The 70,216-nt window shown below is 40.3% G+C and overlaps 1 protein-coding gene and 3 long non-coding RNA genes across 4 annotated transcripts; all 4 read left to right on the top strand.

The window, feature by feature from the left end:
- Positions 1–17,968: 17,968 nt before the first annotated feature.
- LOC311430709 lies at positions 17,969–23,175 on the top strand. The gene is made up of 4 exons (XR_014688962.1): positions 17,969–18,031; positions 19,433–19,553; positions 22,024–22,112; positions 22,556–23,175. It is a non-coding gene; the product is annotated as an uncharacterized lncRNA (long non-coding RNA).
- Positions 23,176–23,344: 169 nt separating this feature from the next.
- On the top strand, positions 23,345–38,866 carry MCUR1 (mitochondrial calcium uniporter regulator 1). Its single transcript, XM_084509302.1, has 9 exons — positions 23,345–23,524; positions 23,808–23,921; positions 25,235–25,338; positions 27,739–27,840; positions 29,343–29,384; positions 31,652–31,723; positions 34,830–34,883; positions 36,004–36,118; positions 37,367–38,866. The coding sequence occupies exons 1-9, from the start codon at positions 23,425–23,427 to the stop codon at positions 37,420–37,422; spliced, it is 759 nt and encodes a 252-aa protein (XP_084365428.1). The 5' UTR covers positions 23,345–23,424; the 3' UTR covers positions 37,423–38,866.
- A 3,033-nt stretch (positions 38,867–41,899) lies between these two features.
- LOC311430693 lies at positions 41,900–48,953 on the top strand. The gene is made up of 4 exons (XR_014688941.1): positions 41,900–42,175; positions 42,563–42,637; positions 46,621–46,732; positions 48,647–48,953. It is a non-coding gene; the product is annotated as an uncharacterized lncRNA (long non-coding RNA).
- A 1,407-nt stretch (positions 48,954–50,360) lies between these two features.
- On the top strand, positions 50,361–58,981 carry LOC311430694. Its single transcript, XR_014688942.1, has 3 exons — positions 50,361–50,450; positions 51,596–51,662; positions 56,455–58,981. It is a non-coding gene; the product is annotated as an uncharacterized lncRNA (long non-coding RNA).
- Positions 58,982–70,216: the final 11,235 nt, after the last annotated feature.

Here is a 70,216-nt window from a genome sequence, read left to right as displayed (position 1 = left end):
ACTCAAAAATGCGAGTGCAGGAAAACATACTGATTGTGTAGCTGTTCCATTGCTCAGCCAGAGCACATTATTAAAGCTTCAGTCTCATAAAATTCCTGTATGACTTATAATATGGCCATTGAGAATTGCCAGGAGGTCTAAATCTCAATTATTTGTAGAAAAGACGTGAAAAGATATTGCTGTGAGGCTGAGGCTAGAAGAACTTCAGCTATTACTATTTAACTGTTTGCATTCTCTGCCACCCTTAAGACTCAGAAGTGAAAACTCATGACCTGTGTCCTCTGTAGTGGAATAGTTCTGCTGAAGTCTGTATAACTGGGGCTCGAACTAAACCCTGCCCACCAGTGTTTCCCTCCCTTTCTGTGGCTTTTTGCTCTCCGTGGACAGTTATGTCTCCTGTGATGGTAAAATCCCGCTACATTTATGCCAAGAGAATCCTCTTTGAGTAGGATCCTGTTCCTGCTTTGCCCAGAGACGTGACTCAACAAGGGACAAGGTGTTATAAATTCATTACCACAGGACTATGTTACCCCAAATAAGGTGTTTGTTACCACAGGATTATTTTACCCTAAAAGGTGTGTGGTTTTTTGTTTTGTTTTGTTTTTCAATTCCTACTTATCTTACCCTGTGACTGCAGACTGCACCCTCACCAGCTGCCGGTTTATGGTATGATATATAGTATAGGCCAAGGGCTGGGGCTGAAAGATGCAGAAGCAGTCACGGGGCACAGCATCACGAGGATGTTGAGGTGGACCAGGACCTCATGAGGGACGAAGCTCTCCTGCAAACACACCTGAGCCCAGAACATGAAAAATGGTGACCAGAAAGTGTGTTACGTGCGGAGCAGGCTGCAGGGAGCAAATGGGAAGGTGCAGGAACGTCAGGGCTGTGACTTACGGGGCAGCAGGCTGTGGGTCCAGCCGTGGGGTTTAGGGCCAGCTGTGGGGATTAAGAGGGACTGTGGGACCAGGGTGTGGAGTCCCAGGGCTGAGGCTGTGGAGCTGTGAAAAGCAGAGAGGGGCCTGTACCTGGGGCAGAGGATGTGCTTTAAATGATTTAGGGATAGAGCTGCCAATACAGGTCAAAGTTTTTCATACTGACCCTTTTATTTTTCAAGTTCATTTAGTAATTAAAAGTTATTTGTTACTGCTACTCTGGTTGAATATTTTCATTTTCCAAATGCCAGAATATTGGCCTTTGTAATTAAAAAAGATGCTTAGATTTGGACACAGGCCCCCTATGACGTTAATGACTTAAAGCTTTGTTCTTGTGAACACGATTGACTGAAATAAGGACTGGTGTCTTTGATTTAGCTGCATTGTGAGCTTTGTCCTACTACACTTGACTATATGCCTGCAAAACTGTATATGCTTATATAAAACACAATAAAATAGGTGAAATCTTGTCCAAATAATGCAATCAGCAAACTACAGGGCTGCCAGCATTTTTTGATGCATCCAAGAATAGACACTCTTCCCCATGGGCTCTATCATCTAAAGATAGCAATGGGTCCAGCAGCACGTAGACAGAGAGACAAGTACAGAAGAGGAGAGCACAGCTTTCCAGCTAAAAGGCTATGGATCACCCTAACCAGAGGAAGGGGAGCTGAGAAGATTCACAGGAGAGCAGCTGATGAGTTTGAGGCACCTCCTTGTGACTAGGGTGTGGGTTGCAGCCAGGGTGTGAGAGTCAATGGGGTGCAGAGGGGAAATAGCAGCAGATTGTTGAAACAGTTTTGACGTCAAAGCAGGCCGAACACATGGCTACATTCTGCCTTCTCCTGGCTGGTCAGAAATGACTGCAAGACTGCCCCACACCTGAAGACCACCACAACCTGACACCCTCCCCTGCCTTTCCTCTGTGGCAGCTCACGGTGGTTGTGGATCTTGATTTCTGGTACAGCAGGTATAAGCCATGATTTCATCTTCCTGCGGGGATGACGGGTAAAAGTCCACAGCGTTCTGCTCTCAAACTGGTTCATTTTAATCGTCCTAAGTTTTCTCAGATTTTGTTGCAGGATTTCTTCGTATTTTTTATAAAGCAAAACAGTGCAGTTTATTTAAATGGAGCAATGCTTTCAAGCAGGAAAAAAACGGGGCAAGAAGAAGAACTGAGAATTGTGAAATCATTTTAGGACATTCAAAGTGATGGAAAGAGGCTTCTGAGAGTCAACTTTTACTTTCATTCAAGCAGATTAGATGTTATCCTTTGAGTGACATCAGTAAATATTTAGTGCTGGAAAGTCCTCATGGAGTTTTTAAGTCTGTCAAACCTTCGGCACAAAACCTCTGCTTTCTGCACAGCATCATTCTCTGCCTTTTGCATCACCCCGCCTTGTCAAAAGTTGAAGCTTCACTTTTTAAAGAGTTCTGTCATAGAGGATAAATCCCCAGCACAGGGATGCTAAATCATCTTTCTAGGGACGTGTGTGGCAGTAACAAAGCTTTCAGTGCTAGACCTTAAACAAAGGGAAGTCATCTTGCAGCTTGAATTGGTAGCATAAATTTCATTTTGAATCAAGTTTCATTGTTCTTGGCAACGCTACAACTAAAATCATTTTATTGTATTTCTGCTTCTTGCCTGTGTTATATGAATGTGGTTTGCATTTAAAAATATATTAAATCATAAAAATCAGAGATGGGTGGAAAAAAAAAGCCTAAGAAGTCATTTTATCCATTTCCTCTCTCCCTGTAGAAAGGACTGCTTTCTCTAGGCTGGTTTTAAATATCTCAAGTGATGAGGCCTCCACCCCTTCCCTTAAGGGACTTTTCAGCCATTTAATAGACATCTTTGTTAGGAAACATTTTCTTTGTACTGAGCCTGTTTTTTTTTTTCTTCTTCTTCATTTTTTTTCCCTTCTGCATCATGTAGTTCCTTTATGCTGTGCCCACTGTTTTAACTTCTGTGAAATCTGTGAAATATATCGTATTTCTCTCTTTCATACCACAGCTGAATAATTCATAATCATTGTTGTTCAAGCAGTGTAAGAGATAAGCAACCAGTTGCTGAACAGCTAATAATGCTTCCCTGGGACGGCATGCCATGTATCAGTAAACATTTCCTGGCAACTCCTGGCTGACACTTCTTTCTACAGTAGGGAGTGAAAAATGTCAAGCGAAACTTGAAGAAATGCGTCTTCCCAAGGGCATCCACGGCAATCGTACTGGCATTTCAAGAGGTGCTGAGGCAAGCAGCCTACTTCTTTAGATAGAGCTTTTCTTTCTAAAAGTGGATGATTTTAAATTTAAAAAAAAATATGCTTTTAAAAAGCATTTAAAAGTCCTTTTCACAAGGAAACCTCTATGTGAGAACCACACTATATCAAAACTCTTAACTTGTTGGGAGACAAGACTGTATTGATTGCCACTCACTGCGGAGCAGTTTTTGCTGACAGCTTTGCTCAGATGAAAAATTGAATTCAGTGTTAAGGAGAACAGTTTGAAAAGATGCCTTTGCAACTGTGTCTCTGGAATCAGATCTGTGCATGAAAATGTGACTCATCTTGACAACAGAAACATTACATTGCCAATTTAATTACTGCATCCTAGATAATGCTCTGCCTATCTCAAATGACTGGAAGGAGCAGTGTGACTAAGGAAGCCCTAGGTGGACAGGTGTTCTTCATGGGGTTTTGCATTCAAAAGACACTAACTTAAAAAAAAGAAGTACGATGCTTCATGAACAGACGCTGATCCTGGGTCAGGTGAATGATCTGCTGATTCAAGAAAGGTCTCTGACAGTGACTGGTGGTGGACACATGCCAAAAATACTAGCAGCAGCCCCCACAGACAGTGAGCTTCCAATATACCTCCTCACTTATGGCAACGTGCAGTTTGGAGACCTCTCAAGATGGAGCTTAACCAGTGCCTGTGGGTTAGATTCTTGCCTTTCGATTTCTGTGAATTCCTTTAAATGCTGTTTTTAACCCATTTATATTTTTGGTGTCCATGAAATCCTGCAGTAGTGAGTTGCATAATTTAATTACATGCTATGTGGAAAAGGTCTATTTTGTCTTTAATGCTCCTAAGATGCTAGCTGTGTGTCCTCAACTTTTTGCTCTTACAAAAACCAGTTCCAAGGGGTGATTACATGTTGTTCATTTCCTCTGTGCCATTTCTAGAAATTATCCTAGAACTATTTCTCTAGAAATATTAATGTCATCATTTTATCCTTAGTGCTTCTCAGGCTGCTTCTTTTCCAAAGTGGAGATCCTAGCCAGTTTGACTTCTCCATATATGATACAGAAGCCTTTCCATACCTGGCACCAGTCATTGTGCTTGCCTGAACCTGTACTGAACCTTTTCTAGTGCTGCTTTCTTTGTTTCAAGGTGGGGAGAAGCCCTCAGAAACAGGTTCTGAAGGCAATCAGTGTCATTTGTTAGTAAGTCAGGTAGCCACCTGAGATGTCTGTACTGCATTCTACTCGCTCTGTTTACGCAGCCCAGCTCAACTGGGTGCAGGAGACGGCAGACTCCAGGAGAATGCTTAATTTCATTTTGGCACAGGCTGTACAGGTTTTTGCTGTATTAAATACATGGCCTGATGCTGTTGGGCTGAGCAGCCCTTCATGGGCAAGAGCTGTTCCATGCCTTCTCTGCTACACAGGCACACCTACCTCACCCACATGCTTCACCCATCCTAAACTACCACCTAGAGCTTTACATTGAAAATACAAGTCATGTTTGTTTTGTTTTGTTAAACACCTTTTACTTAATCTTTTATTTCCTCAAGGCTTGAACCCTAATCTGTGTCCTCCTTGGCTGAGATGGTGGAGGTGGCAGGAACAGAAAACACTGTTTAGAAATTAAACCCATTATATTTGGTCCTTCGTATTGCCAGTTAGGGTAAAAGTTAGGGATCCATGCCTTCGGCTCTCAGGGATGTTAGGGGCTGAGCAGCTCTGTGTGACGGGCCCTAGGGAAGGTCTAGTTATCCTTGCAGCCTCCAGAGAAGTTCCTTAGAACGATGCTCTTTACACTGATGTTTTATCTTTATTCCTGCTTTTACTTAGAAAAACTGAGTGATAGTTTAAAAATAAACAAATAAACAAATATCTAGTTTTCCTCATATCTAGTTTTGCCCCTTTGCTCATAGGGCTGAGCAAAGAATAAAATTCTGAGCACAAAACTCAGGAACTTCATGAGCTTCCAGGGTCAGCTGCAAATCTGTTTGTTTGTTCTGGTAATAAAGCACCAATAGCTAAATAAAACCAGGTCAGCAAAGGTGTAAAAATCACGCAGGCAGTCAAGAAAGCTTTGCAAGTAGGTCCTGAAAGTGAGGGGGACAAACAACTGGGTGTAACCTGACAGGAGACTGCAGGCATCAAGTGCAATGACAGGCAGAACGTGTGCAGGCTTCAGAGAAATATTGACACACTGCAGTGTGTAACTTGTGGTCCAGCTCTGGAAATTGAGAAATCAAAAGGTTTAAATGTATTTTGCTTTAATGTGTACTTTGACTCCTAGAATCCTCTGTTTTAAGTTGCAGATCAGCTTGAGGTTTACCAAACGTAATACATAAATTGAATTTTATGGGAAGGGTGTGATTGGAGTAAGTTTGCCTTCTATGCTTGTGTTTTTTAGTTTTATGAAGAAAAGTCATAATGTGGGGGGCTTTCTTTTATTAATTTTTATTTCAGGAGTGGAACAATGAAATACAACATAATCTTTCAGACACAGAAACTATAACTTGAAAGTAAATGGCAAAAGTATAACTCCCTATCTGAAATAATGAAGCACTAATGTAAAATGCAATTGTTTCACTCAATAAAAGTTTAATTTTTCAGTACAGGTTTGTCATGACAAGCATATTTCTTAATGCCTGGATTTGGACATCTTTCACTGCTGTTATACATTAGATCAGTTTAAAAAACAGATTAAAGGTGGGAATCACGCAGCTGCAATATGCGGTCTTTTAGTAGGGAGTAGAATAGAGAGATGTATTCATATGATGAGTGAGCATGCAGGAAGATCCCAGTGGTTCTGAACAAGCCCTGAGTTGCTAGATTAAGTATTACACTTAGATCTGATTGAATACTCTGTACAATTAATTTAGATTTTACCTTCTCCCGCTTGCAGAACATTGTCCCAGAAGTCACTGCTTAAAAAAATGTTATATTTTTATTTCTCTACCTCGATATATCTTTGAAAATTCTCCTTGATGGAGTGATGACGAATGCTTGCAATCTGAATGACATTGTGGATTACAGCTAGTTAAAAAAACTGGGCTGGTGCATCTTCAGCAGCATGTGACACAAATGCTGGCAATGCCTAGACGTTTATACACAGATTTCAAATTTGTCTGGAAGATGAGCATAAATGAAGATGTGTAGGGTTGGGGCAAATCAGTCTCAAACATCAATGATCATACTTAAAGGAAAAAAAAAAAAATGCAATTTTGATGCATTTGATCCCAGGCTTCTGGAAAGTTGGATATTTACACCCAAGATCCTCAAAGAATGACCAACAAAATGGAGGTCAGAACAGGTGCCAAGCAGGGTTACCCACAGCAACATCCCAGCCAGGTTTGCAGCCAATATCCGCATTAACCCACCTGCCATTTGGGGTGTGTGTATTGAATATGAACATACTGATCCCAACGTCATTTTGTGTTTGAGTTGTTGAAAAATTCCATATTCTTTATGGTACAGGAAAAAGGCCAAGGTGAAGGTAAAAGCATAAATGGAAAAATCTACTAGAAAAAAATGCACTATAGGAGTTGCATGCTCCTGAAAAATCACCTAAGCTTTATTTACTAACCAATTGTTTCAGCAGTAAAAGAATTTTTCTATTGACAAGTGGTGTTTTTTGTTTTGTTTTGTTTTGTTTTGTTTTGTTTTTTTCAACTGCTGCCAAGCACAAATCAAGGGATGTTTATTTCAGAGCATTTGTCTGACAGAGAAGGATTATTTCTGGCAAGTACTGTATCTTGTATTAAGAAATCAGTCAAAGTAAGAATGTGAAAATTACTTTTTAAAAGTTATTTAAAGCCACCATGCTGGGTCTCAGACATCTAAGGATACAGTGAGGGCAGATTTAGCTGGTTTGAAAAAAATACATCAATGAAAGCAGCAATATATTTGCTTCTTTTAAGTTCCTGAAGTGAGGGAAATTCTTCTGGGTCTGTGGATCCATGGATTTTTGCACAGGGAATACAGCTCAGTCCTTACAATGGGCAATGAATGTTTTCCCCTGACTCTTGTATAGACACCCCGAACAGTAAGACAGCATGACTGTGCAAAAAACATTGATAGATTCATTATCTGCAGGCATGTCACAATCAGCTCCTTTATTTCCACCATCAAATATGAGAAGGATTACACAGAAAAGGGAAAAAATGGAAGATCAAAGCAATGTTCTTAGTGTATTTTAAATCCTTTTGAGTTAACAATTTATCTCCTCTATGTAACAAATGGTAAATCAAAAATGCTTCAGGCATGTCATTTTTTATTTCCACTTTACACAGTCTTTTTAACATATATAAATATGATTGTTAGGAGATTTCCATAAGCATTTTTCCTTTCAGTGCCTTTTTGCAAGGCTTTGCCTTCTCATTCCTCTAGGTGTCAAAAGCTTTGGTAGCCCCCTGTGCTGGAAGCTCCTGCCATCAGCCCCGCTCCAGCACTTGTGAACCAGATATGACAGCTCATCTTTGGTGAGTAGAGACAAAGACAGAAGCAGCAATAGCAGCAAAGAAGAAGCAGGTGGACTCTTCCGGGAAATGCTGTGGGGTTGCATGAAGAGAGCAAAAATTGAAACTAGCATGCCATGGATGCAGGTATGGGAGCAAAAACCACTCCAGTGCCCATCACTATGCCCATAATGGAGAATCATGGGACATGGGTGGAGAATACACCCATGGAAGGTCTTGGGTGGGAAGGTGTATATCTGTATGTATACGTACGTATATGCCTATGTGTATGGATATATTTATGTTACTGCAGTCTCTGACGTTTTTTACTAGTTTACTTTTCTCTGATGAATTCCTCGGATGCCTGTTACATTTGATGGGCAAAATTAGTGATTACATCCACATTCCCTGCCACCTCTAGGGAGAACAGCAGTGTGTGTTGGTCAGAGGGATTGAAGGCCTGTAGCAAGATCTAGAAAAGGGCAGGAAACAAGAGTCACCTGTGATGGGGAGAATCCCTTGGGGTCAGCATTCCCCTCTGCGATATTTCCTTGAGTATGGGGTTTGCTACATGAGCTTATCATTGGTCTCTAGCTGTCTTTGTTTCGAAGAGCTCCCTTTTCTCTTCAAATTTACTGTTTAGCTTCTATAAGAACAGTGTTAAATCTGCTCTGTTAGGACTTGCCATCTTTATTTATTTATTTATTTACTAACACAGTTAACAGAATGGTCTAAAAGGGCAGAAAATTCACAGTCTTGTAGACACCAAATCAGTCCTGAATCTTCACATCTCCATATAGGACCTGACCAGTATGGGTTGTCTTCCTCTTACTGGGCCTGTTTTGGAGAGGTATGTTTTACATTATAACATTGCTATTAAGCAAGTGTTCAGGTAATTTCTCTTTACAGAGATGTGGATTTAAACAGCAGCTTCAGACTGTTTTTGATCCGGGACATAGTAGATAATCTGACCAGATTTTCCTACTGGCATTTAGTGTCTCTAAGCCATTTGAGCAGCTAGTAGCAGGGGGAAAAATAATAATAATTAAAACTCTGCTAGCAATGGTGTTTGTGGATAATGTAAACGCTTCCTCTGTCACCTTCTCAGTGTTTGTGACACTGAACCATTAATTATAGTCTTGTGTAATCTTGAACTAGTCATTTGGTGTAATCTAATTCTTCAAACTGATTTTTTATTTTTATGTTACTAAACTCTGAAGTTGCATAAGCTTTTCATTAATATTAGTCAATGTTGACATCAAAATTATCACAGAATGATAGAATCATAAAATCATTTAGGTTGGAGAAGACCTCTAAGATCATCAAATCCGACCTTACAATTAGCAAGTAATTTTAGCACAATATGCTAATGTGCAAATAGAATGCTTCTTAATGAGTCTTTGGGGATTTTTTTGATCATGACTTTTTTTTCCTCTTAAAACTACAGAAGCAATACAAAGCATCTTTACCTTCTACAGGTGCTAGCTGCCCTCATGTATACTTAGAATATTCTGCTGTGATTCTGCAGCAGCACGATGCAATCTTCCCAGTTCAAGCAATAAAGAAATTAAGTAAGCTGTCATAATATTATGATAAGACAGATCTGTCCACAGTTCATTTGCTTTTTACAATTCATCCTCAAATGTTATATGGAACATGTAAAAAACAAAATGTTTTTGACAAGAGATGCAGATGATTTTGGAGTCCTTTGTTAGTGTGAGTGATGTTAACAGGAATAGGTGTAAATCATTGATACGTTGCTGCTCATTATGGAGATCTTTAAAGATAGTAATAAACACTCCTAGAGCACTTAGCATTGTTTAATTCAGCTCAGATAGAAATCAACCCGTAGATTTCTGTGATGTTCTGCCTTAGGTGCTTAAAATGAAAATGATAGAGAACCAGGAGCTGAACAAAAGACTGCTACCTAAGCTCTCCTAGTCCTGAAAGCCTGAAGATTGCAGATTATTACAGTGCTTAAATAATAGGGATATTTTCGATAAATCGTTCTTTTACATCACTAAAGAGCCACAGATCAAAAAGCAGGGGATGGACAGTTTAGTCTGTCTGTATTACTTTTTTAGTTTCGTTTAGTTTTGTCTGTCTGAATTACTAAAAATATTACTATTTTTATATCTTTGTTTTCCCAAAATAGGCTCTAATTTTTTCATTAAATGTTCCTGCCTTTGCACCAATACTTCTGAATTCATTTGATTTCTCAGATTTTTTTCTGGATCTTTCCACATCCGACTCATAGGATATAAACACTGCAAGATGCCATAGTGCCTCTTTCTATCCAGAACACATAATCAATATAATTCTTGTGGAAGAATGTATTTTCCATCCTAAAGTGAATGAGAGAATGATAAATAGGATTAAAAAAACCTTCCAGCTAAGAGTGAATAAGAAAGGCAGTTTGAGCTAGGTTTCCTTACATGTTTGCAGCTCCCTCAGGAGTGAAGAGGAACAGATTGACATTACCAACAGCAGAGTCTGCTCCCATTTCCATTCGGTGTTTATAGCAGTTATCACAAATGGGTTCTGGGCACTGACGTTTGTTCAATGACAAAATATATAATCCAAAGGTACAGGTACTACTGAAATAAAGCACAGTTTATCTAAAGTACATGCATACATCATTGGAAAATACTGATTGCAAGATTTCTGTTTGGATGCTATAAATGTCATTAGACCATTTTCTGTGTGTCTTTCAGGAAGAGAATTCACTGTAGTGCTTTGAATCTTCCCAGACATTAATCTATCACAAGATAGATTAGTCTAGAGGTAAATTCATCTTGTATTTCAGATTCCCAGCTCCTCTACCTTTATTTCTGTTTGAGCTACTGTCTTTTTAAAACCTTATGGAAATCAATCACATGGCAAAGAACCCCAAACCAGCAGAAACTTCTGCAGTAATAAAGATGGTACTCTCAGGAGCACTTGAATGCTGCAGAAAGAGGTGGTGCATGGTGAAGAAGCTCCACTTGACGTGAACAGAAGCACTCTGAGACAAAGAAACAACTGCTAGAAGAAACCACTGGCAGTATCTCACAGCCCTGCACATAAACACCTGACTAAAAGCTAAGCAAAATGCTGCAGGTAGGCAGGAGTTTGAACAGTGGTTGAATGAGGATCTAAAACAAAAACAACAACAACAACAAAAACTTGTTTCTTAAACAGAAGAGGAAACATTTCCTATAAAGACCATGGTAAAATCTGTGCAATTAGTTTCTCCGCACAGATGCTACTCAACTGAATTCAGATTAGGGAAGTAAAAATTCCTGTGCTTGCTAGGGTTCATCTTCATTGGAAATATAATCTTCAAATTTTAAGTATAATCTCCAAATGTAGATGATCAAACAACAGCATGATTTAACTGGTAGATGTACCGAAAGAACCAACTCAGAGGTGTGTTTAATGCACACATTGCTTAAAAGCTACTTAATGCAACGTGGTAATTCTGCTCTCTGTAAACACTTCTTCACCTTATTTTTTAATCTGAAGCTTCCTTTTTGTGTCTTGAGCAGTGCACATTACTCATTCATAAGGGGCTCAAATTCCAAGTTCTCAGTTTCTGATTTCCCTGTGTGAATGGCTTACACACTCAGCTCCTTCCTATTCGGGATGAGGATGAGACAATACTGTGTACGTAAGGATATTATGAACATATTCATCTTGCAAAGTGTTTTTTTTTTGTTGTTTGTTTGTTTGTTTTTTATTCTGAGACATCTGCAGAAAGCACTTTTAAAGTATTTTAAGTCTAAAACCTTATTTATGAACTGTGGAAAAGAATTACGTTTTTCCCCTAGGTAATTGGTTCTATGTGTGAAAATTGCTGTTCCCATTTCTAATGGTCTTAATGGACAAATATCTTTTCCTCCTGATATTTATTCATTGTAAACAGAGCTTCCTAGCGCATCTGAGAAAACAAGCATGTACCAGATGTTAGTCACATTATTTGATGCATTATTGTTAGGTACTTGGATATTGTGTTGATGACTGCAGTATGAAAACCTACACAGAATAGAAACTAGCAACCACAAAGCTTTCAATCTGAAGTGAAAATAGGATTAAATTGTCCAACTGTGCAGCACTGGTATTCTGTTTTCTTGTATGTAATCTGATAGGCTTTGCATTGTTCTCTGGAATACTTCATTGGGCCAAATTCATTCTTAGTGTAACTCCATTGACTTTAATAGACTCATACAAGAGCTTAGTTTGGTCTATTGTATGTCAGATGTTTTATGCATGCAGCAGCATTCCTGGGAGAAGGTTACTTAAGGATAAAAATGTTATCTTTTTTTTCTGGTCCATCTTCTAGTTGAGACCCAGGAAAGCAAAATGAAAATGTCAACAAGTTAATTTCCAGTTGCTCAGGAGAAGACGGTTAAATATTTTTTTAAAAATAGCATTTTTTTTCCATAGTTTGTTGAGAAGCATTTTTGTGATGTTGGAGGAAAAGCTGTTTTGTGTTGTTTTTGTTTTTTGTTGTTGTTGTTGTTTATCCTATATTTAATTCATTTCTATATTCATGATTAAAAAGCTTCAGTCAGCTACAAAGACTAATTAGGCTATGCTATAACAAGGATTACTGAACTATAATTATTATTTATTCGAATCAGTGGAAGAATTACTGAGGCTTAGGTTAAAGACAATAGAAGCTAATGGAGAAAGAAGCAGAGGAGGCCAGTAGTGATTTCAACTGCATATTGTCAACCACCCAAGCAGTACAAAAGTAGCCCTCTAATTGACACCCTGAAATAGGGCCTGCTGATATTTCCTCATGAGTCATTCATTTTGATCATATTTTTAAACACAACCTCTTTCTAAAGAAATATCCTCGGAAGAAGTATATGTAGGGTACGAGCACTAGTATTATTAGCTGATTGATGAAAGAATAAGCTACAGAGATATATTTGCCTACTATTCTCACTGGATTTAAAATGTGGCGTTTTTTGCTCATTCTCTGCTTGATTGCTGCAAATACCTGTGGCTTTTCCTCTGCAGTTTTAACCCAGCAGTTGCATTTGAGCTACTACCAAAAACCAGTTCCAGTGGCATTTTTATTGCAACTAAAAGTTTCAGCAACCCCAAAACAAAGCAGTGCTCACCATTCTACCTAAGGGCCTCATTCCCCTCATCTCCTCCCCTCCACGTCTTCCAGATGAGGAACTCATTGGGGCTGGTGCAATCTACAGGCAAATCATGGTACCATGCAGCGTTTTCATCTAGCCTGATCTAGAGATCATAGAACCATAGAATCATTTAGGCTGGAAAAGATTCTTCAAATCATCAAGTCCAACCATCAATCAACGTGACCTATCAAGTCCTATCACTAAGCCATGTCCCTAAGCACTACGTCCACAGCTTTCTTGACTACCTCCAGGGATGTCAACTCTACCACCTCCCTGGGCAGCCTGTTCCAGGGCCTAACCACCCTTCCAGTGAAGAAATTATTCCTGATATCCAGTCTAAACCTCCTCAGTGCAACTTGAAGCCATTGCCTTGCATCCTACCACTTGTCACCTGAGGAAAAGAGACCAACACCCTCCTCACTGCAACCTCCTTTCAGGCAGTTGTAGAGAGTGATGAGGTCTCTCCTCAGCCTCCTCTTCTCCAGACTAAACTGTCCCAGTTCCCTCAGTCACTCCTCATAAGTCTTGTTTTCTATTCGCTTAACCAGTTTTATTGATCTTATCTGGAATAAACCTCTGAGATAAACTGGCTGGTGCAGCTCTTCAGAATCAACAGCCCAGATTTATCTTATTCTGATCTACAGTTAAATGTTTTGATTCAGTTTAAAAAAAAATAAAAATAAAAAGGGAAAAAAAAAAAAAAGAGCTTTTGTGCAAATTGTCTTTGCTTTTACTTGCCCCTTCTAGAAATTAAACCCAATGCCACTTAGGAATTTAGGTGCTGGTAGCATAGAGAGAAGAGGCTGGAGTTTGAAACAGCAGCCTTTTTAAGCTGCCACTTCCTCCAAGCCTTCCTTGCTCTCCAGGCTCTCAGCTACCAGGCCTGTGTCCTTGCTGTCCTCTTAAACTGATTCCCCCAAAGTCACAGGAGGTAAGGAATGTAGGGCACAGGGAGAGGGGTGTTATTTCCAGCAGTTATGTCCCACCTGTGCAGCTGGGGGAGCCAATGGTAGGTGTGATTGTGTCATTTTATCAATGCATTTTTCTTTGCCAAGGATAACCAATATGTAAAATCACACCATAGTTTGTTCGTTTTTTTTCAGTAAAGACCCTGAAGTTTCCTGCTCACCTACAAATACGAGAGGTGGCACTTGCCACAGGGATCCATGAGTTAAAAGCTTTTCTCTTAACGAAAGCAGAACCGTCATTTTTGGGCTAGTGAAACCTCGGGGCCCCACCAATACTGCAGATCTCCATCACGGACGTGATGAGATTTGAGAGAAGCATTCTTTCTCCTTCACCTCCAGAAACAGGTGTCCATGGAGTCCATTTATCGGAGCTCTGCAGTGCCTTCAGTACTAGCCTGGCAATCAATAACCATTTCCTTGCTCTCATCAGTGTGTCACCTTCAGCTCAGACCTGATGATACAGGTAGCAGCTGATAAAAGTTAATGTCCAGATGGATGATATGTATTGAAAACACAATTTCATATTGTTACTTTCATATAATGTGACTGATTTTTTTGTGTCTGAGCTCCAAAGTGCTGCAACAAAGATTCAGTTTTGCTACATAATCTTCTTATTTGTTTTCTAAATCTTTCATTCAGATTTATGCAGATGTTCAGTCTGCAGCTATGCAAAATTTCAGATGCTTGTAGACATACAAAACATGCCCACAAGTGTTTACATAAGCAAAATCCCCTAGCAATGCTGACTTAAAAACCTGCGCTGAGTGTCCCTGCTTCATCTCTGCATAGTCGGCTGATTAGCATTTGGTTTTTAACTTACCTCTTCAAAGTACAGTAAGTGTACAGCTTGAGTCTTCTTAAGCACTTAGGAATGTACACACAGTAGCTGAAATGGAAGCTTAGATGTCATAGCATGGTTCCCATCTGTCCTTGAGCCTGCGTAAAAAGAAAGTGCTGGTACACACTGCTGTGCTCTGAAAAATGCTCCTGGGTCCTACTGGCATACATTGCTCCGTTTCGACCACTGCTGTATATAAAAACCCCTTGGAGCAAAGACATCCTTTTTATTTTTGTGTAGTACTTAGCATCGTAATGTCCTGGTCTGTGGCTAGGACCCTGAGATGCAATGGGAATAGAAAAAATGTCATAATAAAGGCACTTGGAAAATTCTGCTCTGCTGGCTTTCTCTTGCTGGAATTTGGCTTTGCTCTTAATGAGGTCATGTGAAAGAAGCATTTATTTATTTATTCATTATTTTTGCATATGTACAAAAGGGTTCTGGAAGTGCACCCTCAGCACCTTTTACACAGCTACAAATTATCTTTATAAAAATAACACTCCACCAAAGTGCAGAGCAACCACTCAAAATAAGTAGTTAAAAATACATTTGGCAAATGAAAAGCTGGAATCACATTGCTATATCAGTGAGATTTCGTCCCTATCACAGTCCTCTCTAGGGAAAAATGAGGGTCTTTACACTGAACCCATAAAATCAGCAGGGACTGATTTCTAAAAGAGCTAAATCAGCTTTCAGACTGTGAGACATTGATGAATTCCAGGGCCTGAAGGCCAACCTAAACTCTATGCAAGAATCTGGGATTTCAGGTGACTTTCTTGGCACAGCAAAGAGAGGTGGTATCACTGCGTGTGAGACAATGATTGTGAGACATGGCCATCCTGGGTTCCTATCAATCAATGAACTACATCTATTCTTCCAGCTATTTGTGTGTCCAATATTATACCAAAATAAAAGGACCAGACTCTCACTGGATATGAAATATTTGATCATTTTCCCATCAACAGCTCTGAAAGAAAGTAGAGACAACAAAAAGTATTGGTTCATGTATGTTAGGGTCTCTCCTAGGATAGAAATGATAGCCATCTGTTCCTGTTGCATCTCAAAGTGTTTTTTTGTTTATTGTTTTTTCTTTTTTTTTTTTTCTTTTCTTGTTTTAATGATAAGAAAAATCCAAATACTTTATAGAAGTAGTTCTGCTGAAAGTTTTAAAATAACTTCTGTGTGATGTTTTTTTGTGAACCCAGCATTGCAGTCTGGAAAGATGTAATGGCTTAGTCATTCAGGCAGCTTAGTTTTGTTTGGCATTGCAAATTGAGTTATGTTCTTTAGGAGGGGTGTTCAGTTTATTTTGCTTTAAGTATAAAATATCTTTTTACCTTGTTTTTCCTTTCCTTTTTTTTTTTTTTTTTTTTTATATATGCATCCACATCTGTCTCACTTTGTGGTGTGATTCACCAGATGTCGTGAGCTACATCAGGATGCACTCAGCCTGGATTTCAGAGAAGATGCTCAGCAGGACAACCCAGGCAGAGCTATTACTGATGCTGGAGGCTCCACTGCGACCTTTCAAGGTTGTGGATATCACCAGTGATGGTATGAGAGGTATGGTCATGGGAGTTATGGCAATGGGAGCTGGGAGCACTTGACAGGACCGAAATTCCCACACCTGGAATCTGCTCAGTACTCAGTGAATCAGTGCTCAGAAATGGAATAGGGTCCCATTTAAATGGTAAAAAGCTGAAAGAACTCAGACAGGGTTTAAAAGATTTAATGTCTGGGCTTGACATTCCTCCAGGAGAAAAACATATATAGCAAAAAAAATAAATAAAAATCAAACTTTCTTAGCCATACACAATAACCCTAACAGTGGGCTGACTTAAACATATAATGAGTTTGTACTTGGCCTAGTGAACTCTGGGGATTTGTACTTATTGATAAAAATATCAAAACATCAGAAAAAGCAGTCATTCACTATGATTTGGGGGCTCTACATCTGTAATAGGGGGATAATAATTATATTGCCCTTTCTCACAGTGATGCCAAAAAGAGCATTCATTAATTTTTAGTAGCTTATGTGGAATATATGTCTACATAGTACTTTCTATGAAGAGACGTAAAATGGAAGTCTTCAGTGTGTATAAACTAATAAAAAACTCTTTTCCAAAAACCCGAGCATTTCTCCTCATCTTATGGTCAAGTCACAACTGAAATAATTTAATCTCCTCAAATTCAGTATGCAATTTCACTCAGGCACACTGGCAGCATTTCACATTGATTAGGTGCTCATTTCAGCAGCTGCACCTTAAAAGAACATATTACTGTACAGACCACTTTTACCAGATTTGTAAAAATTGACAAGCTTGAGCCTTTCAGCAACAACGTGGGTATTCTGTATGGTTTCTTCTGGTTCTAAACAAGGAATTATCTGCTGACAAGCAATTAGCTTTCTGCTATTATTAAAATTATTTAAAGGTATTCCTTCCATCTGTTACAATGTGTAGTTTCCTTAAACACAATAAAAAATGACACTTAAAGAACAATGTGGGCGAGAAAGGTTTCTACACAAACATGACCTACCTGGAAAACAAAACAAAACAAACTAGACACACAGAAATGTTTTTTTTTGTTTTTGTTTTTTTTTTTTATAATATATTGCCAAGAATCAGTTGCCTTTCACAGATAATTACGTACTCAAAAGGATCTTACTGATGCAAAATCTTTTCATGGACTGCTTTCTTCCATCTGGAAATTTTAAGAAATGCTTTAAGGTAGATCATTGTTCTTTAGCAAAAGAAAACCTGATACTTTCTTCTTCCAACCACAGTATGTGTTAATAATAACTATGCAGATGTACTGAAGATATCACCAGAACTAACTTGGCCAATTTACCATTCCTATGGATTATTACACAAAAGAGAAGCCCTTAACCTCTCTATTGCAGAGTTTGCATTATTTCACAGAGGGAAAAAAAAATGTTTAGCTAAAAAGAGGATAATTATATCATTATATTTCAGATTAATAATATCCTGAAAGAATCCACTAACTATCAACCACAGAGCCTTGGCCCAGAGCCAGCCTCTAGTCTAGATGTACTGAAGCATCTGCAACTGGTGGAGGCTGTTAACAGGCAGGTCAGAGCTAAGTTAAGGCAAGCAATTTCCTAAACTGCAAATACGGTCAAAGATACTCATTGCTGCCAGGAGGAAAAACAAAACACAACAAAACAAAACAAGACAAAAAAAAAATACCAACAACACAGGAGTTATGGGAAAGGAAACATGGTTGTTTATTTTCCCTGATGTACTTTTTTGTAAACAAGATTGTACCTTGAGTTTTTCTCCTGATTCATATTGGTTTTCCTTTCTGTCACAACAGCCTTACAAATCTTTGAACGCTGATTAACATCACCAGAGAACAAGGGTGTTATCCACAATGTCAGATATCCCTGCAACTCAGACTCTACTGACAGCTCCTTGGGACTTTGGCATCTTTGTCTTCTGGTATACACATTATTTTCAGGTTTTAGCATCTTCAGTCTTTGCTGGGGGGGATAATAAACAAAGAGGGGTAAACATTAAGCTTGCATTAAACCTATATGAGATCAAATCCAGCCCAACAGACTGCAAAGACCCAATAGAAGATAATTCTGAGAGGGGGAGGTCTGGAAAGAAACAAAGGTGAAAAAAACATACTCTAGTGACATTGAAAGCCCATTTTGAAAGCAAACAGAGTCTGGGCTATTTTCACATGAAGTATATGCTAGGAGACAGATAAATGATGCTGCACAACAGTTTATGTATTCATTGCTGAAAGCATGCCACAGTTTTGCTGTGCTCCCCAAAGCTGAGTTTCTGGCTGAAACTGAGATGCTTGCTGTTACTAGTTTCACAAATACTTTTGCTATAAACATATGAATAATAGTTAGCACCATGTTTATATTATTATTACCTCTTAACTTCACACTTCTTTACTGGCCAAAACTAATTCTAGTTGTTTTTTTCTTACCCAAACACTCTAACTTAAGAACACACCATATCAATGTTTTCCTCGCCAACCAACAAATAAGCCCATTAAAAGCCTGCTGGATAAGACAATGATTTCTACATTTGAACTTATTGCTCAACTCACTTGTGTGAAACAAATGTTGTAGACCTAAATATGCTGTGCTTGCACTGCAGCATCAGCCAAAGGGGAGGAAACAGGTTTTTGCAGAGGTAGGACAGACCACTTCAAAACTGCTCTTCTGAGCTGCTGTGGGAAATAGCAACCTTAACTTTGTAGGGGTGAGGGAATGGGAGCAGTAACAGTGAGATGTTGCCAGCCAGCTCAAGAATCCAGCTATGGAGTCCAGATTTGGAACAGATAATACTTGGAAGACATCTGGTTCAGCATTTGTTCTGTGTTGGATCCTGTAGTCAACCCAATCTATCACAGAATTAGATGGAAGTGTTGTCTTGTTAAAAGGTTTCAGGACTTAGCTGGCAAAATCTGTGGTTCTTTCAAGGATGATACAGATTCTTTTCCCTCTTGTAGAGTTTTGTTGTTGTTTGGTTGTTTTGTTGCTTTTTTTGTTTGTTTGTTTGTTTTTTGTCTTTGTTTGAGCATGGAAAACACTGAAAGAAAATGAAAAGATACAGGATACCGTGCTTACTATATAATTTCAGATAATTCATTATTACTGCAGGAATGAAGACTTGGAAATTTGCTCTTCTCCATTGTCTGTATTGCATTTATACCTGTTTAAAGTAAGGCAGCTAGCTCTTGAATCAGAGTGTTTAAATTTCACACCATCAGAAAGTGTCATGTCCAAAAGGCTGGTTGTTTTTTCTCCAGCTATAACAGCAAAGAAAGCTGACAAAACATGCGTTTCTCTGCTGATATGTGACACCTGCTTTGTACAGGCAAAGGAGAGATGCAAGGCAGAGGAAAATCAAGCTTTCAGGCTTTTTGTTAGAAAGCATGGCAAGAAGTTTGACCCTGAGTTATCCTGGGGCCAGGAAGAGACTGAGCATCACTGTATAGGTAAGGCTGCTCCAAAGACCACAGCCTCCTTCTAAAACACTCTTGACAGAGCCCCAGAGTCATCTCTGAACTTCCTTCACCTCTCCTCCACGGCCCCACTGAAGGAACACACAGTGGAAATGAGGCTTCATCTCCTCCATGTCTGCAATAGCTTCACCATCGCAATTCGGATGGCTCTAGTCCAAAGAACCGTGGGAGAGGATGTCACAGAGAAAGTGGCTGAGGACTGGTGCAGGGCTTGCCTAAGAGTGCATCTAATTTCATCATTTTGTTTGGATTTTTTTTTTTTTTCTGTGCATGAAGCTCCCTCGGACATGCCCCTTATCACAAAGGAAGGCTCTGCATAATTAATTCTCTATATAATGGCCCCACTCCATAATTAATTTATTCATTCGCTTGCTGTATAACTGTTTCCCTACTTAACTGACTCACTTTGGTAATAGTTCTCTGTATAATTGATTCATACTGCTGTTGATTCTCCCCATTTTTATTTAATACCAGAAATGATTTGCTGTATAACTGCTTCATTGCTTAACTCATTATCTGTACAATTGCTTGGTATCATAATTGATTCACTGCTTAACTGTCTCACAGGATAATGAACAGCGAGTAACAGCCATCCACTTTTCACCTCCATTTCCCTTCCCTACCATAGCGGCTGCTTCCCTTCACACGGCAGCCCAAGCTGTCCTGACACCCATTTTAACCCCCCAGCCAACTTCAAAATGTCACTGCTATCACCAGTCTTATTCTGATGACCTTCAGCATCCTTCCCCTTCCCCTCCCAGCAGCATCACACACATATTCAGCTCCGTCTCTCCTATGTACCCACAATTTGGTCTCACTCCAGTTTTAAACCTTCACACTCATCCCCTTTGTCCGTCTTTCACCAGTCTACTCCTCTCCCATCCAGTTGCTTGGAAATTATATTCTGGTCCAAAAGGTCCTGCCTTGATTTAGACAAAGGTGGTGAGTGCATCAATATCTGGTACACAAGGTCATTTGTAGGTTGGGAGGAGGGGATATTGGCCCAAACCGATCCCCATTGTAAGGCACTTGGTTCTGATAGCTTTCAACACAGATTGCATTTGTCTGCTCGTTCCACAGGTACAGCACGCCTGATGTGAACACAGCAAGATTTAATATTCTAATATAAATGCGGTTTCTTATTGCTGCCTACTATAGCACCTGAACACATATTATACCTGCTTCTTCCAAGAAATGAGAAATTATGGCGGGGTTATTTCTGACAATTGGCAGAGCTTCCACGCAGTGACACTCTGCAGGGTTTCTGCAAGGAGCTCGGTGCACGACCCCGATTTAAGACCCCCAAAGTGGCTGTTTAGCAACTTACGGGTTCAGGTCAATTGTTTTAAACCGTGGCAGGGCCCTACGACTTTGAATTGAAGTGGCACCGAGAGTCAGCACTATTAGCAGTTACTGCCATCTATGGGTAGGATCATTTTAGCATTATTCCTCTTGGGAAGCATTATTGTTTCTTCGTTATAAATAATATACCTGTTCTCATACATAAACAGATGTAACATGAGAAATCACACTCTCATCATTGATTTCTCCGCTAAAAAAAAAAAAAAAAGAAAACAAAATAATGTGCAAGGACTTCACTAACATATCCACTGAAAAGAACGGGAAAAGATTTTTTAACACTTAAAATGATGACCTGCCCCAGGCTGGGAAAACAATGCCATCGCTTTTTTTTTTTTAACTTCCTCAGTATGTTGGGTGCCTCCTTCTCTTTAAATCCATTGGGACAAACTCATCCCTGATCTATGAGCACTGAAATTACCCCAACTGCACGTTTACATTTGCATATTAATTTGAATGATGTTACAGCTATTTTTTCTTTTAATTACTTCAAAATGGGAAAGCTTTCATACACCAGTGATTCTCTCTCTTTTCTAGCCTGGGAGTTTTTAGCTTTTCCCATTTAGAATTAAGAGCTGTTCAGGGCATTCATCACCCCTGACAGCTGTTAATCCCCCTCAACTCTGCAGAGTCACTGCGTTAAAATATTTGGAGTAAGTAACAGGACCATTCAATTCTATTTTGGATTGCACCTGTGCTCCTTTCAGCTCATTAGTCTTTCTATGACAGTGGCTAGTTCCACACACTTGAAGGGGAAAGTGAAAAACCTCCACAATGGAAAATTAATGCAAGGGAACAGGAGCTAGTCCCTTGCAATTGTAGGTAACTACATCGTAAAATCCTTTTCATAAGCCAGCCATATCCATATGAAAACTGATTTCAGTTTTTGTTCTCTCCTGATTCTTGTTGGGAAGCTTTTCACAAGGACACTTTTGTTGAGTAAAATCCTTTTAATTTCCAATCTACAGTTATTCATGGCCACTTTATACCATATGTTCCTTTATCAGTAACATTCTTCTGCATAAGCAGTGTTTTTTGTTTTTTCCTTTCTCTGCCTATTTTTACACTCCTGTTCTGTTTACAGATGGAAACAAGATCCCCTTGCCAGTCTCTTTTCAACCTCCTGTGACAGCAAAGTCCCTTCGCTCCCCTTAACGCTCCTGTTGACACGAGGTGATCACTGTGAATATGCACTCATCCTTCCTGTACTGCAGTGACTAGTGCTGTCACTTGCCTTTGAAATGCAGCTATACTGGAGGGGCAATAATACTACTGAAAATACCATGCTTGTTATATCCTAGGGTTGCCTTTGCTTTCTTTGCAGCCGTAGCTGAAGTTGGAGATACCTCACAGAGCTTGTTCCACCCTCCCCTCTAATTTTCACCTGAACAGCTCCCAAAGCACAGCAGATACCATTATTAGTCATTATTTCGTACTTAGCATTACTTTGCCATTTCCATCACGCCGCTTTTAAAAATAATTCCTTCTTTGCCGATTCCATTGTTGTAACCTAGGAGGGGGTTGTAACTCCATGGATTAGTGAACACTGCATGCCTGCGAGGGTCAACATTTTGGGATCCTGAGGGTGCAACCTTCAGCACATCTTTCATTTGTAGCCTCTAAGGAGGAGGTAATGACTTCCGCGGGACAACACTGAGGAGGCCAAAATGGGGAAAATTGTCCAAGTTGATTCCTGACATGAAGAGAAAAGGTTGCCTGCTCTGGGAGACCTCTGCAGGCATCGGCAATGACTTTGCTCCCCTTAGAGAAGATGAAGATGGGCACCAGCACGGACTTGACCCTGGATGAGCTGGCTGAAGGAGGTCATCTAGACAACTAGGAGGTCATCTAGACAAGACCAAGACAACCGCTTGCACTCATACATGCCAGGAATTACTGCCATGCTAACGCCAGGCCCCGGGCACGTAGCATCCACGCAGAGGCAATGCCTATTAGGAAAGTTTCTGCTGTGTGCTGCAGGGGTTCAGCTGTCCTCACAAAGACACACACCAACGATTTGATCTGTGTATTGATTTATTGCAATCACTGATTTTGGGATGAGGAAGCAAAGGTGCTGCGTGCTTTTGGTGAACACCTACAGAGGGAAAATAAGCTCCCTGTGAGGGAAGTGCTGCCTGGGGAGGGATGGTGCTCGGAGCACACTTCCTCTCATTTTAACTCTCTGTAAATATCAAGTACATTTCCTTTAAAAGCAGAACATGCACACAATAAGTGATGTCTGTCTGTCTGTCTGTCTGTCTCTGTCCGTTCCCACCACCCCCAAACTCCCTCAAGAGCTGCCCGCCCGCTCCGCTTTCCTCTCCACCACCGCGCCGCCAACCACAAAGCCAACCCCCGGATGCGGAAGCGGGCGGCGGGTCGTGGCGGAAGGGTAGGCGGCGGGGCAGGGAGCGCAGCCATGGCTTTCCGGTAGCGGCGGCTTCCCCTCCTCCCTCCCCGTCGCCTCCGGTCGGCACCGGGCGCCATGGCCCGGGCCCCGGCGGCCGTGAGCGGCGGGAGGCGGGCGCTGCTGGTGCTGCGGCCCCGAGGCGCCCTCCCGCACCGTGCCGCCGCCGCCGCGTCACGTGAGCGCCGCGCGCCCCTCGCCCGCGGGGGATGGGGGGGGAGGGGGGAGAAGGGCAGAGGAGGGTGGTGAGGGGACGGGGAGGGGGGGGCACGTCTCGGGTTTGGTGGCAAAGCGTGTCGCAGCCTGTCGCGATAGCCAAAAAGTGTGCATTGCTTAACACACCGCGTCGTTAGGATGCTCGTAGGGAGCTCCCCAGTCGGGTGGGTGCCCCTCGGTTGGCTGTTTCCTCATAAAAATGTGTTGTTTTGTCTTCCCCCCCCCCCCCCCCCCCCCCCCCCCAGGTGTCAGCACCTCAGCGCCAGGGTCCTCGCAGGGCAAGGGCAGCGCCTCCCTGCTGGGCAGCAGGAGGCTCTTCTTCGACACTCATGCGCTGGTGTGCCTCTTGGAAGAGAATGGTAACGTGCCCTGAACACGCAGCTTATCATCCATAAGGGCTTTATGCAGAATTGCCTGGCAAATTGCCTCCCCTTGACCTGTGGTGTTAGAGGTTTGGATTTACGCATTGTCTTTTGTGCCTTCTGGGTGCCTGCATCTTTAGGGAACAGAGCCTTGAAGCACGGTGATAACGCCCCGGTGGTCTCTCCTAGATCGCCCAGCAGCCTTGTGGTGTCTAGCTGCCTGCCCCACTAAACCACAGCGATGCACAACAACGTGCTGTAATAGGACTGGAAATGGGCTGCCCCAAAAAAATGCAGCTTTGGAGTGTAGAAGAATATAAAATACAGCTCTTCTTATGCTATGACATAATGCAGTAGATTATTTTCATTTCAGTGTGATGTTACTGAGGTGGGGAAGGTCAGCACAGCTCGCTTTTCAGGAGAGGTCCCACTCCCTTTCCCCCAAACGTGTGATTGCATCTCTTTACGTGTGCCAACCTCATTCTCAGGAAATTATACAGCTCTTTGCTTGATTAGTATTCTGAGACATTAGTTTAATGAGCTCACAGAGCAGTTGTGTGAGCACCAAGACTCATATAAAGTGGCACGAGGAGGGGAAAGAATAGAGTGAGGAGAGGTGTCTCCTTCTGGCAATGGCAAATGATTAAATCAGCTCAGCTATTGAAAGGAACTTGCTTTCAGACCTCATTGCTGCTTTCTGACACTAACCTGCTACATATTTGAAACAATCACCCTCTCCATAATTATTAAATCTTGTTCATGACACGTTCTCCTATGTTTTGGAAGTAGGAAAGTTGAGAGTATTTCTAGGGACTGTGTTTTACAATAGTTCACAACATACTCAATGTAAAGGGCTTTTTCATGGTGACTCAGAGGCTGATAAGACTAAAATCACTGGATTGCTGGGATTTGCATATTGTCAGTGGTATACGTAGGGATACTAAAAGTAGGTATTGGCTTTTGAAGGCCAGGATTCTTGTTGGTAGAAATAACCACGTGAGAGATGACACTGCATAATACTTTTAGAAAAACTTTCAGCACTTCTCTTGCTGATATTGTAATGGTGCTATAATGGTGCTGCACTACAGAAGTAGCTATACAACGTCACAGGTGTCATTCTGGGGTGGAGGAGATTGGGTGTACTGCCTGGCTGCATTCTTTTGCTAGTGTTACGTGGAGAGAAATATGTTCTTTTTACCTTTTATGGCTGATTTTTTTTTTTTAACCTCATTATGAGTATTAGAAGGTGGTATTTTCATAAGCTGTCTGGATGTTGGTATATGAATCTTGCTATGTTTTGTCTTGCTCAGGGTTCACTACCCAGCAGTCGGAGGTGATCGTATCTGCATTAGTGAAAATCATGAACACCAACCTGGATATGATCTACAAGGACATGGTGACCAAAGTACAGCAGGTCAGCTCAAAGAAGTTGTGGGGTTAAAGTCAACTGAAATCTGGCACGTCTGCTAATGAAATACGCATTGCTAGTATTATTCACTGTTAGACACTGGATTTTAAAAGTTTAAAAGTGAAGAACAAATGTCCCTATTGGGTATTGAGTTTTGTCTTGAATTTCACAAATACTTACCAGTGTTGTGATGGACCTCGAAACTAAGGAACTGTGAGTTGGTGCACGATCCACAGATAGTTTTTTGTTTTCAGTCTTACTGTAGCCTGAAATAGAATTGCTGAGAAGGATTTTACACAGACATAGGAGGTACTCAATGCGTGGATTTGAATAGTTATGGCTACTACGTATATTCTTGTCTAGATCTGTAGCAACAACATAAAGATTTTGTCTATCATTTACCATGCAGTTATGTGGTCTTTCTTGATTTATCTTTCTGTCATAATATTCATATTGTATTAGAATTCAGTTGTTTCTTTATGATGTCTTTTAGTGTGTGGTTGGTATAATTTTATATACTGGTAACATATAGGAACAGTCTATTTTAGATGCTGCTATTGAAAGCTGTCAGTTTCCTTTGTATACATTGTTTGTGGTATCTTCTAAACCCACCCAGCATGTATACATCTTGGTGGAAGTGAAGAAAATTTGCTTGGATATAGAACGATAATGCTGAGTATCTACAGAGATCCTTCCTGGCTACCAGAAAATTTCATAGACCTGAACTGAGTTGTTAGCATTGAGGGAATGGCGGTTTTACCTGTGAGGAATTCCCTGACGTGTAAGCTAGTCAAGCCGACCATGCTGACAAGCAACATAGCTAAAATACCACCTCTTAGGCTGCTCTGTGAGGCTGGGATTCAGAGCCTCAAGTCACTTTCCAAACATAGACTCTTAACTCATTTTGTAGTGACTGGGTCATCATCTTAAACAAGAGAAAACTGCAGCTGCTGTCTTTGTGGTATAATAACCTCTGCACTGGACCGTCTCTTTAAAGAGTAGATTTTGCACCATCTTCCACCCAGCGAGGCTTCAGCCCCTCTTTTCTAGCTCTTAGATTCCAGGCAAAGCAGATATTAAAGCACTTCTTCCTGTACTGAATTTGTTCCGCAGCAGAACAGAGAATACAATGTTAAAGGGAACCTTTCCCCCATGGTTGGTTGCGTTTTATGATAAGCAATCATTGCGTCTTTACCTCCATGTACAAGTTTGTATGGCATGCTCAGGAAGTATGTGTGTTGCCCTGAGTCCTGAGTAACATGACAAACCTGTAGTTTGTTACAGTCTGAATGCATAAGGGCTTATGCCACAAGAGAATGAAGAATTGGAAGAGGGTTTGAAAAACTGCAGGTGTAGCTGTTGCCATTAGCCCAAAGCTGGATATGTAAAAGCTGAAGCATTACACTAAACAGATTAAAGCCTTCACAATAAATATGTGTGTATGTATTTAGATGAGGAAGAGATAGAATATAGAAGCAGCTGTTCTCTATTTTATTGGGTTCAGTCAAGCGTGGAGAGAATGATGGGCACTTCATGGAATAAGAGAAAAGGCATCTATGGCAGTACTCTTTTTCTGGTAAATCCAGCATACTGACCCATTGTTTTTTTCCAGTGCTGTAGTCAGGTAGGCTAGTGAGGCGTCTCCAGATGCCACTTAGAAATACTATGTCATAAATTAAAATAGCGTTACCTGACAAAAGTGAAGTTAGAGTGCACTGTCAGATTTGTAAGGGTGTTAGTCCAGAATCAAAAGCAAGGGCCTACTTTTTAGAGGTGGATGTTCAGAGAAGAAAAAGGAGTCCCTGTTTGCAAGTGGATAGCGTAGGATCTAGAAAAATGTCTACAGAGAGACCTATCCATCTTCTAAAGATGTGGAGGATGCTTGTTTTTCTTCTGTCAGTTTGGTATAAAAGACTGAGAAGAGCATTTTAAAGTATGAATATAGTGCATGATTTTGGTTAGCTGAGTAGGGAAGCAGGGTGAGCCTTCATGCAGGGGGAGGTGGAACAGAGGGCAGTTACGAAAGAGCATGGTTGCACTGGGGAGTCTTGGCCTGAAAGTCAGCTTTCCTCATTTAGCACATGGACATCTCTGTCCCTAATGCCCTTCCTAGCTTAAGAATTTGAATACTTGGAAGAAACTATTTTCTATGCTATTAATTGAACTATTTTGACCCATGTTAGTACCGCTGATTTTTTTTTTTTTCAAACGTTACTAACATGTGAGCATAACTCACTTATTTTGTCACTCTCGCTTAATTTATCTTGTCTTTTGAAACTGAGATAATTTCTAAAGTTTCAGGGTTACAAATTTTAGAGTACCGGAATACCCCATTGTATTTGCATGCGCATCTGAGAAAAAGCATTGTGGTTGTATGTTCTGAGGCTTTTCTTTCTTCTTTTAAAGGAGATCGCTCTTCAGCAAGTAATGTCTCACATTGGTGCAGTGAAAAAGGACATGATTATTTTGGAGAAAAGTGAATTTTCAGCACTCCGTTCAGAAAATGAGGTAAAGATCAGTATTTTGGAATTCTAGCACTTGCTTATTTTTTCTAATGATATAAAGAAGAGTTTTGTACCCAGGAGGTCTACTTGAGTGCTAATACGGTTAAACACCTTCGTTGATGACCTCATGAAGGGGCAGAGCGCAACCTTGGCAAGTTTGCAGGTGCTGCAAGGCTGGGAGGAGTGGCTGACCCACCAGACTGTTAAGGTCCCTCCAGATGGCAACACAGCATTCTGGGGAAATAGCTGCAAGAGCTGGGAATGCTTGGCTTAGAAAAAGAGTAGGGTCTCATCAGTGTGTACAAATATTTGAAAGGACGGTATAGTAAAGATGGAGAAGATTTTTCCACTGGTGTCCAGTGGCAGAAAAATAGATAAATGGCCCAGATTGAAATGCAGGAAATTCTATTTGAACGTAAGAAAAACCTTTTTTACTGTAAGGTTGGTTGAACGCTGGAATAAGATACTTGGGGAGGCTGTGAAGTCCCTATCCTGGAGACAATCAAAACCCAACTGGACATGGCCTTGAGCAGCCTGCTCTAGTTGTCCCTGCTTCGAGCAAGGGGTTGGACAGGATGATCTTCGGAGGTCCAATCTCAGTTCAACGTTTCTGGGATTCTGTGATTATTATTTTTTTCAACTCTTTAACATGATCTCATGTTTTGACTATATTTAGCCAAAAAATAAGGTGATAGTGAGAACATACGGCAAGAGGAGAGTCGGGTCACATGTTATTTCATCAACTCATAGCTAACTGAATACACACAGAACAAGACAGGCAAAAGGGATCCTTGTAGATCCTCGCAGGTTGCTAGTTCATGCACAATTGAAGGAAACAAAACAGATAATCCATTACAACTACTACTATTCCTATTTCACGTGTCTTTTGAAAGAGAGAAAGTGATAGAATAAACTGGGTTGGAAGGGACCTCTAGAGACCATGGGGGGAGTTGATGGCTGCAGTATGATTGCCATGAGGCTGCCTCTTCTTGAGGCTGAGCAAACCCCTCTGCTTCTCCCTGCTGTCCACACCTACCTTGTGTGCTCCAGCCTCCCATCATCTTGGTGGCTCTCAGCTCATCTTGCTCCAGCATGTCAACATCTGTCTTGTACCAGGGAGAGTCTAAAGCTGGACACAGCTCGATGCAGACTCAAAAATGCTAGATATGGGGGAATAATCATTTACCTTTGTCTGTGTTTACTCTTTACTAAAACCTCCTATGCATTTGGCCACCTTTACTGCTGTGGAGCACTGTTAGCTTCTGTCTTGTGTTGCTGGTTGGAAATCTGTAGTAATGAGTGATTGTGCATCTGTGTATGTGTGGATATATCTACACGTGTACTGAGGATATAGATAATAAAACCATGTTCATTCTGCCTTCCTTTTCACATGATGCATTGTAGTTTTTCCTACATTCATTAGTATTAGGTGCACATTCATTAGTATTTCTAGATTGAGGTTGTTTGTATGCAATAATAGAAGTGTAAATTTTTTTATTTTCCCAGAAAATAAAACTTGAACTCCAGCAGATAAAGAAGCAAGTCATGGTAAGATGCTCTACCAATATAATTAAGAATTAACATCCGTCTGGTTTGCTTTAAAAGTAATTGTTTCTCTTAGCATCTTATTCTAAAATTTGTGCTTGATTGTTGTGATATATAGGACACTGAAACAGCAATTGATGGTACAGTATGGGCTGCAGCAAGGTCAATTTCATGCATATTTAATTAATGGTGACAACTGTAAACAATTCATCACTAAGTGGTGAAGAAAAAAATTATCTGAATACTTTTTCCTTAACTCAGACTCAGAAAGTAGGTAGCTGGCACATCATGATTAAGGCTGAGTGATTTAACCAGCCCTGTGTTTAGGGCTGGTTATCATATTCAAAATGCAACACACTTTCAAAATTACAGCACTTAATAATGGGTTACAGTATTTCTCTTTTCCTGAAGATTTTTCTGTTAGCTGTTCAGAACTTAAAATAATTTTCAAATGACTTCTTTAAGCCACTAAGTTTGGTGCCATTATGTTTGGTCCCATTTGTTTGGGAACAAATAACCTTAGCAAGAAAGCAGACTCTTTGGAGGAAACTTATCTAGGAATTATCTACAGGTTCTTATTCTTACTAGGTTTAAAGATCAATGCTGCTTTTGTTCTTTTTTTTTCCTCTCCTGAGTAACATTCCAAATAGCTTTCTAACGTCAAAATCAAGATTGTCTCAAAGCCTTAGCTTAAGTCTCAAAATTTAGACGAGTGTGTAGTCATATGCAGCTTTTACGCAGAAAGAAAAAATTCTTGCAAAAAGCATTAAGATTGGAAACCAGGTAACTCTTAACTGTTCATAGGGAATATGGTCCTCTTACTTCAGAAATGTTGTTTCTTCCTGTGATAGCCTTCTTACCTGGGAGGATGGAGCACCCTTCCTACCATAGGATTTGCCAGTGAAACTGTCAAAACATTGTCTTGTCAAGTTAGCTGACAATGTAATCAAGTTAAGTGTAGTGCCCTCCTTGTCATTTCTTCCCTATTATCTTCAATTCTTCTTTGCTATGTTAACTCCAAAAGGAGAATAAATTTCTCAGGGCTAGTCTCACGTGTTTTATATAATGCTGTGAAATACTTAATGCATCTAGGCTTTCAGTATACCATTTTTTAAAATGGTTGGTATCTGATTTTTGACTTGTAACTTATTTCTATGCAAGTAAAAAATAAGCTGAGTTAGTATATTCAATGGTAGAATATGAAGGATCTGAGTCATCTTTTTTAAAGCAAGATATCTTAAATTTAACTTTTATCTGGAAATATAAAATGATTTGCCCTTGCAGTAATTACATTTGCTCATACTTTTTCATCTGAAAGACAGAATGACACAATGTTGTAAAAAATGAAGGAAAAAAATATTTCAGACTTCTCAATTTCATTGAATTGTAACACGTGCTGTAATGACATCTAATTACAACACAGTTAAAGTTCAAACATTCTAGCATAGGAACAGTGTGATTATTGTTCATCCTGATTTAATGAAGTCTTGACTAGCTGACATTGGTCTACTTGAGAGATGCTTGCTTGTTTTTAAACTGTAGAATATCCCAGAGCATCATCAAACTCTTGCTTCTCCCACACATTCGTTAGATCAGCGGTTTGCCTCATGACAAACCGTCAGCTGGCTGGAATTCCTGCTGGGAGGTTGCATTAAAGTGGCAGCTGTCACTGCGAGAAATAGGAATCACTTAGAGCTATCTGTGAAGTATATAATTTAATGGTAGTGTAAAAAGTCAGAAGTTTATAATACAATAAACGTTTTCTGAGTTCTAAAACTGTAGCTTTTTTTTTTTTTTTTTTTTTCTGAAAGCCCTAGATATAGTCTTTAGAAACAGATTTTCTTCAAAATTGCAAAGTTGGAAACTGCTTTATAACATTATCTTGAGCATCAAGATTCCTTCACAGAAGTCCCTCTTACAAGTGTACTTAGGCATGGATTTCTGAAATCGGTGAGTCATGGGATATGACACATTCCTAGCAGCACTTGTAGAAGGATGTGCTCTCAATCAGCTGCTGTTTTCAGTGTTCTGGTGTAAAAGCAGTTTAGTTTTTGACTCATTCCAGTGAGAATGAGTTCATACTACAGAACATGAGTATTTCCATGGGGGAAGGTTGGAACATTTGTACTTTGGAAGAAGATGCACACTACGTGTCTTGGGAATCAATCTGCTCTCTAATTAAGGAAAGCACAATATATTTTCCTAACTTATTTTGCTCATGAATAAATAGAAATTCATGCTCACTGCTTCATCATTTTTTTCCCCATTAGGATGAAATTACTAAAGTGCGTGCAGATAACAAGTTGAACCTAAACCTAGAAAAGAGCAGAGTAAAAGAATTGGTAAGTTTTATTTGCATTCTTCTAGAAGAATCCAAACATTGAATAGTCTTCTAATTTGGGTAAGAATGTAATTTTCATATTAATCAGTAGTGTTGTTTGTTTTCAAGATACTGTTAATCCATATTACTCATCTTTAAGCTTCTATAGTACAAGGTATAGTAGTATTGTTTGACTTTTGTGTGTCTGTCTCTTGATACTGATTTAATATCGGTATCAGTGTACTACATTTAAATACAATAGATTTTTGTATTTAAATATGCTGACTAGCCACCTGGAGATTTTTCACATTGTTAGTATAGCTCTATTTTCACACTGAATTAAGCATCCACGTTTCATTACACTTGTCATCACTGAAGATGTATTATTTCCCTATAGCTAGAGAATTTAGTGTGGCTAGTTTGTCAGGCATTACCTATTGTGAAAATAGTTGGGATTGGTTTTTATTGTAACTGATACTGATTAGGGTTGTTTTAAAGATTTGGGTTCTTTTAAACTTTGAAATATCTGGTAGAGCTGAATTTACATCCTCTTTAATTAGAGTAACTTAGAGGAAAAACTAGAAGATAAGTTTTTGCACTATATGTAGCAGTCTAAATAGAAATCTATTCCCGTAGATCTCTTGAATAGCTTTTAGGATCTCAAATTGCATAATCTAAATTGAAAGATTTTTCAGTAGCACTTTACTGCAAATTGTATTTCTTATTCAGTCCTATTATCACAAGTGCATAGTGAAGTAATATTCATCTGCGGTCTAGGCAATAAGAACTGTTAAAGTAGAAGTCATCTAACTTTTGTGTGTGCCCCTTGAAGTTATTCATAGTGATCAGTTCAGGTAACAGTTGAGTTGGTGAATGAGTATAATGACTAACAGCCTGTTATCCCCTGGTATATGCTTGAATAAAATACAAGTGGAGCAGATAAGGTCCATTTTTAAAGATCAACACTTTATGCTGGTGGTTGTGTGTTTTTTTTTTTTTTTTGTTTGTTTGTTTGTTTGTTTTGAACAACTTCATACAAAATGTATGAACTGTGTGGATCCAAAGCTTTGAAATACTTTGGGCTTCAAAAAACCTATTTAAACACATTTCACAGGTGATGAATTAGGTACTACCATTTCTTTGTATATTTATGTAGAACCCTGAAATCTGGACTTTGTTGCTTATAATACTGCATCACTTCAACTGCCTCCCAGAAAAAGCAAGCCTTGCAGCTGTGAATTTTCTTTTAAGAAAGTTGATTAACTTAGTCTGTCATGCAACTACAGTTTCATAGTTTCCTTCAAAACTACTCTTACTCCCAGCACTCCCCTACTTTAATTGCCAGCTTTGTCATGCATGAACAGAAAAGGAAAATGCAGACAGATATGGGGCAGGTTGCAGCATATATGCTGAACTGGGGAGAAGAACATAATCCAGTATTTTCTGTAGTAGAGCATCACTATATTTACTTGGATGCTAACGTGACTTAAGACTGAATGTCTGTCTTTGTGAGAATAAGACTCAGATTATTGAAGTTTACTATGCATTCTTACAGAACTATTATTCAGAAGAGAAATGTCCTAAGTCTAAATTGATTTAACTATTTACTTTAAGTAAAAAGTTCTTATGTTTCAGTTCTGCTTGGACTAAAATCTGAAGGAGAATATCTTAATTTGTCAACACTGATGTCAGTGTTTTTAATGTTTTGAACTGCAAATGCTTTATCTGAATAAGTTAGTTCCACTTTACATTTCCTAGTGAATTCTTTGTTGCTTAATGTACATCTGCTTGTGCCCTGATTTATATCTGCAATGATATAGATGCAATTTAGAAACTTGAAGTACAGTACAGATTTCTATTTATATTCATATTGTTCATGCATCGCAGTGCCTCTAAGCTGGCTGTTTAAAAATATCAAGATGCATCTGACAGAACTGAATTTTCTCTGCATTGTGGAAAAACATGTGGACTTAAGGGGAAATCTCCCTGTTTAATTTCAGGGTGGGGTTAACCTTGCCTTTCCTCTTTCTGTACTTGTGTTATTACAGATTTGTGTTGATTCTTCGTAGGAAAAGGGTGTATTTCACTTTCTTAAAGTGCAATTTGAAATCCCTGTGTTCAACCTAGGGAGCTCTAGCCCCAAGGCAAATTTGAATGAATATGGACATCAAGAAAGATGTTTGCAGAGTATAAATTATTCTAAAAAAGAAGTCTATTTGGCCAACAACATCTATTTAAACAGAAATTATTTCAATCCATTACACTGTTTATTTTAAATATACTACTATTTTTGATAGTGATGACCAGTTTATTAACGAGGCATTGTTCTTACGTGAAATTTTATTTCAAACCTGATTTTAAATTATTCTTTTATAAGTTTTGCCATCTTACCACTTTTAGACATTTTACATAAATATAAATTTCATTTTTTTTCCTTGTCCTTTTCAATCTGTAGAATTTAGCAAAAAAAATGTTTAATGAATTGTAGAAATGCTATTATTTGTCTCTTCTTTTCCACATTTGTAGCCTTGTGCTATTTCTTGATCTTTAGATCAGTCAGAAGTCCAAATATTGCTGTAGATACTTAAGGAGAGGTTTTTTCAATGCTGAGGCATTTACATAGATTAATCTGCGTTTAATATTAAGGTGGAATACGCTTCCAGACTGGAGGAAAAATAAAGTGACTTTCCATGTGGGAATGTCAACAGATGAGGTTATTGCTGTGTAACTGAGCATTCTGAGATGGGAGCCCGATGACCTTAATACTCTGCACTGTAGACTGGTTTAGCAGCTGTCCTATGAATAATTGAATTGCTCCAGTAGTGGACAGGAACCATTGCATTCTACCATTATTAATGTATATCAGTGTTGCAGATGATGATTGTCTTGGACTTGTTGCACTTTGCAGTTCGGAAGAGTGGCTGAAAACCTGTCTGAATTCTGCTTTGTAGGATGACAACAGTCATCCTACAATACACTTTCTCAAGTGTTGTCAGACAACATTCTTTTTCAGATCCATTTTTTTTATTTTTACAGAACTTGGAAACCAAACAATACACATTTAAATGGGGGGAAAAGGTTTAAAGACAATATCATGTTTACTTTTCTTTCTTTTTTCCCCTTTCCAGTATTCACTCAATGAAAGAAAACTACTTGAAATGAGGACAGAAATAGTGGAATTGGTAAGGACTTGGTAGCTAATCGTATAAAAAAAGCTTTTTATGCTCATGTTATAGACCAGGTATTCTTTGTGAAGTTGCTCATGTGCTTAGACACTTTCATGTACAAAATGTTATTGAGATTTATTATTTCCCCGTGCGCTTCCATATTAGTACAGCTGACTGAAGTGTCTACAGAATAAAAAGGCTTTCATATATATTATTAGGTTTCCTCTGTGTCTATATAAACTGTTCAATGGTCAGTTTGTTTTGAAACTTCATGCATGTAGTATTTTCTCTAGACAGAATTTTACATTAGTTCTTCTGAAATCAATGATTTTTTCCATGTTCAGTGTGACACACTGCTAGATTGATTTGGCTTCATTTTAGGGGGAGGCTTTTACTAAGCTCTTCGTCTTCATTTTGTTTTATTTCTGTACTATCAGGAATTAGCCATCGGAAGAAGTCTAGCAGTAAATCATTAACAAATCATTAACTGATTGAAAATGTTTCAGTAGTGCTGATTTGAAAATATCAGCACCACAGAAGGTGTTGATCTGAGTTAAAAAGTCTTGTCTTTCAGTCTTCTCTGAGTAATAACTCCATCCCATTTCTTTCATAGACGTTTGTTCTTCTGTCATAATCAGATTCTGAAGTCTGTCTATCGCTGTTTTAGTGGTAGAATTCATTGGAAGATGAAGGCACGCTTTATACATCAGAAGACCAATTCTTAGTATTTCTAATGATCCATAAATTTTCATGCTCCAGTATGTTTCTGTCACAAGAGGCTCTTAGACATCTCAATAGCTATTATAATTGAGCAGTGACTTGAACATCTGTGGGCCAAGTGACAGATTAAAGTTAATGATTATGCTGCTAGATTGAGAGAAGAAGGCATCCAGTTCTGCCCCTTTCTAGATTACATGTTAGGAAGCAAGTAGTCATGTAAGTTTACCAAGTTCACCAAATTTTTCAATTTCATGGATATAATAAGCCAGGAAGGAACTTGTTTGCTTTGAATGCAAATTATTTCATTAACATACATTTAAGGAGAGGTCAGAAATGCAACTTAAAAGAATGGGTTACATTTCTAAATTAACTCAGAACTGTTCAAATCGTTTATGTTTGTTGCTTTGTTTTCCAGCATGCACAACAAGATCGAGCTCTGACCCAAACAGACAGAAAAATAGACACAGAAGTTGCAGATCTAAAAACAATGCTTGAATCACACAAACTCGATAACATTAAGTACTTGGCAGGTAAGGAATCTGATGTTGAAACTATTAAGCCTAACAGCATTTTTGCAAACTTTCAATTGACGGTATTCACGAAGGCCCTAATTCAAATAAAATTCTTGAAGTAGTCACAGTTGATATCAGCAAGGTTATTTGTGTACTTAACTTAGAGAAAGTTTTCTGTGATTTGCAGCTTCATTTTGCATGGGCTGTGTGCTTTTCACTTTCTTTATACTGTAATAATAATGTGTGTGAGAAATCTAAAAGACTGGCTGTCAATAACGGTCAAAAAGTTCATGTATGCCTGACTTATTTTATAAAAGCAGCCTGCTGCATGTGTTTCTAGGGCTTTTGTTGGAGCTCTGTCTACAAAATGGAACAATTCTGGCTTTTTGACTGTTCATTATCACATTCCTTAAGTGCTCATTTTTCAGGCGTGTATGTTAGAAAAAATACATTATTGCTCTAGGTAAATTCAATATTTTGACATTTTTCAGCTGCGTATGCAGTGCTATTAAATGAACAAGTTAACAGTAGAAGTTATTCTTCTGATTTAGACTTTTTGATTATTCTTTCACAATAGGTTTTATCATAAGGACTATCATGTCTATTCATAGTACTGTACATCAGGGATATTCTTTTACAGTGAACCATTACTGGAAAATAAAAGGCAATTTATTAAAATGAGAGGAAGTTCTTTTCCCCACTATCTCTATTCAAAAAAGTATTGAATTCCACATGGAAGTAAAACCAAATACATAAAACACAAACTTACTTCAAGTGCTACTGTTTGCAGACAATGGCAAAAATCGTGTGTATATCTAGAAACCAAAAGTTGATGTAATTCAATAGGAATTTAAAAATACAAATCAATAAGCCTCATTAGTTTGCATGTATTTGTGTGAATACTTGACTGTGATTTAATAATCCTGTTATTCAGTTCTTCATTTTACATCTGTAACTTGCCAAATTGAGGGTGTTTTGTTGTTTTTTTTTTTTTTTTAAAAGGTAAGCAACTAAGGTGTTTTTCCAATCTTTTGAGTCTTCCAGGCCATTTTTCCTGCATCCTCTTTTCTTCCTTCATCATTTTTGTGTCCCTCTGCCTTGAAATTGTGTTCTGTAAATTAAAAACTGTATTTTCTGACATTGGGAAGGAGTAGCAATTACACCTTTAATATTGTAGCCCGTTGTATACTTAGTTTTCTGTAGAAGTGTTCTAAGAGCTAATGATTCATTGTCTCTGTTTTCTTTCTTGCTTTTATTTTCTTTCAGGTTCAGTATTTACATGCCTTACAGTAGCACTGGGATTTTATCGTTTATGGATATAATAAAGCATCAATTTAAAGGGACTTCTACTGTCGTGCTTTCTGAAAACAAATTTTTATCTTTGCCTGGACTTCAACCAAGTCTTGAATGTTTTTATGTATTTTTCTGTGAAGCAGACTATATTGAGAATGTAACCAAAGACGTGCCTAGGATCAAATTGTACATATGTTGTGCATATTTTGAAAGTTACCTCTGATCAAAGCATGGTGTAAGCACTTCTGCTGTTTCCCTTCACTCTCAACTGCGGTACACCTTGCTGTTGAAGTGCCACATAAAGACGGGCATTCATACCAGTCGTATAGGGCTGCATGCTGTAGAGAAGAATCTGCAGGAGTTACGTTTTGTTGCCTATTTAGACATGCTTACCGGTGTCAACTGCATGTATCGGACTGGAATTATGATTATTAACATAAAACGGAAACTACATTTTGTGGCTCGGAGACACTCTTGTGTAAATAAGATTTGTGTTCACGGAATCACGCTTACTTCTTACTTGTTCATACAGATGTTATGATCGAACATTTGTCTTGCTATTTTTATAATAATAGAGTCATCAGCTTGTTTTTCAGATGACCATTCAGTCAATCATCTTTCACGATAGCAGTATTTTCTGCTAGTTTTGTTTGTAATATATTTGTAGAGTGGTTTGTTTGTTTGTTTACTTGTTTTTACTAACTGGCCTTTGGTACATATTAAAAATCTGATACTCATTCCATATGCTAACTGTTAACCACTGTAACTGGAGGTTTGAAATGCAGTAAAATACACCACTGTTATTCTTATGGTTAAATGATACAAACTGTCTCTGGTGCTGCTTCCTTTATGGAAAATGTTTCTAGATAGGGAAAAGATTTTTAGCTGGTAGTTATGAAGCACTGTCATACATGAGGGAATTGCAATACTCTGGTTTTTGTTTGTTTGCTCTTCTTGTTTTATTTCAGGAAAAAAAATCGTGGTTCTTCAAATGTGGAACTTTGGTAGTGATTATAACAATAAAAGCAGTAATGAAGACTAAAAGGATATTTAATCTCGTTCTGTGCAAGCCCATGTGTCCTAGTAAATGCAACTGAAAGCTATGAAGGGAAGTGTCCAGTGTATCCAGATACGTACATCATCCCTCTACTGATGAAACAACAGGTTTATTAACAGGGCTGTCATCTGTGCTCCTTCCATTAAGTGAAATTTCCTAATCTTGGCTCTTAGGAGAGGAGAACAACATATGCACTAGTAACAAATGCTGTTAGAGCACAATCATGGCTTTGCTTTTTGAAAGTAAAGCTGTTTGGCTACTTTGTGCCTGTAATCTAGTAACCATCTAAGTAACCATTTAACTTTCTTGGTGGTTGGGAGTGCCAACTTGGATTGTATCTAAGTGAGGAGGAAGAGATGGATGCCTGTAACAATACTATACTGGCCTGAAATAAAGAATTTTGGATATTTCGTAGAGTTATGCTGAGTTTTCATTATTAATGAAACTTCTTAAATGAATTTGCAATCTTTTGATATTTTTTTAAAGGTAATTCACTGTTAATGAGACTTTGAAAGCTAAGAATTAGCAAAGTCAACAACCACTATAACACTGAAAAGGAAAGAAAAGTTGGTATAGATGGTTATTTCACAATAATAGTTTTCCTTGTGCTAACCTAACAAACTCTCTAAATTGAATTAATCTATATTCCAGATTTTCACTTTTTTTTATTAAAAAACAAAAACAGAACAATATATATATTTTTTTTTTGTATAGGACTTGACGCGTTCTCAAATAGAGAATCTATAACTTAATTTTAGGAATATCTTGATTCCTATCTTCACAGAACAGTGTCTGTGAAATCTTTACATCTTTACCTGTATGCCTGAGCATCTGATAAATAGTTGCTTAAGTAATTCTTAATTAGCAAAGTCAGAAAAATAGCACTTTCTGGTGTGTTTCAAACAAGCAATGACTTTAATATGTTTTTCAGGAAAAAAACAAAAACACAATTAGAAAATAATTGTTATTTCCTAGCTTACAAAGGCTAAGTGATCTAAAAGTTTGCTACTGTTACATGTATAGATGGAAAATCTGATTTCTTCCTCTGATTTTAAAGATAATTTAGCAATTGTTCTAACACATGAATCACATTTATTGGAGTTCCTAAGAGGTAGAATTTACACTTGGAAATACATGGAAGGATTTCTTTTCAAAGAAGTATTTGAACTTAAACAAAAACCAAACAAACAAAAAAACACCACTAACAACAAAAACCTTTTGTTACAGGTGGGAAGCAAATACATCAAGGTACTGCTAAATATCTCTTGGAAAGCAACAGTGAGTGTCAAATGATCACTAGGAGACCTAAGTTGGTACTCTTCCCAATTTTTTTCCTGTAATACTTTTTCTGCATCATGCTTTATAGTGTTTAGTATCAGAAGCAATTAGATGGTACAGAAATACTTTTGGTTCTCTGGTTTCAGATTTTGATTTTTCAAAGATTTTCAAAAAAAATGTGAAAAAAACTGTTTAAAAACCTGAAGTTGATCCTAAAGGTTCCTTGTGTTTTGTAGAACATCTAAGAGATCCAGAGGTCTTACAAAACTGTATTTATTTGTAATATATTAGTGAGAATATATGGAATTTAACTGCTTGCCTGTCTTGCTTTACCTCTTGTTTTCAGTAACAACCTGTGAGGGAGCCATCTCCAATTTACTGTTATTAACTGAAGTGTTTACTTTCACTAAACTGTTACTGACAGTTATTGCTGTTAAATCACATGCTGCTTAGCCCTTTCTCTACTGGAGGTGCTGATTGCATCATTCATTTCCCAGAATATCGAAGAGTTATTCTTAAAAACATGAGCTGACAAATAAAGACTTATTTTTAATGTAGGTATGAAGTCTGCTTTGTGTTTGTTTTTTTTTTTCTACACACGAGTGTTTTGCATACTAATTTCAATGCTTCTTTTATAAGCCTTATTCTGGTAGTAAATATCCATTTAACTGAACCCTTCATAAACATGAAATCCTACCTCCTTGTACTTTTTTACAGCTCCTACTGACTTTGAAGAAAGCATACTTTTACCTGCTTCCTGTGTATTTTGTCTTACACATACTACTTCAGTGAAAAATGGCTTTTCTTTTTTCTTCATACCCTTGCTGCCATCTGTAGACCTGGCACATGAAAACTGTTTCCTTGCTTTTGGTGTGTTTTGTTTTCTGCAGTTAGCTCAATTCCTGTGACTCGTTCCTTTAAACTGCTAGTTCCAAGGTGTGAGCAAAGTTTGCTTTTGCATCTTCCACTGAGTTTCCACTAATTAAGTGGATTATCTTCAGTATGATTTTGAAAATAATCAAAGCTGTGGAATACAATTCACTATTTTACAAAACTGCCACACACAGCCTCTTTTCAAAGAGTAAGTACACTGTAAAATTAAAAAAAAAAAAAAAAAGTTTTTGTGTATTGGGAAAAGCTGTATGCAGAAATTATTTATTTACTGATTAGTTTGACAGCACTTTCCTTTAAATTGCTATTCCTCTAGCTTTCTCTTCGAATCGATGAGCCCTTTAGTTTTGGTCTGTCTTTTTTTGTTATTGTTTGTTTAAGAATAAAGCTCACTGCTTGAATAATTAATTTGTTTAGCCCATAAATAAGAGTTATCAGTTTGCGATCAACTGTGCCTGGAATATGGGGGTTCACTTTAATCAGAAGCAAATGTATACACTACTGGAGATGGAGAACCTGCTGTGTCTTTGTTAGGAAGCTTCCTTTGGCTTAAAACATGATTTTTTTTTTTTATTATTATTTTCTTTTAACCCTGTTAGCACATGTTTTAAAGCAATAGTGTTGATGCTTTCTTTTAGACTTAAATTCTAGGTCAGAACACTCCCCTAATCCTTAATGTGCAGTTTTGTAACTAGATAGAGATCACAGAGGGAAAATAGCAGTGTTTGCGTAGCGTTCCTTTGAATTCTCTCCATTCCAAGAAAAGATAGCAGTTTTCTTGGGAGGATACCTAACTGTTATCAAAAACTGGAAATGAGTAATAAAGTATTGATGCAAATAGTAGTCCTGGGCCAATGTTTATGCCTGTAGTTATGAGTGTTAATGTGTTGTAACATTTCAAATGCCCTGTCTCCCTGTGCTGTTCCTTTATGCACCCTATCAAGCTCTCAGAAGTTCACTGGGTGCCCCGCTGTAGTCTGAATTGTATCAGCTTGGTTCGAGCCTTGTGAATAGTTTCTTCTTGCTGTCTGAATAAAAATGTAGTGAGATAAAAGAAGGGTGTATTTCTTAATTTTCTTAAATGTTAAGTGGCACATGTTCTGATAACTTTAAACAGAACTGCATGGTACGTGAATATAATAACAGCATACTTAACTGCAGGCAATCGAATTTGATCAAAACAAGCTTGTGTACAGGGCTCCAGAGTTTGTCTCAGAACCAATAGTGTGAGTAATAGTTATCTTGGCAGGGTGTGGGAAGGGAGGCAGGACAGGTTTCTCAGTGTGAAAAGTTGAGCTCATGATTTGTATTTTAATCTCCAGCACGCTCTGGTCCTTCTCAATTGTTAGAAATCATGCAGTCCTCTTATGTAGGACTGTCTGCAATGCAGGTTACCTCATGAATAGAAAACTCTTTAAGTATGCTGCTTTTGATTGTGGTTTTGTCTGGATTAATTTGCGTCACTACCATTCTTGCGTCTGTACCCAGGATCTGTTTTATTATGGCAAATGTGTACCAAGTATATATTTATGAAGTTCTATTGATGCAAGAAACAAGTAAGTACAAAGGCTGCTTCAGAAGGGCCTTTTAAAGACTACCTACCACAACCAGACCCAGAGTGTGGCTGGAGATTTTCATAAATCTTTAATATTATGGCTTTCAAACAAGTCAGTTCTAATGCCTTGTGATTTACACACGGGGCTCCTTTGATTTCCTCAGCTGCTAGCTGGGCCTGGGCACTGATCCACCTTGTTGTCTGAGCTGCTGAACTTTTCAGAGAGCTTTCAAAGCCCAAGTAAATCTACAGGAATGAGCCTGCACTAAATAAGCTAATCACTGATGATGTACAGGTGACACTGTCATGTCTAGTGCACATGATGTCGTTTGTAGAGTATTCGTTTAGTATTTAATATAGTGACCTTGTCCCGTGTGTTTTATTGCAGTACTGTTCTGAAGCACTGGATCACAGGAAGCTTTTAAGAAGATGAAATGCTATGAAAGTTGGGGAAAAATACAAAGTAAGATTCATACTCCCAGAATTTCTTAGGAAAATTCTTGCAAGATCTTGCAATTTTAACTGTTTCCTTTAAAAAAGGAGCCTTGTTCAAAAATTAAGCCTTTTTAGAAGCTTCTAAGTTGATTTTTTTTTTAATACTCCTAGCCGTGTTCTAGTCAATGCATTGCTGCATGCTTCTTTACGTGGCTTGTTTAACTTTTGGTAATTTGATTTGGGGATACCCATGACCACTGCTCTCAAAAAAAAGCTACAGTCAGTTATAATTCTCTTTTGGCTATTCAGTAAAAATGCACCCAAGACCTTAGAAAAGTTTAACAGTATATTTTCCATTAAGTTATTTCGTAGTTGACTTGTCTCATTTAAACAGGGTCCTATTTTGCCCTAAGGTATCAGACCACGCCTGACAGGTTATAAATGTTATGATTCATAAAGTGCAGTTAACCAGGGGGTTGGGAATGTCTGAGGGAGCTAATCCCGTTTGATAGAGAGAACTGTGGCAGTCATCACCTAACAACGCAAAAATATGCTCACTGTGGAAGGTAAATGTTTAACAGTAACCATGTACCCCGTTTTCATAAATGCCTGTGTTTTAAAAGACATTTTCTGCTGTTGCCTAACAAATCAAATGCATGGCTCTGAACTTGGGCACTCCCAGCGTATTTTTCTTTGCAGCTCCAAACTTCAAATGCTCAATATGTCATCTAACTAATGTATTTTGGATTCTTTTATTTGCTGTTTGTACTTTCAACATTGTTTTCAAGTTCTTCTTTTGCCCTCAGGTTGTAGAGGGATTTGGAAGAGGGAAGGGTTGGTTTTCAGTTTTGTCTTAATGAGGGATTTAATGTGTTTAACAAAAATGTTCAATGCATTAGAATACGACCAAAGGCTCTCTTGCAAGCCTTCACTTGTTCATTGAAGTCAAAGACACATTTATATTAAGGTTTCATGATCAATCTCCTGATTGATGCTTGTTTTAAGTTTTGTACAAATTGTCTTTCAAGTAGCAATTTAAATATTTCTATAAACTCTTAGTACATCACCACATCCAGCAAAACCACAAGACCCTGAGGTACTCAAATATCTGTGAATAAAACAAGCCGCAGGATCATGTACAAACAGGTAAAAACAGAGGGGAAAAACAATTGCAAGGTGCTAGAAGTCAGTGTATTGTATAAATATCTAAGATACCGAGTAGATAAGACTGTAGCAACAGTGAAAGAAAACACAAGCAAAGCCAGTTCCTTCAGACTGTAAATAAAGGTTAACCCTCTTCACTCTTGGACAAAACCCAGCAAGAGAGTCTTCTTTAGCAACTGCCCTTTCAGTATGTGTCTGCGTGTGCCTTGAATGGCTGGTGGAGGTGTGTTTAGTCCAGAAAATGGAGGTTTACCGTGTGTGCTTTTCTGTTGTCATGGAATGAAGCAGTTTACTGCAAATATGTGAAATTTTATATAAGCTGCATTAGGCTTGGTGTGAAAATCATAGCTTCAACATGAGGGGTAGAGGGTATTTGTTTTTAGATCTCTTAAGTATGTTGTTCTAACGTGCTGTGTTTGGGGCCTGATTGCAAACTACCAAAGGATAGTTGCCCCTTGATAATTATCCTTACTGAAGTAACAGGTGGACTGGGTGGTGTGGTGATACATCCAAGTCAGAATGAGCTCTAGGGATGCTCATGAGAAGGAATTACTGCAGAGAGATTACAGACAGGAGAGAGAAGAAGAAGAAAAAAAAAAAAAAAAAAAAGTGAGTTGCTTCTGGAAGCACTGAAACCAAGGGGGGGGGAAATACTTGGAATACATACACGTATTGAAATGAAAAATCTCAAGAAATGGTAATGTTAAAGAAGGCCTGTGAGTGATAGCAGGTAGCAAGTTAGTTGCTAAGTTACAAGGCAATTTTGGACAGCAGCTCTGTAGGCAAGGATGGTTTAACAGGCCTGTGCCGAATTTCTCATGTTTGGAGATGACATGGAAGGAGGATGCCAGTGTAAAACCATCACACGCAGAGCGCAGCAGTTGTGTTGCTGGGGAGGATGCAGGGAAAGGAGCTTCCTCGTATCCAGCCACATATAGGGCCAGGGCAGTGAGGAGAGGCAGCCTTTGTGCCTCACTCCATCCCACACTCAGACGGGCTCTCCAAATTCCAGTTCTGACTGGGATAATTGTACCTGGAAATCCAGCTTTTAAGAGCAGAGGAGTGGTTCCTGCCTACCTTTCATGGCACTTAGCAGGGCTGCAAGCACTTAAAAATTCTCTCCTCTCAGACAAGATCCCAGCCTGCCTGAGGATAGGAAACAATGGGCCTTGGCATAATCTTTTCTGCAATGGGGATGAAACAGGACTGCTGAATGATTAAAAAGAGACTCTAATCTTTTGCTGGGATCCTGTGGGCTGAAGGGCTTTTCTCTCTAGATGGATTCTGGCCTTTCCAAAGACAAAGAGCGGTGAATTCGGTAATGAGTCCCTAGCTAGCCAGCATAATAGATTGGCTCTTTTTAAGCCTTGTCCCAGGGGACCTGTACGTGGGTTGCCTTTTATTTATTTGTGGTCTCTTTGCTACCATAGAGCTCAGATCGATGGAACTGCTCATCAAATACGTAACTAGTGTTTGTGACAGAGCCTGATAAATATATCGCTAAGTGCAGCTAGGTATTACACAGACTTTGTCTTTTTGTGCTGGTGCCATGGACTGACATAGGCTACTACCAGAAGCCTGGTTTTGTTCTTTTTAGTGTGTGATCAATATTAACAATCTGGACTTAAGGAGCTACATCTTGATCCATATGACAATTACGATTTACTGAGCTCATTTCATCATACATCCAATTTAATTTACCGTGCATTGCTGCCTCAGTAGTATGGGAGACATTTCAAGTAATAGAAAGGAAAGAATTGGAGGTGCAAGAGGAAAACCATATGAAAAGGAAGTATAATACTAACAAGGGTAGATTGTGCTAGACTAATTTGCCATCTTTCTTCGATAAGAACTGTATAACAGAGTTTGTAGGCAAAAGCAATGCAATAGATCTAATGTATCTTGACTTCAGGTTCCATATAACCTTACTTGAAGAAGTTGCAAAGATAATGCCATTAAGAAGCAATCTCATGGTGGGAAGAAAAGGACTTTTCTTGGATTCCAGTGAAGAGGACAAATTTAAACTGGATGTGTCAACAGAAACTTGACTTATTTAGCCCATCAAATAAAAAAAAACAACAATGCTGAACTGACCCTTGAGTCCACTCAAGGGTACAGTGTTAGAAGCAAATGTGAAAAAAGGAGATAATTATCTAAGGTAAAAGACACAGACTTCCCATAAGTACATTTAGGATGGAAACTATAAACATGTTCCTGACCACTAGAGAATTACATATTTGGAATGGCACGCCAATAGAAGAAGTAAGAAGAAATCTGTTTGGAAGACTGGCACAAGCAGACAAGGTCACATTGTACTGTGTGGTACCTACGATAAATACCAAAGCCAGGAGTCCATAGGACACCTACCTCCATTCCAGGTTTATATAAAAACTGGAAGGAAATGGTTGTGGTTTTTTTTTTTTTTTTTTTGGGGGGGGGGTTATTTTTGCCTAGCTGAAAACTTTTACCAAAGTTGTGTGTACATTATATACAGTTCAAGTATCAGGACAATGTCAACATTTTTTTTTTCCATGGTAATTTCAGTAGATCAGAAAAACATGTCAGTGAGTCTTAAAAATATGATTTTAAAGTTTTTTTTCAATCTTCTAATCTTCTGCCAATGCATCTGAGATAATTTACTGTAAAAGTCAAGACAGTGCTAATGGGCTACTCCCCTCTATACAGCGCAGATTTGAAAGGGGAAATGTTTAGATTCTGAAGTGCACTAAGCTTTATGTTCATCCTGAAATCATCTTTTAAATTTCTTTAAAGGTATTTTTAATGTACATGTGCATCTAATTATAGCTAAAGATAATTTGCACTTCAATTATCCTCCCTTCCTGCTAGGTCCTCGGCAGACGAAAAATCCCAGGAAAAATCTTCACTCTGGCTGCTGCCTACCTCAGCACGCTCTGACTGATCTTTTGTCCCACTCCCAGAAGTCCCAAGGCTGAAAAGGGTAAGCATGCATGTACATATATATCTATATGTATGTATATATACATACATTCACATGTGGTGAAAGTGAGGGAGGACCGATCCGCTCTGTTTTATGTTCACGGCACCCAGCCCCACTGCCTCCCTCTGAGATCTGCACCTTCCCTTCCCCGCTTGGCCCCAAGGGGTAGGACCCAGCTCCTTTCACCACCTTGCTCCCTTCCACCCTGAGCACCTTCCCAGTTGCCTCAGCTGTTCCTCACCATCCTAGTACTTGCTGGAGGCCTGAAGAAGAGTTTCAGCAGCTGGCTTTGGCCCAATGAGAGAAATAGGCCATTGCAGCTGCTTTTGGGGGAAATGGACAGAATGGAAGCCTTTCCTGGTGGCACAAGTGACCTCTGCTCCCTTTCCTTTCAGCAGGCCCAGCTGCTGGTCACCACCCAGCTCAGGCCTGGCCATGCCAGCCCCTGCTGTGCCGCAGCTCCTCCTGTGGTCCTGCACAGACCAGGTTTTGGTTTGCTTGTGGTGAAAGGGCACCTGCCCACAGCTCCTGAAGGGCCGCATCCTGCTCTCCCCAGCCACCAGGGCGGCTGCTGTGGCTGAGGTGGTCATGTGTGGTGGGGAGAAGAAGCCAGGCGATTTGGGAGGCGGATGCTTTCACCTTGCCTGCCCTCAGCTATTTACATCTCTGTGGAGGTTTCCCGGGGAGAAAGAGAACTGGCAGCTTGGTGAGGAGGCAGAGGGAGTGTGTATTGAAGAAACTGGAATAAACAACCAAACCAAAGCATAAGGTCATGATTCAAGCAAATGTGCCAGAGGGAGCACTCTGAGCAGATGATGCTTATTGCTCAATGCAGTCTAAAGTCCAAGCAGTGTGCAAATGCAGCCCAATGGAGCTTTCGTAGAGCTGGGAATGGAGAGGTGCGCAGAGAGCAGACCACAGAGGAGGCAGCATGTTCTCCTCTGGAAAGGGGCAATAATGAGTCTACGGCGGCCTGGAAATATTTAGCCATATGACAGATCTCAGTGCTAGCAGCAGCTGTAGCAGCTTTCACAGATTTCTTTATTAGAAAAAATAAATCAGATGATAATTTCAAGTGTGAGATAGCAGGTCAGTCACAATAACTTGCAAAAACTGCATTGCAGCTGAAAATGACTGTGGGAAAGTTTCCTGATTAACCCTGTTGGGTTTCTTTGTTTTTTAAGAAGAGAGAAGTAGCTGAACTTCTAGTTTCCTGTGGAAACAAAACTTACGCAATCAGTATTTGTCCCATACCTAATCATTTTTGTAACCCTCTGGCAAATCAGATTTTGACCAAAGTGGAAAAAGAGATAATGTTAGACATAATTATTTTTCTCAAACGTTTCATAAAACTTGGCGGCAGGACAAGGGAGAGGGAGTCAAGTTCCTGCCTTGTCTGAAGAAAAGGCAAGAGGATCCCAGCTGGTCGGGCAGCACCCATGTGCTGACAACCAGAGAGTGTTTTTATAGCTCCAGACTGTCCCAGAGCCTGTTGTCTCTTGGTGGTGACGGTGCCACAGGAGGCACGAGGGAAGCTGGGATTCTTGTGGTGAAGGGGAGGGAGATGTGGGACAAAGGACATGAATCCGTAGGAAATCAGGCTTCGTTAGTTCTGCTGCTCAGGAACAACATGTTTGTCTAACAATAGCTTTCTGCCCAAGCACATGCGTCAGAACCAGATTAGATTTCTATTTGCATACCTCTTTACCTTTCTCAGAAATGCCTCCGGCATAAAGCTCCTCAATTTCTCTTTCTTCCTGAAGGCATGGCTCTCTCCTGAAGAGTAACTGTAAAAGTTGCATCTTATTTCCTAATGGATTTATCACTTTGTTTATTTAAAGTCAGATGAACTGGGCTTAACAACAACAGCGAATGTTTTCTGCTTTTTTTTTTTTAATCCTCTTGGCTCTTCAGAGACAACATAACAGAGAGAAAGCAAATGAGCTGGATGCGATTCCATGTTGTGCATGCACACTGAGAGCAGAACCTGAAGACAGTGCTGTTGTGCAATGTAAACAAGGCATAAATTTGTCCTACAGAACCCTCGCAGCCGATGATCTGAGAGGGAAGGAATCCGATGGATTTCTGAAGCATAGGATAAGCCTGCAGCACTGACAGGAAGAACAGGATTTTTTTGTTTTCTTGTAAACCGAACACATTTTGTATGGATTTGTTGAAATAATAATCACACACAAAATAAATAAATAAATAAAAATTTACAGTCACTGTTCAAAGGAATGCTGTACTCTCTAAGGGAGGTTTTAATCTGCAGGGGGAGAGAATAGGAGCTGTGTTCTTCTTTCAGCCTTATGTCGTCTGAGGTCTGTATTACGCTCGTTACAATGATATCAGTGCTTCTAAATTAAAGTAGCAATGCCCACATTCCACAGGGACATGTGTCACAGAAATTCATGTGCTAGTAATTAAAACTGAATTTTCAAACACTGCTTCAGATTCAGACGAGAAGCTTTTTAGGCAGTTGTGTAATGGAGAAGAAAAGAAAACAAGGAAGCTTGAAGCATACTGGGGGGGCAGCCTTGATACATGCCACAGACACAATGGGACAGCCCGCACGCTGCTATCACCCCGGCCACACTGAGGAAAAGCAGTGTTTTCAAAGGGCAGGATGTGTTTCAGGTGCTGAGCTTTTATGGAAGTCCACCCAAACCCCAGCCACATGCCCCCCACTGCTAGCCACTCTGAAAAGCCGCTCCTAAGAATAACTGGTCACCTGGAAAGAAAATGAAATGCAATTACAGGGAAGCAGACAGCACATTATTAGATCCTACCACTGGGCTACTCAGCATCCAGCCATTAGTATCATGCCTTTCTGTCCAAAGTATTTGATGCTTCAGGCCAAGAAAGGCACAGAAAGCCCAACAAGCAGTGCTGCGCTTCACAGTGGTACGGGATAGCCCTTCCTGACCTCTCCTGGACGTCAGGTTTGTCACAAGAAATACAGAGCCATTACCCTAATTGCAGTCTTAGCAAATGTAATTAATCATCAAATAGTTTTCCAATGTTTGGACAAATCCTGTGTCCGTGTTTTTTTGCCTCGAGTTCCTCCCACAGCAGTAAACTGCGTGAGCTGACAAAAGGCAGAAAGCGCTACCGCCTGTGTCCCAGGGGTGCTATGACTTGATGACATCCAACCTCCTCTTTAGCAGCTGACCTAATTCCTTCTGTTGTTGTACTCCAAGGTGTCCTGGACAAGAAAAAAAAAAAAAAAAAAAAAAAAAAAAAGCCTTTTGTTCACGGTACGTTGTTGTTTTAACCTAGTAGAGTGTGTCTGGTGGAGAAACTGAGGATCCTAATTTTAAGGCTTTCCAACTTTGTTTGCCTTGTGTTTATGCATTCTGAGGCTAAAATAAAGCTTGTGCTGCACGTGTACGGCGACTAATGAATTAGCTCCAGCCATCAGCTTAACTGCTGGTGCCAAAACAAACGCATCGGCACGCTTACAACTTAGCAGTTTGGACCCACCTTCCAAACAAACACCTTGAATGTTTCACCACGCACTTGCCAATGGTGCGGCCATGTGAACCCCAGGCTGAGCCAAGGGGACCCTGTGAGAAGCAACACCTCGCCCCGAGCCGTGGCAGAGGGGATGGATGTGGTTCATCCCATGCTATTTCTGCAGGAACTTGCTGTAGTCTGTCAACATTTGCTCAGTCGCACCTAGTCAGACTGGTTTGCATTGTTTCCTGCCTCATCGTTTGTAAGTAATCTTTTTTTTTTTTTTTTTAATTTGCTGGTGCTCACAGGTGTGCTTGGATTGTTTATAGAAAGGACCAAGGTGAAAAAAAATAACAGAGTTCAGGTTTAATGGCTGGAAATCATTTGCTTTGGGGATATGTTCATTTAAACTACTAATATGTACAGCTGAGTGTAGCACGGTGCTCCAGGCTCCTCGCAGCCCTTCCCCACACAGCTCAAGTGCCAGCTCTTTTCTGTCCCAGCACGTGCCCAGCGAGAAACCAGAAGGTGGTTTTGCAATGAGCCTTTGAACAGCACCAGCCGAAACCTTTCCCCTCACTCACATGGCGAGGAAGGCTGGCTTGCAGCGATTTTTAAGCCGGGAATGCAAACTCTGGGGAGATGAGGCCTCTTGAATAGCAGTGACGGCAGCCCTAATTTAGGGTAAAGCACTCCGGGACTAAGCAAATGGCACACCAGAGGGAGAAAGAGGTCTGGAAGGAGTCTGCAGAAACTGTGGATGAGTAACCAAGGTTATTGTGCTAATGAGATTATGTTTTGCTTTGAGATCTGCTCCTGTAGGGAGAGACTGAGTCACTTTGTCTTGGCTTCTGTCACGGGGAGGAGGAGGCTTGGATTTATTTGTAATGCCCAAAATAGCTGTACAGCCTGCAGCCAGCCTCGGTTCCCTGCCCCCAAAGAGCTAGATGCAAAAGTTATGGGGAACTTTTCTCTTTATCCTCCTTCTCTACCACAGGCCAAGCCTCTTCAGACCTCCCTCACATCCCAGTAGCACACAGAACTTCCCCAGGCTTTTTTTTGGGCTTCTCCAGAGCTGTTTGGCAGCATCACTTTTCCTCTAGGGTCCAGCCTGGGGAAGCAGCTGATGGCACCAAATATAGCATTTCGTATCTGTAAAAATGCATACAGTATGTATCCTGTCACACTGATATATCACACAGTGGGAATAGCCTGCTCAAAGTCCTGTTTATGCTGTTCTACCAGCCTCCCTAATAGGAGGCTCATGGTGTTTTAACTACATCGATGCAGCTGCAGCACATGCGTAGTTGTCTGTGTAAAAACAGGATGAGAAAAAAATCCCCTAGGTAAGAGAAATTTTGCCGGCCAGCTTTAGAAAAACCTTCACATGCATAACTTTTGTTTCAGGTGTCCTGCCACTCTCTGTGTGTGAGAGAAGCCCTCGTTTGTCCTGGGCTGATTAGTCATTTGACAAGTAAGCGTGTTTACTCATAAAGCAACCTATCTAGCTGCATGCGTGACCGGACTGAGCAACCACATCATTATATTTCTGTAACTCCAGCCTGCTCTGCTGCACCCCTTTCCTCGCGTGGGTTTGTTTTATCCTCTGCTGCCTGTCGTGCCCATCACTCAGACTGTGCTCTGCTAGCACAAAGCGCGGTGCCCAAGGCACTCTTTGATCACAGATATGTTTGCTATTGATATGTTTTAGAGCTCATTCGTTCTGCGCCAAATTCAGAGGTGATGTTGATTTAAAAAATAAATAAATAAATGAGAAAATAAAAACTCATCTTCAAGGGTATCCAAACTTATATGCAGGCTCACTCGTTGCTTTGAATATTAGGTAGAAATGTCACTAGTCTTTGTGGTTATGCCCCCTCAAATATGTGCACTCATGCAGACTGTAATAGAGGTGGCAGAGCTACAGCTAAAGAGTATCAGGCTTTGGGGCTCCAAACTTGCAAAATGTCTTTGTTTAAATTGGCATTAACAGAGCGACACACAACACCACAGTTCAGAGGATGAAGCCCTATATTAGAAAGTGCTAGGCAGAAATTCAGACAGACTGGAATTGCTGGAGTGGGCAAAAAAGTGGTTAGCGTGGTAAGTCTGTCTCATCTATTTTTTTCTTTTCTCAGCATAGTACAACCACAGTTTCTTTCCCACATATTGTCCTTAAAATATTTTAATATTTGTTTCAGTGTGCTCCAGGTGGTTGATATGCCCTTTCCTATATTTGTGATTGCTTAACTTTCATCAGCTTGTTTATCTGTTCATTGCACTTTTTATTCCCATAGTGGAAAAACAACAATAACAACAACAACAACATTTTTTTTTCAGTTTTATCAAATAATTCTTTAATTGCTGGTAGGCATTTTTTCTTTCTTTTTAGTCTGCTGAATTAGGAGTTAACTCCAGTTTCCCATCTTGTTTCATCAAGTTTACCTGAAAGAGGGAGGGTGGAGGGGGAAGATAGCTTGCCCAAGTTTTATGAGAGGTATTATAGCTTTTCAAGCAGAATGGAAAGACGTATGAAACAAGGAGTGTCAACAAATTTCACAAGGATTAATGTTTGCATCACTGATAAAGCAGAAGAAACACATGACATGATAAGAAGTAAAAGTGATCAGGAGAGGGTGGGACAGTGAAGAAGGAAAAAATTGAAAACCTGAAATTGTGATAGCAGAAGGAGTCAGAGGAAGGATTTAAACAGGGAAAGAATATTTGTGTTGACTTTCAGTTTGTTTTAGAGGAGGATGGGGCAATTATGGATGTAGGGGAAATGAAAAGGGAGGGAACGTGCAATAATGCTGAGACTTTCAGAGAGAAGGTTGCAAAACCTGAACCTGGTCCAGATGCCTCTGGGTAGGACTAGCTTTGATTAGTCCAGGCAATGAGGTAGCACAAAAGGAAGGACAACGCTTGTAAATGGAGTAGGGGGACTGGAGTAGCATTTCAGGAGGGCTAATCTGAAGTTCAGCAGCAGCTATGGGAAAGACAAACTGGCAAAGATTCTTTCCTCAAGAAGAAGATATAGTGGCTAAAATGTAGAACTGGATGGATGAAGATAAGCGTACATATCATTGATGGAGAATACTGCCAACATAACTAGGTATTGATCCTCAGGGAGAGACAGAAAAGTGAAAGCCTGGTTAGATTTCCATGGCAAATGAGACTGGAAACAGAAGTCTCAGCTGTCAAAAGGGAGAAGCGAGGATGGAGTTGTGAAAGCCAAGGAGAGAGTGTGGAGAGGAAAGATAAAGTTGGCAGAAAGTCGACAAAAGTAAAAGACACCGACCAGTGAAGATATAAATATAGACCACGTTGTTCAAAGAAGCAGAAGTCACAAGAGCGATTTCAGTGGCACAATGAGGCAGGTACCAAACATCAGACATGCAAGACAGAGCAGAAAGGTTTGGAAGTACACACTGTACATGAGTTGGGGTAATAGTTTTGGAGAGATGAGCCAAGAAGGTGAATAAATGCTGTGCATATTGAGAATAATGATGTGCTTTTCAGAGGAGAGTCAGGGGAAGCTCTTAAGGACAGAGGGAACATGAAAAACTTAGAGAAGCATTGAGTGTGAAAAGATGAAAGGTGGTGTGAGTCTTAGTATCTCTAGGAATTAGTCTATAGAGCCTTGCACTGCAGAAAGAGGGTAGTTATAGGAGAAAGAACATGCCAACAAATGTAGGGAAGAAGTTTTCAGAGACTTTTCTTTCCAGTATCTGAAACCCAATGGATGAATGCACATACATGCTTTAGCTTCAAAGCTGTTTTTCAGACAAACAAGATGGAAGAGAAGGAGAGAGTTAAGGGAAAGGACAGAAAGATTTTAGTAGAAGAACATGGAACCATCTCATTAGCCTAATTGGCATCATTTATCCTTTGCTACAGCATCACCAAATTCTCCATCTCCACTACTGAAAGCCTCTGTAATGAAAAGGGGATTCAGGTCACTTGACAGGCAGGCTGATGTACCTGCTGACTTCTAAGCTTATGCCTGTGTCTCTTTTGTCAAGAATGAGAAGCAAGGGGAGAAAAAAAAAAAAAAAAAAGCAATTTTCAAAGTCAGGGTCAGCAGAGACAAGTACATCATTTGCATTTTGGATTATTAATGTGGGTTAGCTCAGCAGGCAAAGCCTAGCATACTGATAAAAGATTTCATAACAGGAAAAATAGGGTCAGTGACTGCAAATATTTCCCCCCCACACTAAAGAAAATGAAGCATTATTGGGCAGGGGCTGGGCTAGGGGGTGTGGAGAGGTGGTAATGTTCCATTTCAGCCAGGACATAAAGATGTAGGCCAGGCCTAAATGGCTCTGACCTTTTCACTGCAAAAAATAGTAATGATAAAGAGATGGAATGAGACCCTGTCCATCACAGAGGCCAGATCCCAGGTGGTGATGTTCAGCTCCTGCTCTATGGGATCCATGCGTTCACGCATTCTGTTCCATCTGAACAGTTCACAGTGCTTTGTCCCTGGTTTCTCGCACAGAAACCCATGTGGATATGAAAAATTTAACAGATATGAGACCTTTTTGGGAGCTTCTGTAAACTCTTAAAATATAACTGGTCCTGCCCTTGCCCCATCAGCTCCAACACAGGTTTTGTCCCTCTGCTTCTATAAAGTAACACAGAGTTTACAGTGCATCTCTTCATGGATGAATGGCAGTGGAAGCAATGGGGTGGACACATGCATTTGAAGAGTGTTAGCAGGGACCACACCCTACCTGGGCAGCTCAAGGAATATAAACATATGTGCAAAATAATAATTATTCATATGCTTTTCCCTGCCTGAATCTTCTGAGTTTTTGGGGGGCTGGGGTCAGAGACTTTTAAGCCTTCTGCTGTCCACCAAGTCATTCTTTCTGGATGTGAAGCCATCCCACCACGAGATCACACAAGCACAACCTGGGGGAGGTGGGACTGCCCCATTTGGTGTCAATTTATAGGCTGGCTTGGTTGTATCAGTGCACTGCAGCCCCAGCACTAAAGCATCCACATTAGAGAATCATGGAGTGGTTTGGGTTGGAAGGGACCTTAAGGATCATCCAGTTCCAACCTACATGGTCTGCACTCCGCATCAGAGAAAATTCTTCTGTTCCTGACTCCTGACTGCCAGGCAAACTTGGCTGGACTTCTTCAACCTCTGGCTATCTGACTTTCCAATGATGTTCCCATTTTGAATGGTCATGGTTGAGTTGTAATAACTCCCTGCTTTCTCATCTCTGGAAAGCAGGTGGCATATACCCTGGCACTTCAGCTCTTCAGAAACTTGGTGATTTCTTTCCTTCTGCAGAATACAAAAATTACATTCAGACACTGTCCCCAGATTGTCATGGTGAAACACCTACAAACCGACCCATGAAAGCCTGTTACTTTTACCTGATTATAGTTGCTCTGGTAGCAGAACTACAGGACAGGGATAACTGGGTAATGAATTGAGATTAATTTATGCCTATTTTGTAATGAGACTGACATATGTTTCAGTTTCAAGCACTGAAATGAAAATATTTAAGCTATGCCATATTTTGTATTTCAATTTATTGATGTAAGTGATGTAAGTTTTTTTTATCCTTTGAATTTGCAGAACAAAGTTCACTCAGAAAACTTGTGGCACTTTCTACCATAGCTTGCAGTACATTGGTTGTGTGTGAGTGTGTGTGTGCACATCTTGCCTGTTTCTTTTCCTTTATGCTTTATCTGTTGGCATGCAGCTAAATCCAAACTTCAGCAACCTGCTCTCAGGGCTAACTTGCCAACCTACTGTCTTCTAACTGTAATTCTTTTTTTTTTTTTTTTTTTCAATTTTGTGGACCCTGTCTCTGTTATCCCAAACAAGAGAAGTTAAAAGCAGATCAGTATTGCACACAGTCTTTTGCAATATATTTTTATCCTGCATGGGCATGATCATTTTACTTAGATCCAATGTACATTTAAGCTAGCAAATCTCATGGAATATTTAAGAAATGAGAACAAATATTTTGTCTTTAAATCTGATAACTAAAACCTAATCTGTCAAACTAAATATGTTTTATTACGTTGACTCATAGCATAGTACTACTATGTTTGTATCACACAACTACATCTACAGTCCTTTGATTTGTTTTTGCCCAAACTTTAAAAAGTAGAATAAATTTTTCTGGGTGAATAAATGTGCGTACTGAAACCTTGTATTGATGAGTATGTTTCTAAATGTAGCTCTGTATGGTCACTGTGAAAGGAAAACAGGCAACTATTCATTAATTCCCATTTTATCTCAGTTTGTTTACCTAGAGAGATATGGGCATCCCTGAAGAAAGGAGCCTCCTCCTCCTCGAGGAAGTCATGCTGTGCTGTGTCCCACAGGAAACCCTGGCCTACGGGGTCTCTGCAGCATAGCAAAGTGGACACATCTTAGGCCACTGCAGAAATTAGTGGAGTGACCTACTGGATGTGTTTTTCACAGGACCAGGGGAACATTTAAATAGTGGTCTGCAGAGGAACTGCACATAATCTGCAGCCAGCTCAGGAGGTGCTATGCTGATGTGGTCAAAAGGCAAGACAAGAGGTGGCATAAAGCACCTTCCAACCCCCGCTTGCGGAGTGCCCAAGTTGCAGGGTATCTAAACAAAGCTGATTTGTGGTAGTAGTCTTATGAGCCGCCTCTCTAGATTATTGAGAAGACTAAGGGGGAACCTGATGTCAGACAGTAGGTTATGTGGGGTCTTCACTGCAAGATGGAGACATAGCCAAATCCCACCCCAGGATGTGGAACCTAGAAATAAGGTGGATGGTGTAGTTCAGGTTAAAGATAAATTAACTTCATCACAATATTGTTCTTGGATCATATTCTGGCTTAACAGCCACAGAAGCCCTCTCAATTACTATGATAAAGGTGTAATGAAATATGTGCATGGATAATTGAGCTGATATACCTCGTAAATAGAATCATAGAATCATTAGGGTTGGAAAAGACCTTGAAGATCATCTGGTCCAACCATCCCCCTACCACCAATGTCACCCACTAAACCATGCCTCTAAGCACCATGTCCAACCTTTCCTTGAACACCCCCAGGGACGGTGACTCTACCACTTCCCTGGGCAACCTGTCCCAGTGCCTGACTGCTCTTTCTGAGAAGAAATGTCTCCTAACTTCCAACCCAAACCTCCGCTGACACAACTTGAGGACATTCCCTCTAGTCCTATCTCTAGTTATCTGTGGGAAGAGGCTAACCCCCAGATCCCCACACTTTCCTTTCAGGTAGTTGTAGAGAGCAATGAGGTGTCCCCTGACTAAACAACCCAGACTAAACAACCACAGTTCCCTCAGCTGCTCCTCACAGGACTTGTGCTTCAGGCCCTTCACCAGCTTCATAGCCCTTCTCTGGACATGTTCCAGGGCCCTGATGTCCTTCTTGTACTGAGGGTCCCAAAGCTGAACACAGCACTCGAGGTGCGGCCTTATCAGAGCAGAGTACAGAGGGATGATCACCTCCCTGGTCCTGCTGGCTACCTATTCCTGATACAAGCCAGGATGCTGTTGGCCTTGTTGGCCACCTGGGCACACTGCCAGCTCATATTCAGGCACTGCTGGCTCATGTTTGGGCCCAAATGCATCTAGGCCAGCTCAGAGAATTCATGAGGGCTGACCAGGACATCTGCATTTGAATAGCCCTTAGAGAGGATCATGCAGGGCTGCTACAGGCAACTCCAGGAGATGCTGGTTGTGGCCTTCCCAAAAGTGTGCCTGATCCATATTCCCTCCTGTGCTACCTGTTTCACCTCGGCCCATGAAGCACCACGTCACTCATCTTCAAATTGCTCCTCAGCACTGGATTCAGAGGTAGTCTGTGTCATTCAGGGTAAACAAAAAATAAAAAAATAAAAAATACTCCTGTGCTTCTCTCCCACTGAAGTCAACAGGATTTCAGACTGCCTGAAGACAAACACAGACTTCAGTCTCCTCTGAACACCGCCAAGTAGCCTGCTGATGGTAAAGAGCCGGTAGGGATCTCTTTTCTGTGTGTTTGACTTCACTCCAGCTTATTTCATGTTGCCTGTTTAGAAACTAAGTGCTTTACAGCACAAACTGTCATTTCTATGGACGTAGTGTTTAGCACAGCTGAAGCCTGTCTTGATTGGGAGCTCTGGATGCAACTTGAATGCAGATAATAGAAACTTACAATAAGACTTGAATTAATGCTTCGTCTCCCATGCTGTATGGTTTGACATCAGCGCTGCTTTATCACTGCGAGCATTCACAAAAGCTGCAGTCAGTCTGAGAGGACTCATCGAATGCTGTTGTAGAAGCATTTTGTGCTTTGTCTTGTAGCGAACATTTCCAGAACTGGACTGTTTCTTTTCCACAATGCCAGCATTGCAAATAAAGACCACACGCATTTTATGTGCTCAGAGAAGAGCAAAAGAAATCAACATTTGCTGAACAAATTAATCCGAGTTTAGTTAAGGACTAAAAATAAGGAATAAGAAGACTTTTAGCATATGCAGGCAGTCACTACATCCTTGGGTAACTGCCTTTCCTTGTCTGCCTGCGCATGGCTCTAGTTGCTAGCGGATCCTGGTTGAAATTCAAATCAGTTTCAGCATCGCTGCCGTCTCCTCTAATTGACTCCGTCGGCACAGCCGGCTGGTGGGAGGGACGGAGGAGCAAAGCAGGCAGAAAGGACCAGACGATTTCTGGCATATGCTGGGCTGCGCAGCAAAGCGCTGCGGACGTGGGGGTCTGGCACTGCACAAACGTCAGGGATTCCCCGCACCCTGCCAGGAAACCAAGAGGAATCATCCTTTTTTTTTCTTCTTCTTCTTCTTTTTTTTTTTTTTTCTTTTTTTAACGTCAGAAGCGTTAGGCCCATGCGGTGGTTTATAACCACAGCAAGGAGAGCAGTGCAGCAGAGGAAGCTCGTGGAAAAATTCTGGCTGACTCATCCATAATTCATCTGGTGGCCTGGGGAGTGTGCACGCTGCAGCAGGACCCTGGGCACCATGCAAGGGACAGCCCTGCTGCCCGGCCACCAGGTGGGCAGATCCCAGCCCTCTCCACCCCTCTGGGGCCACAAGAGCATCGTGCTGCTCGTGTGTGTGGTGTCAGCTTGGCTCTGGCTTACCTATTCCTCGCTGGGCTGAACTTCCAGGGGCTCCTGGCACAGGGCTGGCCAGGTATTGCCAAACCCTAATGATGTCCTCGTGCAGAACCCAAAAAGTAGGCGGCTGCAACCCAGGGCAAAGTAGTTTTTAAGCTTGACCTTCAGTTTGGAGGTAGCTAAGCAACATATTCCATGCTGAGGGATTTCAGTCACCTGATTAGGCTATTTTAAAGGTATGGTTGGCCTTAAGAAACTAGTAAAAGGTCTTGCGGGTTGTTTGGAAGAAAAGCAGAAGAAGCAGGCTGAATATCAGTCCGTCTGTGATTTGCAAATGTGTGCAGTAGCCTAAACACTGGGGAGTTTGCAAGGGAAGCTTATGGAAAAGAACAGTGAGAAGTAGTGAGGAAAAAACGGCCTAGAGAAATGAAGGTAAATGTCGATTATGTGATCTACATGCACACTGACTCCTTCAGAACTGCTTCCTCTGATTTTCCAAGAGGTGGAATGAAGTCTGGAGTATTCAAAATACCGGAGGTGCAAAATAAGCTTGCAGGATATATGTGTACCAGCTATTAGTCCTGAGATCTAAATCGGATGCTGTGGGTCAGCCACACCACCAGGCAGGTGGGAGAGCTGAGGAGCACGTGTACATACACAGGCACAATGGCCCAGGGATGCCCAGCTGGATTACACATACCCCAGGATTTCTGTAGATCAAGAGGACCATGTACCATAATAACACATGCTGCAGTTTATAACTTCCACCTGAATGCTCTATAGATGACAGCAAAGAATAATTTGACAAAATAAGACTCGTAACTCATTAGCGAGCGCACAGAAGTGAAAAACAATCAGTTACATTCAGAGTCTGCAAACGTACATTTATTCTATATCCAAAAGCTGTGTTTCAGGAAATTACCAGCTTTCAAGGCTGTAACCATTGTCGCTATCCTAGATGATGAAAAAAAAAAAAAAAAAAAAGAGAGAGAAAGAAAAAGAGAGACACAACTCAGAGACATAATCTAGAAAATATAGTGAGTTTTAATAAAAATACTGCCTTGCAAAAGTAAAGTTTCTTCACTACGTGATGCAGTTTAATCTCACATTTACTTTCATGGTGTTTTCATTTCTTAAATCTATTTACTTCCCCATATTTCAGTGTGTTATTTCTGTTTTCATCTCATGTGCTGCCACTGTTCCCGAGTACACTCCATTGCACAACTCTCTGTATTATTTATTTCGAGGCAGCTTCTGGGATAAAGAATTAGTCCTGGGATTTATCCACAGCCTTGATGCTGGCCAGCTGGGTGAGTTCTGGCCGAGTTGCTGCACCTCTTCACCACTGCCTTCCCAGCAGAAAGAGCAGGAGAATAACCCCTCAGTTTTGAAAGCACAAGGGTTTCTGCAGAAGTGCTACATAATAGGGGCTGTGGGAATTCTGTTTACCACTATGCTTTCACTGATGTGCTAGACTTGCTACTGAATTTTCCTTTTTTACAGATTGAAACCTAAAGACAAGTACCTGTTGAAGTGCAAGCTAAGGTATAACAGAGCTGGTGAAAGCAGACAGTCACTGGTTGCGTCTCTCCTTCAGCCTGTTCCAAACTGGACATTTGTGACCCACTTGGAACAGGTACAACCAGTGCAGACATGGTCATCTGTTCTGATTTTTGTTTTCTCCAGGTGGCCTTGGAGGGAAGGAATGAACCCTTTGTTACGTCTGCAGCCCCGAGGGGCAGGGGTGCTGCTGGGACTGCAGCAGCCCCAGGACGTAGTAGGCCTCCCTTTGCGAGGGCAGCCAGGGCGGCCTGTCTCGCACCCTGACGCTTGCTTTTTTGGTCCTGCCTGAGAGTGCTCTGAACTCTGCACAGAGCCTGTCAGGCTAGGGAAGTTCCTGTAATCTCTGCATTGGCAGAAAATACCCAGCAGCCAGATTAAATCTGCCTCACAGTGACTTTCATGTCATCGGAGGGAGGAGGCTCAAAAGAGATGCAAGCACAAAGGCCAAACAGTTGTGCTAGACGTGCATGGGTGCGTTTTAAAAGATGTTTCCTGTTTCACCCTTCTGCATGACCTTCTCTTTAAAAAAAAAAAAAAACAAAAAAAACCCTCAAATTAGTATGAAATGCATTTTCTTAAATAGTGTCAACTACAGGAAAGGTTCTGTAACATACATATCCAAGATACACTGATTACTCTACAAGAGTACTTACAGTATGTTATCTCCGAAGTTTTGAAGTTCACATTAAAAATGTCCCCAGTGGGGGGATTAGTCAGATTACTACTGGCTTGCCTTTTCTTTATTAACTCATATTTATTTCCTCAGTTGCACACTCAATTCAAACATTATGTGCCCCTTAATTAGTGAGCATCTCCACTCCTGTTCCTCAGTACAGGCACTTACTCTGCACCCCAAGGTAAGTTTGCCTTGCCAGTGAGATTGCAAGGGAGTTCAAGATCCTACTCACACAAATTAGGCTGGAGGAACAGGACTAGGGCTTTTGAGCTGATAGTCAGAGATTTTTGCAGCATGAGTGTCAATGCTTTGTCCATCGTCCAAGCCCCAGTAAACAAAGGCAAAACTGTGCAGTGCCCAACATTTTGATCAAGAGTTTTTCTCATGCATCTGTTGACTTTGCAACTGAAGTACTGTTGATCAAATTGTTTTTCTTACTGCTTTGTAATTGCAGGAAGAAAGTGTGTAAGTGGATTGGAATTAGGCACCACAACAATGACTGTAACCCTCATTTAAGGCACAGGATATGAGATAGAGGAATCCAATGGGAACCAGCTGAGGAAAGCTCTTTTGCGAGGCACTCAAGTTCCCTGAGGAGGATTTTATCCAACCCTTGAAACCTCGTGAAACCTAGTAGAGCTACACCTGTAGTGTAGGCACAGTGCAGACATTTTACCACAGCCAAGCCATGTGCAGCTTGAGTGCACGTCGCTACATTCTTGGCAGCGCAGAGGGAGCATGAAGTAGTGACTTTTTTGTGTGTATGTGTTTGTAAAAGGCAGAGGACTGAATGTTCATCCCCACTGAGGATCCAAAATAAATATATTGTGGTAACGACCTTCGGGATGTGGAAGAGAATGTTATGGCACTTAACAGAAGTAAACAAATGGAATGACAATTCAGGCCTTGTTAATTTGGCAACGTCTTTAAATTCAACACAGTAGTAGTAGCTACCTGGCCCCCTCTTACCATGCTTTGGCACCAGCACTGGAGGCACACTGCATAGGTTGTCCTTTCTTCCTGGTTAAAAATTAAAAGGTCATTCTTGAACATGCTAAGAAACTATAAGGGGTTTTGAAAAATGCAGTGCTAATTCTAGCTGTATACAACCCTTCTTTCACCCCTTCCTACCATCCCCTGCTTTTAGGACCCATAGCAAAAGGAAGAGTTCTCTTTCAGATGGTGTTGGTGTCCCTCTCCAGTACCTCTTGAAAACGTGTTGTTGGGTGTTTCATCATTAGCAGTCATTTCATCAGAAACGTGGAGGACTCCTGGCTGCCAGAGCCACAAAATGTAAGCTCAGATAACCATCACTTGGCACTTCTTCCCGGCCAATTTTTAACTATTTAAAAATGTGTAATGCATGCTTTCACATGCATTTGTTACCAGCCACTCATTAATGAGGAATGATGAGTTCCTCATTACAGCAGGGGGTCCTCAACTTTTCCTGCATTGTTGCCCCTCTGATGTTTGCTGGTTTTGCCTGCCAGTTCAAATCCCTCCTGCCTGAGCCAACACCAAACTGTCAGCACACACCTGACAAGGAGCATTTAAAGGATTTGTATGGCTGCACCTATACTCTCTGTGGGTAGGCATCATTATAATACTTCCTTTTCCTGCATTTTTCACTGTGATTCAATATTAATTCTGTACATAAGAGCATGCCACATTAAGAGCATGCCACTTTAATTAGGGATCGTGCTTGCATTTAAGTTGATAAAGGATTTGTATTAAAAGTTTGAAAGGGAAGTTGCTGTCTTCTCTGCTATTAATAGTATTATTGCTTTATGTAACTATGTGATTCCCATACAGTGGATAAATTATAACAGACAAATAAGCATCTTTGCCCACAAGGAACTTTTACTTTTGCATAAAAAGACACGAAAGGATACGAGCAGGAAAGTTCAATGCAGAAAACAAATAGGGGCTTGGAGGGTTGAGAGAGCACTGCAAAGAAGTAGCAAGTCTGCAAGAGCTCAAATCTTATCCTGGAGGTAGAGACGATCATCGGAATTAGGAGACAACATTAATGCCTCACGCTACCTACTGCAGTTCCTGGATTAGAGATGAAAACTGAGATGCCTGTAGCTGAGGTGAAGAGGCTATGTCTCCTATGAAGTGTTTAATTTTGCAAGTGTATTTCCTCTTGCCCAAGCCGTGTCTCACCTCTTCCTATGAGCCAGGGATGACATGCCATTGAGTCACGTTCCACTTCAGCTGCACCGGATCTTCGGCAGCTCCAGGTCCCTCCTCTTCCAGGGCTCAACCCTTTGCCAGAGCTGCCTTCTGCTTTCCTCGCTCAGACACTGAGCTGCCAGGGGAGTGGTGAGCCAGGCTGCAGAGCCTGGCATGGCTCTGACCAGGTGATCTCCATGGCACTGGGGTGGGCAGGAGGCTGCCTGGCAGTCCAAAGCAGCTCATGTGGGACCCACATGGGACAAAAGTGAAGGCCCTTGTCCTGAGTTGCTCCAAACAAGGGGAATCACGCTGCAGGCAGAGGCTTTGGAGAGCAGAAACATGCTTTGAGCAATATGCTGTCTCTAGAAGCCAAATATGTACTAAAACAAGGGATTATTAAAAGCAAACAAACAAACCACAAATTATACTATCTAAAATGGCATGGATTTTAATTTCCCATACAGCGAGTTTAAAGTAAATATCACACGCCTGTAAAAATATTGTAAGGATGTTATAAACGTTGCAAAGTCAAGCACCCATAGTAATAAGAAACATGTTAATTTGGATTAAGCTTTGTAGCTTTAATAATTTCCTTCTGGGTGTACTTGCATCCTGGCAGTCCTCGTGTGTATGACCGCATATAACCCTTGTGGCACGCTCCTGCAGTGTGTCAGCCACTAGGCAGGAGGCCTGTGGGGCCCAGAAACCTTACATCGAGCAGAGATAAAACATGCGCCTTTATGAGCCAGTTTGCACCCTTTCTGCAATCTGGCAACAACTTTCAGAAACGCATTTTCAGGTTCTTCTGAGTCTCCAATGAACCTTGTTTAAGCACGGACCCTCCTCTAAAAAATCCAGGCTGGTCAGAGAAACAAATGAGAAAGATCTGACTTGAGCTCAGGGTAGGATTTTCATATGTGATCTGTATTTCTCTTGTTAATGACCTGGTTCTGCAGTACAACTTCACACTATGGGTTACTGCTAGAGAGAAGTAATGACCTCCTCTACAACCTCTGGCTGATACCAGCCTCCTCTAGGCTGCACTATTGCAAGGGTTAGTTCGGAGCTGGGGATGAACACTACCTGCCATGTAAATGTGGCACTCCAGGAAATGTGCAAGTTGCTAGAGCTGCGCCCTCGACACTTCAGGCAGCTAACTGGAAGGTGTAGTATAATGAGGCAGTGTTTGCCTTCACACAGTTTGGTCAAAGTTGTTTGGTATCTCAATGCCATAACATACTCGCTGCAGCAAAGAAGGAGTCTCTGACAAGCAAATTTATCCCAGAATTCCTAACCATGGAGCATTAAAATTAAGCAAACTACGTGTTTATCAAAACCTTCCTCTAATTAGCAAGAACTAGCTGAGTGTAACAAATCCATGACAACACCAAATTGTTACCTTCCTGCAATCTTCAAGTATAAAAATAAATTCCTCTCTACCACGAGACGTAACCTACTCAGGCCTGTGAGTCCAAACAACATTTGCCTGTTAGCAAACTTCATTATTCATTAGTTATCACAAGAAACAGAAAAGTGAACCGAAATCAGCAATATATGATGGAATGCTAGTAGAGCTTTTTGAGAGGGCGAAGAATTGCACTCCACACCTTTCTTTAACTTTTCTGACTAAATAAATAAATAAATAATAAATAAAAACAAGTATCTAAGAATACTAAATATGAGGGGATGCTTTTATTCTGTGTGTTTCTCTACTGGCAGAAGACACTGGATGCCATCAGGTCAAGCTGGATGTTGCTGTTTCTCATGACTTCATTGCAAATTCATCAATACCTTTTTCAGCTGCCAAAGTAAGAATCCCAGGTTTTATATTGTTTTAAACAAGTTTTTAAACCTTCTGTACAGCAAAAGCTTGCAAATATGAAAGAAAGGTCTCCTAAAAGCACAGAAAACAGATGGCAAATAACCAACCACCTACCCATCCTTTCTAAATGTCTTATTTTTAAGAAAATGGGCTTTTAAGCCAATTTTGTTTGTGGGTGGGCATTGACTCACGAGTTTTGAACACTCAGCATGGCAATGCAAATCCAGATCCAAACTTAAATTTTATGTTTCAAAAAGCACTGTTTTTTTTTTTTTTTTTTTTTTTAATTTTATTTTAAAGCAACAGAAATGCTTACATTCCATTTAGTTTTCAGAATATCCAAATTAAATATGTGCTTTCAAACAATTCAGGCATTCCCTCACATTGTTACTAGTCAAAACACAAGCAAACCTGTTAGCGTATCAGTCACAGGACATTTTAAGAACAGTTTAAGCGAGCGCCTGTCAGGAACACTCATGGGGTAGCTGGTCCAGCACCAAGGGGAGTGGAGGTTATGACAACCTCTCCGATCTGCGTCAGCATTTTGATTCTTAGAAAGGAAAATGGATTTATTGCTAAGGCACGTATGAGAGGGGAGGTACTGCGTGGCTGCAACAATGCTGAAGCTTTTATTTTTTACAGATTTTCACATCACCCTCTGTGGTATCCTCACACAGGTAAGCTTATAAATTAGAAGAAGCTGCCAAGTAGATAAAATTCAGTCATCTACAAGCTGATTAAACAATATTGTTGATGATGACAGAGGTTAGCACAGGCACAGCTTGGCAAACAACAATAATTGCTGATCATAATAATAATATGTGCTGGAACAGGAAGCTACTCTTCCTCCAATCTTCTGAGCATGCACGTTGCAATCATGACAGCATATATAATGGCAAGTTAATCTTCAAAACAATCACCTGCAAAATCATGACCTTGTTTGAAATATTTTAATTGCTCTGTCATGCAACTATTCCCCAAGGTTACTATGACTGAACAAAGTTAGAAAAATATTTTGCTTTTTGTCAGATGATGTACTTTGTAGATCCATGCTTTTGTACTTTTAAGATAAAGCGAGACAACTGTCTGTACATCTTGGAGGATTCTGGTATATTCAGTATATTCAGTAAATCATAACATAATGCGGTCCTATACAGTAAAATACTACTATCTGACAAGGGCAGCAGATTTTCAAGATTTCAGATTTCGGCAGATATTCAGCATTTCATGCTAGCCCGCTTCCCCTAGAACAGATTTGAAAGGGGCAAGCTACAGATTGGCGGTAGGACTGGGAGCAGCTACAACAACTAAAAATTATTTAAGCTCAGCATTTTCACCTGACAGTTTCATGTTCCTGAAGTCCATTTAAAATCTTCCACTAAGATTAGCACACAGAACATCTGAGTTTGTAGGTGTGAGAGATGCAGAGAGGAAAAAAATAGTTTCTCGTATGTAAACATCTACTTTACCAAAGAGCCAAGTGAGCTAAAGAAAAAAAGCACGATGAAACTCCATCTGTGTGCAATTCCTACAGCCTTACTCATCTGACTTCCTGGTTCTCCTTTTTGGCCTCCTTTCCCCTAGGGCCCTCCCACCTCTATAAACACCACAGCAGTAATTACACTGCCATCGGAGACTTAAACATTCTTGACATCATAACATCTCTTCTAACAAGTACAGGCCATTTCACAAAGGCCTAGCCTGGCTTTCGAGAAGTGGGTCAGCTTGACACATCCCATGTGTTTCTGAAAGCCTGCAGTCTTTGAGCTTGCTCATCTATGGTAATGGGCACCCTACCAATGAACAGGCTGGAAACAAAACACTGTCTGGTTTGCGATGGGAACTTTGCAATGTTTATCAGAAGCATGTAACTTGTAAATTTCCATCCGAAACATCATCTAGAAGACGTCCTGCTAAGCCTTGCAACACGGCAGCTTCCAGACATTGCAGTGGTGTGGCCCACCTGCCCCTTACCAGCTACAAGAGTGCTGGAAAGTGGCCAGCACCTCGCAGTTGTCCGGCTGCTGATGCACTGAGAGAGGGTGAGGGGGAAAGGAGCTCAATGTCAGGCCAGGGAGGCTGGGCAATTAGCTCTTTTCTTCTCTTGTTTCACCGTTTCCCATCCTTCAATCTCACTTTACCCCATTACTTACCACCGAGGAACTTTTTAGTCCAGGCTGACCTGGCCAAACAAACTCTTTTACTGTAGAAATTTTGGCCAGTGTGATTTTTTTTTTCATTCAGTCTTCAATAGTTTTTCTTATCTTTCAACATTTAAATGATACCAACTTGCTTCCGCCCTTAGTAGAAATCCACAATGAGTCAGAAAGGGATCTTGACCTGTTAGCTGAGAATCGCTTCTCTAACAGTGCAATAGTTTGATATCTATTTTCACAAAAAGAATAAATCAATGCGTCTCATCATATTTTCTATTCTGCCCCCGCATAAATTTGTCTTGTGAATAAAACACATTTTGTTCAGCTTGGAGGGCATTTCATTTCTGTACCCATTTTGACATTTTAGTTAGAATACGGAGCTTGTAGAGTAGCCCAGACAACAGAGACTATAAAATCCTCTATTTACGATCTATCCCAATGAACAGATTTTCTGTTGAAATGCATTCTATTACTGGACAAAAAGAACAACCCATGCACCAGAAGTTGATCAAAAATAATTCTTCTTCATTGTCAAAAGAGGATATGGTAAAGAGCTACAGATAGCTTTGGAAGAAAAGCATGAAATAACTGTGAGTAAACTTTAAAGTCATAAACAAAACGCAAAGAAATCCAAAGAAATCGGATTAAAGGGATTAAATTTAGTGTGATTTTGTATAAAGCGTAAGTCATACTCTTGTGAAACTTGGGGTCCCTGGAGCTCCCAGTGCCCTTGTAGATACCAGAAAGGTAAGAACAGGTTACAGAAAACAAGCCCGATCTTGCTGTGTATGTTCACTGTTATCCAAGGACCACAACTACACAGATATAATTATATATATGAAATCTCACGAGTGAGGCATTAGCAAACACGAGATATTTCTAATCACTGTTGGTCTAAGATAGGCATAGGTATAGTTGACTCATATGGCAAAATTATTTCTATTAGCGGATTGCTCAGTTTTATAAAAACAGAAGCACCATGTTATGTGTGAGCAGCAATATAGTAATACTGCAAATTGCAACTTGATTACCATTTGATTCAACCAAGTTAATAGCTGATGATGGCCTATAATTCGTATGATTCATTCTGGCAAGCCTTTCATTTGTCAGTTCATCAAGCCTATCCTATATATGAGCAATTAAATTAGCAGGAAAAAAATAGTCCAAATAGCAAAGGGCTCAGCAAAAAAAAAAAATCCTCCAGGTGGTTTGAAGAGATCCAACCTTAACACTGTTGAAATACCATCGCCTACTTCTCAGTGGTTTTCTTTTCTCATTAGGACCAGCAATTTGGCACAGTAGGTACAAAAATAAATAACACGCTGCTGATTTCCAAGTATCTTCTTGAAGCGAGGAAAATTAATTCCAAAACGGTTACAAAGAAACTATGCACTGGAAAAACTCAACTAGGAGAAATACTAAACAAAGAACAGCAAACAGTTACCATCACTACAAGTGGGTGATCTTAGATGTCAGAGAGAAAGTGGCTGGAAATTTGGCTGGCTGGCAGCTGTAACAGGCGTACTAAATCCGTATGCAACCACGAGGATCAATCCTACAGGGGGGACAAAGGACATACACAGAAATAGATTCCCAAGGAGAATCCTGCCTCTGTTCCTTGACGACAGCCAGAGCGCTATCAGCATCACTTGCACAGATGGCCCTAGCCCACTTATGCACTCTTAATGAAAATACAAAGAGTTGCTAGCACAGGATCCAAGAGTTAAATTAACCTCAGCGGCATCGAGGCCATGCAGTTGGCTCTGTTGTGAGGAGAGGATGTGCTTACACCATCAAGAGGCTTTCATTCTTACTGATGCCATCTAGATGGTGTTGGTCGGGGGATGCTCTCTCCTCTCCCCGAGCTCCATATTCACCAAGGAGAGCTGGTGGGATCACCAGCGGTGCCAATGCCCATGCAGCACCTTTGCCTGGAGGACCAGGGCCCTGGAGTGATAGAGGACACTGAACACCTACAGTCACCTCCAGGCCTGTCCCCAGCATGGTGACACCCCGTTGACATGGCCACAGGAGGCCAAACAAATACCCTCAACTGCTGGAATTCTTAGGTTGCATTTCCTGTCTGAAAGTAAACATAAATAAAAAACAAACATACAGAAGAAAATCTCTGCCTAAGAAATTAGGCCTAAGTAGGCTGCTCTTGAAAGCAAAATCATTTCTAGCTGGTCTGTATATTGAAATTCTTTAAACATCAAAAACACACACACACACACACACAAAAAAAAAAAAAAAAAAAAAAAAAAAAAAAAAAAAAACAAGAACCCAAACCAAAGACATTTTGGTGGACTAGTTTTACAGTGTTTCAAAAGGCCTTTGATTAAATCCCCAAGCCAGAGATGACTCGAGCAGCTAAGTAATCACTGGGCAGGAAGAAAAGTGCTATCGCGGCTCAGAAACTGGAAAAGGAAAACAAAGAGCAGAATTCAACAGCTAGTTTCTGCGATGGCAGAAGGTTAATGACAGCCTGCTTCAGGGCTCTGCAGCAAGTCTCATATTGTTGCTGTATTTACTTCTGATCTAGGAAGA

This window comes from Aythya ferina, assembly GCF_964211825.1.
Source record: "Aythya ferina genome assembly, chromosome: 2".
Lineage (NCBI taxonomy): Eukaryota > Metazoa > Chordata > Aves > Anseriformes > Anatidae > Aythya > Aythya ferina.
Note: the sequence above shows the minus strand (reverse complement) of the source record. Positions and strands in the feature narration are given on the sequence as shown.

Excerpts from the sequence above, each read along its gene's own strand:
- MCUR1 (XM_084509302.1), top strand. The coding sequence starts at position 23,425 with ATGGCCCGGGCCCCGGCGGCCGTGAGCGGCGGGAGGCGGGCGCTGCTG. Across the intron at positions 23,525-23,807 it reads TGCCGCCGCCGCCGCGTCAC|GTGTCAGCACCTCAGCGCCA; the intron begins GTGAGCGCCGCG and ends CCCCCCCCCCAG. Across the intron at positions 31,724-34,829 it reads AGAGCAGAGTAAAAGAATTG|TATTCACTCAATGAAAGAAA; the intron begins GTAAGTTTTATT and ends TCCCCTTTCCAG.